Raw genomic sequence first — 72,089 nt, 5'->3', positions numbered from 1 at the left:
AATAAAGGTGAACAAAAAAAGAAATAATAATAATAATGTAAAACATATGCCATCCTTTGACAGCTGTCATCGAGGCGAAGGGTGGATACTTTTTTGGTTACTACAAGATTCCATATGTGTTATTAACGGTTTTGATGTCTTCACTGTTATTCTACAATATAGAAAATAGTACAAATAAAGAAAAACCCTTGAATGACTAGGTGTGTCCAAACTTTTGACTGTTACTGTATGTGTGTATGAATGTGTGCAGATGTGTGTGTGCATGTTTGCACTTGTGCATGTTTATATGTGACTCATATTCTGTAGGTGTGCACGTGTAAGTCAATGTTGATGCTCGTACCCAGATGAATGTGTGAGGTCAAGCTGAATAATCTGATAATGGCATACCAAATGTAATTAACCCTCCAGGAGTTGAACGTTGATGCTCGTACCTAGATGAATGTGTGAGGTCAAGCTGAATAATCTGATAATGGCATACCAAATGTAATTAACCCTCCAGGAGTTGAACGTTGATGCTCGTACCCAGATGAATGTGTGAGGTCAAGCTGAATAATCTGATAATGGCATACCAAATGTAATTAACCCTCCAGGAGTTGAACGTTGATGCTCGTACCCAGATGAATGTGTGAGGTCAAGCTGAATAATCTGATAATGGCATACCAAATGTAATTAACCCTCCAGGAGTTGAACGTTGATGCTCGTACCCAGATGAATGTGTGAGGTCAAGCTGCATAATCTGATAATGGCATACCAAATGTAATTAACCCTCCAGGAGTTGAACGTTGATGCTCGTACCCAGATGAATGTGTGAGGTCAAGCTGAATAATCTGATAATGGCATACCAAATGTAATTAACCCTCCAGGAGTTGAACGTTGATGCTCGTACCCAGATGAATGTGTGAGGTCAAGCTGAATAATCTGATAATGGCATACCAAATGTAATTAACCCTCCAGGAGTTGAACGTTGATGCTCGTACCCAGATGAATGTGTGAGGTCAAGCTGAATAATCTGATAATGGCATACCAAATGTAATTAACCCTCCAGGAGTTGAACGTTGATGCTCGTACCCAGATGAATGTGTGAGGTCAAGCTGAATAATCTGATAATGGCATACCAAATGTAATTAACCCTCCAGGAGTTGAACGTTGATGCTCGTACCCAGATGAATGTGTGAGGTCAAGCTGAATAATCTGATAATGGCATACCAAATGTAATTAACCCTCCAGGAGTTGAACGCCATTGACATCAAACTGTAACCTCGCCTCCTTTTGGTAAACTGGCCATCCAGCTGCCTGTAATGGCAGACTGGAGCTGCATACTACGTAGGTGTCAGCTCTGATTATGGTGATCATGGTTTTGAGGAGCCTGCAGGCAAAGAGCTTTATATGGAAAATGGGCTTGGAGAGACCAAGATAGAGAAGAGGAAATGGTGTGTGCTGCTGACAGGCAGGGAGAGGGACTTGTAGGGGAAGTACTGCTGCTTCTCTTTTTACCTCTTGGGGGGACTCTACCTCTGTCATGGAGAAAGAAAGTATGTTTCCCTTCCAGTTAGTCAACTTCGGTACAACATACCATGGGGGAAGTTGCACTCTTACAACTTTGGTTGAAGGATCTACAATCACGCCTGACAAGGCCATGAAATCCGTGCCTCACTGGAAGCCCTGCCTTCCAAAGGTGATAAGAGTAAGGCTTGGATTCATTTCTTCAATTATTCGACCACATTTGAATGAAGAGGAACAATTCACGTTATTAAAACAAAGAATTGGAACACAAGACTGTCTTACGTTGCACCAACTTAACTGTCCCTTAGTGGTAGAGCATGCTCACCCCCTGGGCGTTGTATGCTGAAGTTTGAATGGTTCTCAGAAATGTCCTAATCAAAAACTTAGTTATTGTTCGAATTGCTTAGCCTGGCTATAGCAATAAGTAAGATGGTTAATGAGACCAAAACGATGAAGGCTAAGAAGATGGGTTGCCCCAATGAATTAAAAGATACTCACATTGGTTGTCTTGTACAGTGCCTTAAGAAAGTATTCATGCCCCTTGACTTATTCCACATTTTGTTGGGTTACAGCCTGAATTCAAAATTATTGAAAACATTTTTTTTAAATACTACACACGATACTCTACAAATACGAAGTCAAAACATGTTTTTAGACATTTTAGTAAATGTATTGAAATTGAAACACAGAAATATCTCATTTACATAAGAATTCACACCCTTGAGTCAATACTTTGTAGAAGCACCTTTGGCTGCAATTACAGGGTCTTTCTGGGTAAGTCTCTAAGAGCTTTCCACACCTGGATTGTGCAACATTTTCCCACTATTCTTTTAAAAATTCTCAATTTCTGTCAAATTGGTTGTTGATCATTACTAGACAACCATTTTCAGGTCTTGCCATAGATTTTTAAGTAGATTTAAGTCAAAACTCAGCCACTCAGGAACATTCACTGTCTTCTTGGTAAGCAATTCCAGTGTAGATTTGACCTTGTGTTTTAGGTTATTGTCCTGCTGAAAGGGTCTGGTGGAAAGCAGACTGAACCGGGTTTCCTCTAGGATTTTGCCTGTGCTTATCTCCATTCTGTTTCTTTTTTATTCTGAAATACTCCGCAGTCCTTAATGACTACAAGCATAGCCATAACATGATACTCAGTAATGTGTTGTATTGGATTTGCCACAAACATAACCCTTTGTATTCAGGACAAAAAGTTAAGCACTTTGCCAAATGTTTTGCAGTATTACTTTAGTGCCTTATTGTGAACAGGATGCATATTTTGGAACATTTATATTCTGTACAGGCTTCCTTCTTGTCACTCTGTCAATTAGGTGAGTATTGTGGAGTAACTATAACGTTGTTGATCCATCCTCAGTTTTCTCCTATCACAGCTATTAAACTCTGTATCTGTTTTAAAGTCACCATTGGTGAAATCCCTGAGCGGCTTCCTTCCTCTTCGGCAACTGAGTTAGGAAGGAGGCCTGTATCTTTGTAGTGACTAGGTGTATTGATACACCATCCAAAGTGTAATTAATAACTTCACCATGCTCAAAGGTATATTAAATATCTGCTATTCTTTTAAGAAATCTACCAATACTGTAGGTGCCTTTCTTTGCGAGGCATTGGAAAATCTCCCTAGTCTTTGTGGTTGAATCTGTGTTTGAAATTCACTGTTTGACTGAGGAACCTTACTGATAATTGTATGTGTGGGGTACAGAGATGAGGTAGTCATTCAAAAATCATGTTAAACACTATTATTGCACACAGTGTAAATCCATGCAGCTTATTATTTGACTTGTTAAGCAGTCTTCACGGGTGTAAGTTTGATGAAAGTTGTCCCTTCTCCACATTTAGACACATGGTTGTCAAGAGTGGGGGAAATGGAAGAAGAACCAATCTCTCCCAGTCCATAAGGTAACGTCCCGCCCCTTCACGGTGTAACGTCGTTCTTCGTTTGTAGAAAGAGAGTCGGACCGAAATGCAGCGTGGTGGTTACTCATGACTTTAATGGAAAAAGTGACACATGAAATAACTATACAAAATACAAAACAACAAACGGAACGTGAACCCTGATTACAGCCTATCTGGTGAAACTACACAGAGACAGGAACAATCACCCACGAAATACACAGTGAAACCCAGGCTACCTAAATACGGTTCCCCATCAGAGACAGCAAGAATCACCTGACTCTGATTGAGAACCGCCTCAGGCAGCCAAGCCTATACTAGACACACCCCTAATCAACCACAATCCCAATGCCTACAAAAACCCCGATACGACAATACAATAAACCCATGTCACACCCTGGCCTAACCAAGGCGTGACACACGGAAGGCTTGCTGTCTGCTCCGACCAATGGTGCGCATGCACAGTGTTGCCATGCAAACAATGACATCAGGGTACAGGGCCAATGTTCCTCTTCCCTCGGACTGCCGTGAAGAATAAATATCAGCCTGCTCAGAGAAGCACAAGATTGAACTTCACTCAACTTTCTAGAGTTTTCCCGTTTTGTTAAAGTGACACTATGCAGAAATCGGTCCACCATTTCCTGGTTGCTAAAACTGCCTAATTTCAGTTTTATGTGACTAAACAAACTAGTGTAGTGTAGTGCAGTAGTTCCCAAACCTTTTATAGTCCTGTACCCCTTCAAACATTCAACCTCCAGCTACGTACCGCCTCTAGCATCAGGGTCAGCTCACTCTCAAATGTTGTTTTTTGCCATCATTGTAAGCCTGCCACACACACACTATACGATACATTTATTAAACATAAGAATGAGTGTGAGTCTTTGTCACTACCCGGCTCGTGTGAAGTGAAAAAGAGTTCCTATAGGACGGGGGCACAAATAATAATATAATAATAATCAATCATTTTGCTCTTTATTTAACCATCTTACATATTTATTTGTTCATCGAAAATTGTGAATAAATCACCACAGGTTAATGAGAAGGGTGTGCTTGAAAGGATGCACATAACTCTGCAATGTTGGGTTGTATTCATTTTCCACACACAGTCTGTGCCTGTATTTAGTTTTCATGCTAGTGAGGGCCAAGAATCCACTTTCACATAGGTACGTGGTTGCAAAGGGCATCAGTGTCTTAACAGCGGAATACTCTGAGCACAGCCCAATCCAGAAGTCTGTCAGTGGCTTCTGATTACATTTTCACAGAACCGCATGTTGCAATTTCGATGAGGCTCTCTTGTTCAGATATCGGTAAGTGGACTGGAGGCAGGGGCATGAAAGGGATAACGAATCCAGTTGTTTGTGTCATCCATTTTGGGTACCTGTGTATTTGTGCACCCAAATCACACAGGTGCTTCGCTATATCACATTTGACATTGTCCGTAAGCTTGAGTTCATTTGCACAGAGAAACTCATACAAAGATGGAAAGACCTGTGTGTTGTCCTTATTAATGCAGACAGAGAAGAGCTCCAACTTCTTAATCATAGCCTCAATTTTGCCCCGCACATTGAATATAGTTGTGGAGAGTCTCTGTAATCCTAGATTCAGATCATTGAGGCGAGACAATACATCACCCAGATAGGCCAGTCATGTGAGAAACTCATCATCATGCAAGCGGTCAGACAAGTGAAAAGGATGGTCAGTAAAGAAAACTTTAAGCTTGTCTCTCAATTTAAAAAAACATGTCAATACTTTGCCCCTTGATAACCAGCGCACTTCTGTATGTTGTAAAAGCGTTATATGGTCGCTGCCCATATCATTGCATAGTGCAGAAAATACACAAGAGTTCAGAGGCCTTGCTTTAAAACGTCTTTCAAGCTGTCAGGCATTCCCTTGGCAGCAAGAGCCTCTCGGTGGATGCTGCAGTGCATCCAAGTGGCGTCGGGAGAAACTGCTTGCACGCACGTTACCGGTCCAATATGTCTCCCTGTCATGGCTTTTGCGCCATCAGTACAGATACCAACATGAGCAGCAGCTACGTTTGGCTACATACGAACCGTTAGTGGAATTCCCGCGAGAGAGTAACGGTTAATGTGATCGGATGTTAATTATTTGACTAGGCTACCTGTATTTGACATTGTGTTGTTATTTCGCTGAACACTCGATGGTTGAATTTTGTTTTTGGCAGTGAAACAAGGCTACTCAGGTGACAAAAAAACTCACCCAAATGTATAGCCCTGTTGGAAAATATAAATTAACTGTTTGAAAATGTGAAGAAGAAAAAAATATATATATATATATTTTTATGTGAATTACATTTTTATTTGGCGTACCCCTGACAGCATACGTGTACCCCAGTTTGGGAATACTTAGTGTAGAGAATCATTGTGAAATATATTTTCCATAACCAAAAATATTGTTGTTTCAGCTGTTTGAAGCTTGTGTACAAAACTGAAAGTTAAAGAGACAAAAACCAAACTTAAGCAGGGTAAGCATAGCAATAGCCACATAGAACAGATCTACCGCTTCTTGACTTGCTTTGAAGTAGAATGCTAAATCTATAACTCACATTTCTATGGAAATTTGTTTGGGTCGCCCAAAAAGTTACATATTAAAGTTACACTTTAACACTATCAAAGTTTCATTCTACTGTAGAAATTGTGCTTCAACAATATATTAGCCACTTTCAATGTACCGGAACAAAACTGTGCAAGACTTAGTATGTAAAACTAACTGTGCAAGAGATTTTGTTGTAGGCAGAGGGCATTGGAGTAGGATTCTATTGCATTGACAGGCACGACTCTACACGGGCCATGCGCCATAACTGCAGTAGGCCTATATGCAAATAGCCATTGCCATATATGGATCTGTGCCGTTCACCTTGAACTAGACAGTGTTTACAGCATGAGAGGTTGGGAGTAGATGCGCTTGTTTTGAGATCAAAGCGAGAGCTGCATGTAGCCACCTATGCACATTTGTTCATATTATTTGCTAGTTAGTGAGTTATTAGCCCAGTTATAGCAAATTTCTAGTCAACAATGGGGGAGTGGTTGCGTCCTACAGGAGCACAAAATATATTCAATATATGTATTTCTAGCCATCTTCGAAAGTGAGTCAAGTAAAGAGCTTTTTTATGTCTTAATGGGGCAATGTTGTATTTTGAGACAGTCTTGAGTAAGCTTGTAGGGTTCTGTATTTATTTTCTTAGTCAACCTTGTGTTTTGTTTCTTTGTGTTTGTGAACGTAGCCCTGTTTCTTTGTGTTGTTAAAGGTAGCCCTGTCTTTCATTTTTGTTCATTGATTTCACCTGTGTTAGTTACTCACCTGGTCTCATCAGCTCCTTATTTAGTTCAGTTCATTCTGTTTGTGGCTTTGTGAGGTATTGTTCATTTTGACTCTACTAAGCCTTTTCCTAGCTCATTTGTGAGAACCAGTTATAGCCTTCAAACCTCTTTTTGATCCACCTGCCTGTTTGCCTACCTGTGTATGACCATTGCCTGCCTGTGACTACGATTCCTGCCTTCTGCGAAGGCGAAATAAACACCTGCCGCGCTCTGCATGTGAATCTACACCTTTTTCTACCTGTGTATTCATTACAAAGCTATGTACCTAAAAGGCAGAGGGTAGCATAATATGTCTGAATCTTTGTTATAACAGTATGAGAATAATAATTAATTTTATTTTGTAAAATGGTTTCTTGCATCAAACAACACAACCTTTTCAGTCACCTCCTTGTCTGGATGACAAGTGGATAAACAGATTAATGTAAAGCAATCCCTGCATGTTTTTTTTCTAAAGTCTCCTGGAATGTAGGCCTACATTGAACACCAAACATCTACTTCTACTGTAGACTGGGTGATAGAACAGCTATTTCCATGTAAAAATGTTATGGGATGCATTTTTTTCAATTGTTGTTGATGGTAGGCTACTCTCAGTGGTGGAAAAAGTACCCAATTATTATACTTGAATAAAAGTAAATATACCTTAAAAGAAAATGACTCAAGTAAAAGTGAAAATCACCCAGTAAAATACTACTTGAGTAAAAGTTTTAAAGTATTTCATTTTCAATATACTTAAATATCAAAAGTAAATGTAATTGCTAAATTATACTTAAGTATCAAAAGTTAAAGTATAATTCATTTCAAATTCCTTAAACATCCTCTCAATGTCATCTGCGCTTATTTCCAGCAAACTTAACATGTGTTAATATTTCTATGAACATAACAAGATTCAACAACTGAGACATAAACTGAACAAGTTCCACAGACATGTGACTAACAGAAATGGAATAATGTGTCCCTGAACAAAAGGGGGGTCAAAATCAAAATCAAGTAACAGTCAGTATATGGTGTGGCCACCAGCTGCATTAAGTATTGCTTTGCATCTCCTCCTCATGGACTGCACCAGATTTGCCAGTTCTTACTGTGAAATGTTACCCCACTCTTCCACCAAAGCACCTGCAAGTTCCCAGACATTTCTGGGGGGAATGGCCCTAGCCCTCACCCTCCGATCCAACAGGTACCAAACAGGCTCAATGGGATTGAGATCCGGGCTTTTCGCTGGCCATGGCAGAACACTGACATTCCTGTCACCCCACCCCAGACCATGACGGACTCTCCACCTCCAAATCAATCCCGATCCAGAGTACAGGCCTCGGCGTAACGCTCTTCCCTTCGACGATAAACGCGAATCTGACCATCACACATGGTGAGACAAAACCGCGACTCGTCAATGAAGAGTACCTTTTGCCTGTCTGGTCCAGCAACGGTGGGTTTGTGCCCATAGGCTACGTTGTTGCCGGTGATGTCTTGTGAGGACCTGCCTTACAACAGGCCTACAAGCCCTCAGTCCAGCCTCTCTCAGCCTATTGCGGACAGTCTGAGCACTGATGGAGAGATTGTGCTTTCCTGGTGTAACTCAGGCAGTTGTTGTTGCAATCCTGTACCTGTCCCGCAGGTGTGATGTTCGGATCTACCAATCCTGTGCAGGTGTTGTTACACGAACAGCTGTCCGTCCTGTCTCCCTGTAGCTCTGTCTTAGGCGTCTCACAGTACGGACATTACAATTTATTGCCCTGGCCACATCTGCAGTCCTCATGCCTCCTTGCAGCATGCCTAAGGCACATTCACGCAGATGAGCAGGGACCCTGGGCATCTTTCTTTTGGGGTTTTTCAGAGTCATTAGAAAGGCCTCTTATTTGTGTTTCATGAGTCTGCCAGATCAGAGGCAGTAGGGATGACCAGGGATGACCAGGGATGTTCTCTTGATAAGTGGGGGAATTGGACCATTTTCCTGTCCTGCTAAGCATTCAAAAATGTCACGAGTGCTTTTGGGTGTCAGGAAAAATGTAAGGCGTAGAAAGTAAATAATTTTCTTTAGTTATGTAGTGAAGTAAAAGTTGTAAAAAATATACATAGTAAAGTAAATTAACCCCAAAAAACTACTTAGGTACTACTTTAAAGTATTTTTCCTTTAGTACTTTTCACTACTGGCCACTCTGGTAGGCCTACATTATGATTAAATAGCCATAGTAGCCTACTTGGCCACTGTTAAAACTGGAACATAAGGTGGTTACAGCCACAGTGTTCACAGAATTTTCACAATGTTCAAGTTTGCGCTCAGCGGACCTGAAATTTGCTCAGTGCCGAAAAGAATTAGAGTGAACATTGGTACAGGCTGCAATTTGTTGTGTGTCCCCCACGCTTCTGCAGCGTCATCACATCGACTGATCCCAAGACCTGAGCGCCCATTTTGATGCAGGAAATATCGTCCCCTCTCCAGAAGCAGGCAATCCGAGTGATTCCTATGACGAAGATTCAGGACAATACATTACGGGGTATTGTGTGTAGATTGCTGATTATTTTTATTTATTTAGTGCATTTTAAGGTTAAGGCTGTAACGTAACAAAATGTGGAAAAAGTCAAGGGGTCTGAATACTTACTGAAGGCACTGTACCTCTTTCCCTCCTTCAGCGAGCAGTTGTTACAGTCATACGTTTTCAGATCAGTGTGTATGAAGGAGAGGATTGTGAGGAAATTATGATTAATATGACTGAACAAATCATTTTAAATGGAACTGTAAGTAAACTTATACTCTGTTATATTATATCTGATTAACAATATGAGTTCATAAGAAGAAATTGTGTGACAGGACAAGGAGGAATAGAATGTTAATGAACACCATTTCTACTGGGCAGGAACAAATGGGTTGTGGACTGTGTAAACACATAAGGTCGTTAGCCTATGGTTGACCCAACCTGAAACTTAGCTCTGGGGTTTTTAGATTAGGCAGTGAGTGCATTCCTAGGGTTTCTGTTAATTAAACCTGTCAGTTCAGTGGTGATCGATAATGTTGAGGGGTCAAAAGTTATCTGGGAGTGTGTTAGTAAGTTAGAATGAACTCTTCACCTTACTTTGTCCTGTCGAGGGGGGTTCGTTTAAGACAGTGAAATGACGTCATGATCTGTATTTAAACTGATGCTTTTGTTTTGAGTGGTAGCGAGATCCGAGAATAAATTCTATTACCTATTATTAAAGACTGGTCTGCGTCTATTTTATGCAACAAGAAATCTTACAAATTCTCATAAAATAGATGAAGGGCTTTCAATTGATGAAAGCACATTGGCATAATTAAATTATACTAACAGGATACAAGGAAAGAACTATTGAGATGCATCTTTGTAGTGCATATCTGAAGTAGTACAACACACTTTCTTCAAACCACGGAGGCAAAAACAAAGTAATAATCCAACAAGTTATAGGCCCATTGCTCCTCAGGGAACATAGGCCATGGACCACTACTGTCCATCCCACTCTGTTCTGGGAATTTCTCTCTGATTTCTTCCATCCTATGTCTGTTTTGTTGATGCCCGATTCAACCTTTCATCAACATGTGTTCCGTGGGCGGCCTCTTTTTCCATTTCCCTTGTGGATTCCAAGTAAGTTATGGTCTTGTGATTTTGGAGGGGGGCTTTTGGAGAGTATGTCTGATCCGTGACACATGTTCTCCTCCTGACATCCTCGAAGATACGTTTTTCAATTAGAAGAGGCAGCCAGGGTGAAGTAAAATGGGATGTTTGGGATGTAGCTAGTTCTCCTTCTGTTTACAATATATTGTACTCATCTGTTACTCTAAACCAAGAAAACCTCCTTGTTCATTATACATTGTGAAAAACTTTCTTCAAGATCAATATCTTTGTAGGAGGAGAGCTTGACACACTTTCTTTCCCCAGGCTCCATAACTTTTGCCCTCAGCCCTCGGCCCTCACCTCCAATTCCAGACCTGCAGGCCCACAGCAGCTAATGGTCATTCTCTTCTGTACTTTCATAGGAGGTAGATTGTAATGTGATGGCAGAGGAAATGTGTTACATAATTTATCATTGGATCTGGATACATATACTGTACCTGGTCTGAGACAGATAGTGAGATGATAGATGATGTTCAAGGCTGAGTTTGGAGCAGAGCTTCTGTGTGCAGTGGTGTAGACTACTAGGTAGTGATATAACTTCCTCCAAGCTGCCAAGTCCAGTTTTTTAACACTAATCTGTCTCGTGAGGTTTAACTTCTATATACCTTTTCATAGGTATTAAAAAGCATCTCACTGGAGAACTACAGAAAGAGAGATGTTCCTTCAAAGGAATGTTTGATGTTTTGCTTTCTGTCTTTCATTTTGTTGTCATGAAATATACCAGATACAAATGAATACATGAAATCAAAGTTTTTTTGGGCAGTGCATATCTGAAGTAGTACAATATACTTTCTTCAAACCATGGAGGCAGAAACAAAGTAATAATCCAACGAGTGTCCATCCCACTCTGTTCTGGGCAGTTCTCTCTGATTTCTTCCATCCTATGTCTGATTTGCTGATGCCTGATTCAAGTCTCCATCAACATGTGTTCCGTGGACACCCTTTTTTTCAGTTTCCCTCGTTGGCTCTAGGAAAGAGATGGCCTTGTGATGTTGGAGGGGGGCTTTTGCTTTCTTTCTGTCTTTAATATAGTTGTCATTACGTCGTGAAATATACCCGATACCAATCAATACATGGAACCACAGTTTTTCCCCTATAGCTGTAGGATTCTCTTCTACCATTGCCACAGTGGGTTTGTATTTTTACAATGGCAATGATAACCTATGCGATATTAAACTGCAGACCTGCATTTGTCACAGCCTGTGATTTCTCCCTATAGTCCCAGATAGAGTTGGTAACACCCCATTAGTCCTGGCCTCAGATGAAGGACAATTTTTAGTTTCCTGAAACTTTCTTTGTTCTTTTTAAAGCAGATTCAGCCACCCTTTTATATCTGAAATCCAGTGGAGGCTGGTGGGGGGAGCTATAGGAGGACGGACTCATTGGAATGGCTGAAGTATCATTGGAACCGAATCAAATACATCAAACATATGGAAACCACGTTTGACTCCATTCCGCTAATTCCATTCCAGCCATTACAAAGAGTCCATCCTCCTATAGCTCATCCCACCAGCCTCTGCTGCAGTCCCCTGGGCCGTAGGGTTCGGGAGCACAAAAAGCTATTGCATTACTACTATAAGGACAGGATGTGTGCTAAATCACATTAAATGTTATTGTTTCTCATTCTACCAACAACTCCCTTAGGTTTTATTATTATTATTATAATGATGATGAATATTAAGGTACTCCAATAGGGGAGAGTGTGGTAAGTTGAGCAAAAGGGGGAAGTTGTTTCTCGGAAACCATACACAAAAATGTATAATTTGACCAACTATTTAGGAAGAAGTCATCATTTAATGGAGTCTGTGAAGGAAGAAAACCACATGGAAAAAGTGGTAAGCAAGCTCCCAAAAAAGTATTTTCACCAAGTCAAATTAATTGATTGTGTTAGAGGTTTCATGATGCTTGTGTATAAACCAAAGTATATAAGAGTGTTCTATTTAGCAGTTGGAGTTTCTATAAGCTTCAATATGAGGTCCTGAACCTAGCATGAAAGTGCATCATTGTAGCTGTGTGGGCTAATATACTCAAAATCTTTGCCTTGGGGTAAACTGAGCCAATGGTATGGGGTATGTTGCGCCAATGGCAAGTTAAGAAAATTGAAGTGTTTTCTTCCAAGGCGTAATTAGGCATTAGGCATTATCGCTAGGATATGAGGTAACAACAGGGCCTAATTTACAAGTGTAAAAACAAAAGTACAAAGTGATTGCTAGGTGTTAAGCCTGTGTTAAAATATGCTTAATATGATTAAGACAAAAACTATTGTGATTGTGTTGAATTGTGTTTGGGAAATAAGGAGAGACATGGTTTTTAAAAGCTACTGGTAATATTTCTGTCATGCCTGCTCCCTCTTGAGCGCCAGGCTCCCCAGCATTACGCACTCCTGCCATCATCATTACGCAGACCTGCCTTCCCCCCATCACACGCATCAGCGATTATTGGACTGACCTGGTCTCAAACACAGGTTCCCAAGAAAGCTAAGGTAACTGAGCTAAACGACTACCGCCCCGTAGCACTCACTTCCGTCATCATGAAGTGCTTTGAGAGACTAGTCAAGGACCATATCACCTCTACCCTACCTGACACCCTAGACCCACTCCAATTTGCTTACCACCCAAAATAGGTCCACAGACGATGCAATCTCAACCACACTGCACACTGCCCTAACCCATCTGGACAAGAGGAAAACCTACGTGAGAATGCTGTTCATCGACTACAGCTCGGCATTTAACACCATAGTACCCTCCGAGCTCGTCATCAAGCTCGAGACCCTGGGTTTCCACCCCGCCCTGTGCAACTGGGTACTGGACTTCCTGACGGGCCGCCCCCAGGTGGTGAGGGTAGGCAACAACATCTCCACCCCGCTGATCCTCAACACTGGGGCCCCACAAGGGTGCGTTCTGAGCCCTCTCCTGTACTCCCTGTTCACCCACGACTGCGTGGCCACGCACGCCTCCAACTCAATCATCAAGTTTGCTGACGACACAACAGTGGTAGGCTTGATTACCAACAACGACGAGACGGCCTACAGGGAGGAGGTGAGGGCCCTCTGAGTGTGGTGTCAGGAAAATAACCTCACACTCAACATCAACAAAACTAAGGAGATGATTGTGGACTTCAGGAAACAGCAGAGGGAACACCCCCCTATCCACATCGATGGAACAGTAGTGGAGAGGGTAGCAAGTTTTAAGTTCCTCGGCATACACATCACAGACAAACTGAATTGGTCCACCCACATAGACAGCATCGTGAAGAAGGCGCAGCAGCGCGTCTTCAACCTTAGGAGGCTGAAGAAATTTGGCTTGTCACCAAAAGCACTCACAAACTTCTACAGATGCACAATTGAGAGCATCCTGGCGGGCTGTATCACCGCCTGGTACGGCAACTGCTCCGCCTACAACCGTAAGGCTCTCCAGAGGGTAGTGAGGTCTGCACAACGCATCACCGGGGGCAAACTACCTGCCCTCCAGGACACCTACACCACCCGATGTTACAGGAAGGCCATAAAGATCATCAAGGACAACAACCACTCGAGCCACTGCCTGTTCACCCCGCTATCATCCAGAAGGCAAGGTCAGTACAGGTGCATCAAAGCTGGGACCTGCTCCTGTCTTGTTTCATGTCTGTTCCTGATTAAATGTTTGACTTCCCGTACCTGCTTCTCATCTCCAGTGTCGGTCCCTACAATTTCATTCATTACAGAAATGTGTAGGCAGTGTAACTTACCCTGTCCTGCAGCTTAATTTGCCCCATGCCTGGGGTAAGTTGTGCCAAGAGACCTCTTTCTTTGGACAAGCTATCTTTTCAAAACTGTATTGTTAACATTAATTCTGATTATTTTCAGGGATACACAACATCCTGAAATAGACTATATGACCAAAAGTATGTGGACACCTCTTCAAATTAGTGGATTTGACTATTCGAGCCATACCCGTTACTGACCACACAGCCATGCAATCTCCATAGTCAAAAACATTGGCAGTAGGCCCCTACTGAAGAGCTCAGTGACTTTTAACGTGACACCGTCATAGGATGCCACCTTTCCAACAATTTAGTTTGTCAGTTTTTCTGCCCTACTAGAGCTGCCCCGGTCAACTGTATGTGCTGTTATTGTGAAGTGGAAACGTTGAGGAGCAACAACAGCTCAGCCGCGAAGTAGTAGGACAGACAAGCTCACAGAATGGGACCGCCGAGTGCTGCAGTGCTGTAGCGAGTAAAAATTGTCTGTCCTCTGTTGCAACACTCACTACCGAGTTCCAAACAGCCTCTGGAAGCAACGTCAGCACAATAAGTGTTTATCGGGAGCTTCATGAAATGGGTTTTCATGGCCGAGCAGGCACATAAAAGCCTAAGATCTCCATGCGCAATGCCAAGCGTCGGCTGGAGTGGTGTAAAGCTCACCATCATTGGACTCTGGAGCAGTGGAAACGCGTTCTCTGGAGTGATGAATCACGCTTCACCATCTGGCAGTCCGACGGACGAATGTGAGTTTGGAGGATGCCAGGAGAATGCTATCTGCCCCAATGCATAGTGCCAACTGTAAAGTTTGGTGGAGGTGGAATAATGGTCTAGGGCTGTTTTTCATGGTTCGGACTAGGCCCTATAGTTCCAGTGAAGGGAATTGCAGCATACAATTATATTTTAGATGATTTTGTGCGTCCAACTTTGTTGCAACAGTTTGGGGAAGGCCCTTTCCTGTTTCAGCATGACAATGTCCCCATGCACAAAGTGAGGTCTATATAGAAATGGTTTGTCGAGATCGGTGGGGACGAAATTGACTGGCCTGCACATAGCCCTGCCCTCAACTCCATCAAACACCTTTGGGATTCATTGGAACACAGACTGCGAGCCAGGCCTAATCATCCAACATCAGTGCCCAACCTCACAAATGGTCTTGTGGCTGAATGGAAGCAGGTCACCGCAGCAATGTTCCAACATCTAGTGGAAAGCCTTCCCAGAAGAGTGGAGGCTGTTAGAGCAGCAAAGGGGGGACCAACTCCATATTAATGCCCATGATTTTGGAATGAGAAGTTCATCGAGCAGGTCTCCACATAATTTTGGCCATGTAGTGTATATGGAGACATCTTTGTTAGAAAGAATACTATATTTCCCCACTCCCTACTAACTCTCATATCTCCCTCAATGATTCAATCTTAGACATCACAGTTTTGTAACACCTAAGTACGTAAGCGTAGTACAGCCGCTGGCAAGAGGTCTGGATCTTTATGGCGTAGGTTGTGTGATTGCCCTGTCACTGCAGGGTTGCTCGGTCAAGCCCCACTCTAGCTGGTCTTCCTCAACTGCTACAGAATCATAATTCTTGCCTAATGAAACTCTCCCTGTTGGGTCTGTGATTACGGATATTGTTTTCTCTAATGGCAGCATTTCCTCAGACTCATTTAGGTCTGGTTTGAGTGGTGTTTCTGTGCACTTACAGTACCAGTCATAAGTTTGAACACACCTACTCATTCCAGGGTTTTTCTTTATTTGTACTATTTTCAACATTGTAGATTATTAGTGAAGACATCAACACTATGAAATAACACATGGAATCATTTAGTAACCAAAAAAGTGTTAAACAAATCAAAATATGTAAAGAAAAACCTTGAATGAGTAGGGTGTGTCCAAACTTTTGACTGGTACTGTACATCAATGTCATTGGAAGAGAACGTTAGCTGGTGGTGCTCAGAATGTTGTAGTTGTGTAGGTTATTGATGTTGTGAGGTTGTTTATGGCATGTTCTGGGATTTCCTGTGGTATGGTTTTGTGTACATTATAACTAGGTGTATGTGTGTGTGTGTGTGTGTGTGTGTGTGTGTGTGTGTGTGTGTGTGTGTGTGTGTGTGTGTGTGTGTGTGTGTGTGTGTGTGTGTGTGTGTGTGTGTGTGTGTGTGTGTGTGTGTGTGTGTGTGTGTGTGTGTGTGTGGAGTCCTATCTTCAGCTGGGGTAAGAAGAGAACACACTGAATAAAGAAACTGATAGGTGACATATCCATATCTCTCTCTCTTTATCCCGTGTCTCGCTTTTTTCATATCACTTTTCTCTCTCACAATATTCGTTGTTTTACTTTATGAAAACGGGAGGGAGGGAGAAAGAGGGAGAGGTAGAAAACACACAACCCTGCTCAGTCTCTGGGGAGCATCTTCTTCGGTTTCACGGGATGAGAGTGAGAGCTACTAGAAAACATTTTGTGTAACAAAGTTGGATTGTAATTTTCTTTTCAAATGTGTATGGTTATATTTGCACCGGTAAGTTACATTTTCATACACTCTACATACTGCAGTTGATTAGGTGTGGTCAGATATTCAGTTACAAAATGTTTAATGAAATTCAACAAATGTATTTCAGCATTGAGGTCCTAATGATAAGAGAATACCATGCCTCTCCCTTAAGAAATAATTGCAAAATTGTTGAGATTTAGATAAGTTGACAGAGTGATTAGGCTGTGTAATGTTCTGCATGATCAACTAAAGTTGGTGCAATGTAAATGGAGATGTGTAATTCTTAGTGCGACACTTCTGTTCAATCCAGCATCAGTTTCACATTGGTCTGTAAGATATTGTAGTGATCCTCGCTATATGAGCCACATTACAATTCCCACCAGGTGAGTTAACCCTATTGATGTGATGTTTAGGGTGTTTGCCTTTCACGCCAGAGACCCGGGTTCACTTCCCTACCTGCCGTTTGTTACATTATCTTCCTGCTTTGACTTGCTGTCCCACTACATGGCTTTCTGAGGAGAAATGCCTGTGTTGTCCTTTGAAGTGACTAGATATGAGAGCTTACTAATAACCCTCTCTCAGTGCAGGCATAAGCTTTTCCATCATGTCTTGCTCTCTCTAGCCCAGGGTTTCCCAAACTCGGTCCTGGGCCCCCCAGGTGCACATTTTGGTTTTTGCCCTAGCACTACACAGCTGGGGCGGCAGGGTAGCCTAGTGGTTAGTAACCGGCGTTGGACTAGTAACCGGAAGGTTGCAAGTTCAAATCCCCGAGCTGACAAGGTACAAATCTGTCATTCTGCCCCTAAACAGGCAGTTAACCCACTGTTCCTAGGCCGTCATTAAAAATAAGAATTTGTTCTTAACTAACTTGCCTAGTTAAATAAAGGTAAAATAAATACAAATTCAAGCTTTGATTATTTCAATCAGCTGTGTAGTGCTAGGGCAAAAAAAAAAAATCTGCACCTAGTGGGGGGAAACCCTGCTCTAGCCTAATTACAGCCTGTAAACTCTCATCGGTGCCTTTACTCATCCATTCTGACTAAGATAATATTTATTTTTTTAACCTTTATTTAACTAGGTAAGTCAGTTAAGAACAAATTCTTATTTTCAATGACAGCCTAGGAACAGTGCTGCCTGTTCAGGGGCAGAGCGACAGATTTGTACCTTGTCAGCTCGGGGAAATGAACTTGCAACCTTTCAGTTACTAGTCCAACGCTCTTAACCACTAGGCTACCCTGCCGCCCTTTACAGTGAGCCTCTCTCAATCCTTCCCTTCTCTCCTTTCCTCTGCTCTACTACTGGTGGGTTCATTTTAACAAAACGTTAGACATAGAGGATCATTCAGTCTGCGCAGACAAATTATATTATGAGCTTGCTAATGATAACTATTACTGCTCCCAGAGCTCTGGATGCAGGGCTGAAAATGAGACTATGGATGAGTAGTGCTTATACATGTGAATCTAAGTTTCCTCGTTCTCATGGTAGTTGAGTGTTTGGCTCATTTGCAGCATGGGAATTATTTCTCAGGCTCTGTTTGGAGGATCCCCATAGAAACAAACTTGATATATATTTCAGCTAACAGACTGGACAAGTGTGTGTGTGTGTGTGTGTGTGTGTGTGTGTGTGTGTGTGTGTGTGTGTGTGTGTGTGTGTGTGTGTGTGTGTGTGTGTGTGTGTGTGTGTGTGTGTGTGTGTGTGTGTGTGTGTGTGTGTGTGTGTGTGTGTGTGTGTGTGTGTTTGTTGATGTATGTGCATATGCATGTTATGTCATGTGTATGTGTGGCAGTGTATGCATGTCTCCATAGCACTAGTCGTTTTTCAGAGATGGATCTACAGTCTCTGCAGCCACCCCTGGGAGAGGAGAAGTTGTGGGCCTATTGTGGGCATGCCAAGTGGAGCGGAAGTCTAATGATGTCCAGGAATTTCTCTTGAGTCTGCGGGTGATGAGGTCATCATTGGGCGCAAGAGGACTACAGAGGATGTCTCTGTCACGCTAACTGCTCTCTCTCTCCAGTCTGTCAGTACAGTACTAATGACTGCCGTCTGCTATATGGGAGAGAAACCTAATGTATTTTGTTATTGCATGTCATGTGTCCAGACACCTGACGTGTCTGGAACTATAGCTGTAGCTACAGGTTGAAGGAGCAGATAGCTGATTTGAGCGATTGATATTGTCAGATGTTTTTTATGCCGCATGTTATTACCCTATTATCCTTGCTGGAATGGTCCAGGTCCAAGTGTTAATAATTCTTCTGTGTCTGTTTGTTTCATAACGGAACATTGGCATCTGAGTCATCTACTGAAATCTAATTCCCACTCATGATGAGACTTTGCTTTTGTATTAGTTTTGCAAGCAGGCGGTGAGAGGCCTAACCTCTCAGTATGAGCCCATTCTGTTCTCAGTGCTTGGCTAATATACTTCATCAGGCCTACAACAGAGGTCGTTCACGTTGAAAATTGTTTCTTTTCTCTCTCTCTCCCTATTTCTCTGCCTGTCTCGCTATTTCAACCTGTCTCGCTCTTTGGTGGGTGGGTACTCCAGACATTGCTGTCAGTAGCCGTAGCCATGTCACTGCCTCTTTGTCTAACTGCAGTGAGAATCCACCACAGAGAGAGTGGTGCTGGATATGAATTACCTGTATGTGTGGGAGGGGGCCTAATTGAAATTGAGCACTGCTTTGCCTGCTGGAAGACCAACAAAATCCTTGGGAGGGATTAGATCTGCACGCTTTGGTGTTCTTGTTTATCTTTGACTTAACAACTGATGGATACATAAATAATTGGGAGGAAATCACAACAAGGCCCTTGTGTTCTTAGTGATCACAATACGCTCTCAGACTTTCAACAGATGAGTCATTAAGCCCATTGCATTCAAAATGATGTTTTTCCTGTGTTCTGTATCATATTGTACAACAGCTGATGAAACTAACATTGTAAAAGTGTGAACATTTGATCAGTGTTATTTCCTCATAGTTGCTGGTAGAAAGTACCATTTACACAGGACCTTCTAACCAGCCGGTTTTGCATGGTTGGAGTTTTGTCTTGCCATGCAGCTATTTTAATCTCCATATCAAATCATTTTCAGTTAAAGGCATACTTCGGGATTTTGGCACTGAGGCCCATTATCTACTTCCCCAGAATCAGATGAAGTGGTGGAGTTTCACGAGCCAATGCTAACTAGCGTTAGCAGCATGCAGATATTTATAGACTTCCAATCATTGCGCTAACACTAGTTAGGGGAAAACTGAAAATCAGCTGTTATTGCCAGAGAGGTTTGGATCTCTGTCTTATTGGTCTAACTAATTTCCCGCCCGGTGATGTCACCATCCAGGCCAAAACTCCATCCCACCAAACAGGCTGACATTTCAGGTGGTCTTTTCAAACAGCTCTCACACACAAAAAAATTACCATCATTTTCCCAATTTCACAGTATTATTCCAACCTCAGTGTGGAAATATATATAACACACAGGAAAAATCTCATCTTTGACTGCACTAGGCCTTTAATGGACCAATAAAGACAGTTCCAAGCCTCTGCCAAGCCTCTGCTAAACAGCTAATATTGTTTATTTTTGACTATTTTAATGGAAAACTATTACAGTAAGGTACATGTATATAATTGTTAACCAGAAATTATTTGATATTGAGATAATAAAAAAACAGATGCATTGGGCCTTTAAATAATCAGGCTAATTACTCCTGAACTACTAATCCAATTAAATAATTATTTTGTTTGTCTCTCAACAGCTTTTTGCCATTTTTGCATTTGCAACATGTGGAGGCTACAGTGGACAGCTGCGGGTTAGCGTTGACTGTCAGCTTGACAAGGCCAGCAGCAACCTCAGTATTGGCATCGATTTTGCCTATCCTTTTAGGTAAGACCCTTTCTAGACACTTTCTAGTAACATTTAAGACACATAATAGTAATGCAACTCGAGGACAAGCACATTTGGGTTAGAGGTATTTTTTCTCCATTTCCAGCGCAGCCCCATGAATGTTTAATGAACCCAAAGAGATTAGGAGCCATCTCCAACTCTGTTGCTCCTCATTCAAATTCCTTTGCTGTCTGTGTTTCTGTGTGTATGTGTGTGTGTGCACACATGTGCTTTTCAACACCAGCCTAGCAGGATAATATTTGAGACAATTTGAGATGTAATTTCTAACACCATATGCAAGATTTAGGCGAGCCAATTAAGATCCATCTGTGTGGCACTGTGAAAGCTATTATGCAGCCAAACAAAGGGGTAGTGATTAGCACCAGACAAGATGTCTAAAATGCTTTCAGTGGTGGCTTTGCTAATATTCACTCAAGACACACAAAATAAGGTCATCAGCAGTCTGTTGATGTCTTTTAACAGACTTAATCTCTCCATTGTTTAAAGAGTGGCTACAGGTGTTTTAGACTCCTCTTTTCTCCACTCTGTGGCAGGTTGCACCAGGTGTCCTTTGAGGCTCCGCTGTGTGATGGGAGGAGGAGGGAGAGTCTCTTCCTCATTGGGGACTATTCTTCTTCAGCTGAGTTCTTCGTCACCATTGCTGTGTTCGCCTTCCTCTACTCCCTCATGGCCACCATAGTCTACGTCTTCTTCCAGAACGAGTACCGAGAGAACAACCGAGGCCCTCTCATCGTGAGCTGCTCACCTTTTCCATGTTCAAACCTCCACTGATTATATTTCCTTTTGAATAAGATAGTATGCTATGTGTTTGTACTGCTTCCATGCTGCAATATATTTTGTATAATGTACCCAGTCCCTGCACCTTTCACATCTGTTGGTTGTGCCAACAGCAACTTGATCACTATTCAGTAACATGTCCCCCTCCCCTCTCAGGACTTCATAGTGACCGTGGTGTTCGCCTTCATGTGGCTAGTCAGTTCTTCGGCCTGGGCCCAGGCCTTGTCGGACGTCAAGGTCGCCACAGATCCAGATGAGGTGCAGGAGCTCATATCTGCCTGTAAGGTCATGACCAACAAGTGTGGCTCAGTGCAAGGACCCCGTTGGTCAGGCCTTAACACCTCTGTGGTACGACAGACTGTGAACCACACACTACCACACCACAACACACACACCACATGTATGGTTTGTTTTGTTGTGATATACTCTGTCTCTCCCCAGGTGTTTGGCTTCCTAAACTTCGTCCTGTGGGCAGGAAACATCTGGTTTGTTTTCAAGGAGACTGGCTGGCATAAGGGAGGACCTGCTCGGTACGCTGGAGCACCACCCGAAAAACAGGCCGCGACCTTCAGCCAGCAGCAGCCCTACAACCAGGGCAGCTTCGACCAGTCAGGAGGCTACAGCAGCCAGGGAGACCGGGAGCAGGCATCAGAATACAGTCCTGTGGGCGAACCCACCTCCTACTCCAATCAGATGTAGCCTTTCAGTCTGATTGGCACATCAGTGTTCTATAAGGGCAAATTCAATCAGGGGTTAAGGAAGGAAAGGGTTGAAGGGAGGGAGGGGGCATGAGGGGCTAGCTAAGTTTGATCCTCTGATGCATCACGTTGTTGGTGTCCTGTTTGTGCAAAAACATAAAAAAATGTGTCCAAATGACCTACATGCAGTTCTTAGGTAAAAATATTCTGGTGCCAGAAAAGGTAAGTTTTCGATTGATACAGTTCCACGCATTGTATTTTGAAGTATTGTACAAATCTAGATTTTAGTTACGTTTTTAGATGTTGTTTTTGTGAATGTTGTATTGCCTGTGGCTTGAGTCTGTTTACAGTTTATCTTTTTCTGTGCTCGGTGTAATGCCACAGACCTTTTTAACGACATCTTTTTCAAACTGGTTTGTACTGTCGTGGAAGAGAAATGTGGTCTACAATTGTATAATTCTTGAAGTTTCCTATATAGTCTTGACAAAGTGCATGAAGTTGTGCTATGTGTGTGTTTCTATGCTTGTTTGTGTACATTCTAATTATGAAACTGGCAGGATTTAATCCCGGCGTTACAGCAAGGTAACAGTAGCAGTTTATTCCTCATTATTAGAATTTTATTTCATCGCTTGTATTTATTTATATTTTTTTCCAGACATCCTTTATAGTATACACTATATTTTAATACATGTGTTTTTATTTTATATATTTAGAATGATTATTTAAATTGTATCAAGTTTTATTTCACTGCACTAAGGAAGAATTGTTCGCTGTCTGCCATGTTACACAAGATGCCCTTGATCATAAATGGGTTTTATGTATTGATTTGTGGGGAGTTTTTGATGTTGTTAACAATTGTAAATGGGAAAAGTGTTTGTACCCGCTCTGTTTACAAATGGTTGCTCTTGATTCAAATGAAAGAATAATTTCATACACATCCTGGAGCTAGCTAGCTAGGCCCCAGTGAAAAAGGGCCAGAATAACTAAGTTGCAATTAAAACAGTGAGCTCAGCCAAGCTTGTCTGTATAACCTTTCCTGAACACCCTCCATGTTATCTGTCATGTTTTCTCTGTCTTGAATTCTATAAACAAAGTCATTCAGGTTTGTACAACTTTTGCAAAGTTTGTGCAATGGATAAAAATAAGTCTAATGAGATGGTGTCTGATATTGATGATCATAATGAATTAACTATGTGTCTTGAGTGTCAAAGCATGTGGTAAAAAAAACTCCATGTATGTACTTGCTCTTCTGTCCGTGTAACATTATAATTTGAACAATTTCAAAACCATTTACCAGTATTTGTAATCTGTTTATGATTACTGAGGGTGGAGGATATTTTACAAGCATTTCGAATAATGCTAATAAAGATGTTGGACAAATCCATTCATGGTATGTTCTCTTTCTCTCTCTCAGACAGTTGCACAAAGAGTGTCTTAGGGGACATGGCCAGTATCCCTAATGGGCCAGGCTAACTCCAGCACAGAGGTACCTGAGTTACCTGATTCACCCCTTACCCTGCCCTGACCCAATGCCCCAGGTAGAGCACCACCTTTAAACACACCTCAGCTTGGTTACCATAGGGATGGGAGGATGGGCAATGAATGTCTGTCAGATTGTTGAGCAGAAACAGCCTTTCCCAGAGAGAGGCAGGCAGTTAAGTCTGTGGCCCTTTGTTTACCATTACCAGACTGAAGGAATTCTACTAGCAAACAAACAAACCTAATCCCAGACTTTATGTCTCAATAAAGAAAACGATCCGTATCCAGTAAACCTGAATGAGCAGACAGGAATCCCTGGGTAATGAGTCCAGCAGTCATCTGTCCCCAAGCTTTGGAATGAAAGGTATCTGGCTGAATGTATTAGTTTAACTTGGGAATCTAACAATGAGCATCTGACCTGACAACAGAGATTCCATATTGCTATTCTCAGGGAACAGAATTGACGTATTTAAGATGATCCAATCTGGAGCTCAGATTGACTATTACTTTGGCCCTAACAAACAGCACCTAAGCGGGCTTGGTCACAGTAAGGCTAATGTTTGCCTAAGAACACCTGTTGCCAAGTTACCTGTTCTACACTAAAGATTCCTGTTAATTTGGGTGGTTCAACATTAAACCAAAGAACACAAGTAAAATAGGATTTCAAGCATTAGTCAATACAGCTTCCAAGGTGTCAAACAGGTAAGTGAATCTATTGTACCATTACATGTTCAACTTTCTATACCAGTGTCCATGTCGGACTATGTGGGAGTGTGCCATTGCTATCAGTTTGCTATATGTTCCTGGTTCTATGAAACAGGGTTAAAGTGTCCAAACAGCTGTCCTCCATTGAAGGTAGGTACAGTATGGTCGCTGCCTCGTTGTCACTCAGCTACTGTAAGCTTATGTGTTTTTATTGCTGCATCTGAAATCAAACAATTGTTTGATTGGGGGTCTCTCTCTCTGTGCTGCTCTTTTTACAGCTCTTCCGGGTCAACAGAGGAGTGGTCAGGGAGATGTTACTCACCAAGTTTCAGGCTTTTACCAGGGCAAGAGGAGTTACTCACAGTTTCAGGCTTTTACCAGGGCAAGAGAAGTTACTCACAGTTTCAGGCTTTTACCAGGGCAAGAGAAGTTACTCACAGTTTCAGGCTTTTACCAGGGCAAGAGAAGTTACTCACAGTTTCAGGCTTTTACCAGGGCAAGAGAAGTTACTCACAGTTTCAGGCTTTTACCAGGGCAAGAGAATTTACTCACAGTTTCAGGCTTTTACCAGGGCAAGAGAAGTTACTCACAGTTTCAGGCTTTTACCAGGGTAATTACACTTAACACAAAATGTAAAGTGTTGGTCTCATGTTTCATGAGTTGAAATAAAAATCCCTGATATTTTCTATACACACAAAAATCGCATGGACAATTTCTCTCAAATGTTGTGGACACATTTGATTGCATCCCTGTTAGTGAGCATTTCTCTTTTGCCAAGGTAATGGCATATCAAAAAGCTGATTAAACAGCATGATCATTACACAGGTGCACCTTGTTCTGGTGAGAATAAAAGGACATTCTAAAATGTGCAGTTTTGTCATGTCTCAAGTTTTGAGGGAGCATGCAATTGGCATGCTGACTGCAGGAAGAATTTAAGAGAGAATTGAATGTTAATTTATCCACCATAAGCCGCCTCCAATGTCCTTTTACAGAATTTGGCAATACGTACAACTGCAGTCCACGTGTATGCTGTCGTGTGGGCGAATGTTTTGCTGATGTTGTGAACAGAGTGCCCCATGGTGGCGTTTGGGTTATGGTATGAGCAGACATAAACTACGGACAACGAACACAATTGATTTTATTGATGGCAATTTGAATGCACATAAATATTGTGACGAGATCCTGAGGTCCATTGTGAGGTCCATTGTCCATATATTTTAATGTATCTGTGACCAACAAATGCATATCTGTATTCCCAGTCATAAGAAATCCATAGATAAAGGCCAAATGTATTTATTTCAGTTGACTGATTTGCTCATATGAAATGTAACAGTAAAATGGATGAAATTGTTACATGTTGCGTTAAGAAATTGAATGGTACGAATATGAAATGAAGGAAGAAAAGCTTTCCCAAAGAGAATGTGTCTGGAGAAATTCAAGAAACTGGTAAAAGCACTTTAGTGCAGTGAGAGTGAAGGGCTGTAGTCATGTGCCCTCTGTTTTCTTACCCCGTTAAAAGCATGTAACTGTGAGTAACTTCTCTTACCCTGGTAAAAGCCTGAAACTGTGTGAGTACATCTATACTGAACAAAAAATATTGACTCAAAAGAATGTGACTCCAGTTGAGCATCTGTATTTTCTCATCAGTTCAGACTACTATACTAAGTCTTAGGTCCATTCTAGCATGGTCATCGAGTGACTACCCTCTGACCACCATCATCATCAAGGCATCTGAGTGCCCTGCTGTGGTTGTGGAGGTGCACTGCATCTCTGGAGTTTTTTGGGGAGGGAAAAGGGAACACTGAGCTAGTAGCAAGGCCTTTCTGCCTAAATGCAGTGTGGTGCTGTATCTGTGCCTGACTCCCTGCTCCAACAGGCTGTGGCCATTAAGAACAGGACCAATGCACACCAGCCAAGAGGCGTTAACTCCTCTCTGCAATCTCTTCTCTTCACAAGACTGATGTCTCTCTCTGGATATCACTCTTTTATCCCAACACACCCTGACATCTGAGATTATGAATAGAATATGTATAGAATAGAACATGTATATTCTCCGATGTCAGGGTGTGTCTGTTTCAGGGTAAAATAATTATATCCAGAGAGACATCTGTGACAGTGTAAACACTGTAATGACTGGACAGAAACGTAGCAAATCATATAGGCCTAATCTCCTAAATTCACTCAAGGAACATCATTGATTTATTTACGACAGAGGGGGTTCCAGCATGTTCAATAATGTTAGCATTTTGTCATCTCTTGCACAGTCAAGAGTTGAAGCCAAAGTACAAGAGATTGATGATGAACTGGAGGAAGATAGGGAGAGGAGAATAGCACTCAAAGACGTTCTGCTCCTCATCATCAGCGTGTCTGTCACTTCAGATCTGCTGCCAGAGATCCGGACAGCTACACTGTAGTCTAGGTTACTACACAACCAACATACCCTACTGTATAAACAACATGCAGTATTTGCTCAATAGGTCCAAGACAGGCAAACATTAAAATAAATAAAGTTATAATGACAAAAGACTGCATTTTATGAAGCACTATGCTGCTTTACACAACAGAGACAAGACAGTGATATGCAGTCAGTTGATTGAGTGTGGTGCACGCACTAGTAAATTATGCTTCATCTCTATAGCTCATTAACTTGGCAATGTTCTTTCCTTTGAAGACACGGCATCTCAGTCAATTTCCAGGCAGCAGGGTGCTCCCAATTGTCTCTACAGTGTGACTCAATGGAACTGTCTTATAATGATATCAAGTGAATCATACAGCCACCCTCTCCCCCCCTCTTACTCAACAGAAGCAAATGCTATTCTAAAGCTATTCGGGGACAATAATGATATTCAGTGCCAGGGGTGGCTGATATATACTGAACATAAATATAAACGCAACATGTAACAATTTCAAAGATTTTACTGAGTCACATTTCATAGAAGGAAATCAGTCAATTTACATAAATTCATTAGGCCCTAATCTATAGACCCCAACACTTGGGAGCCAGGTCCACCCACTGTGGAGCCAGGCCCAGCCAATCATAATGAGTTTTTCCCCACAAAAGGACTTTATTACAGACAAAAATACTCCTCAGCACCCCTCCTCAGATGATCCTGCAGGTGAATAAGCGGGATGTGGATGTCCTGTGATGGCGTGGGTACACATGGTCTGCGGCTGTGAGGCCGGTTGGACGTACTGCCAAATTCTCTAAAACGATGATGGTAGAGAAACAAACATTCAGTTCTCTGGCAACAGCTCGGTTGGACATTCCTGCAGTCAGCATGCCAATTGCATTCGCCCTCAAAACTTGAGATATCTGTGGCGTTGTGTGACAAGACTGCACATTTTAGTGGCCTTTTATTGTCCCCAGCACAAGGTGCACCTGTGTAATGATCATGTTGTTTAATATGTCACACCTGAGGTGGATAGATTATCTTGGCAAATGAGAAATGATCACGAACAGGGATGTAAACACATTTGTGCACAACATTTGAAAGACAAGCTTTTTGGGCGTATGAAACATTTCTGAGATCTATTATTGCAGCTCATGAAACATGGGACCAACATTTTACAAATTGCGTTCCTATTTTAGTTCAGTATACATAAAAGTAATCCCTTTAAATAAATTAATGTTAATGAAACCTGTATGCCCTTAATGGGAATTTGTTTTGCACACGAGTCATGGACACAAAATCCATAAAAAGCAATGGACATGTATTTAATAGTTGATGAAAATACAACATTCAAGTATAAATACTATTTTTCATCCTTATACTGATTTGTCTACATACAAGACAACTTTAGACATCCAATTGCAAGATAGTACACTTTTCAGCAGCAGGACCTAAATTAAAGAATAAAAGGCTATGTATTTTCTTGATCACTATTTACATATATATTGTATCTGTTCCAGTCCAGGCTATTCTACTGATAGAAAAACCAGACTCGTCCCTTATTTATTGAGATAGGCACATCCAGAGGTATAAAAAGAGGACAGCCTACCTAAAAACCTGTTGGTTATTGCAGCCTGGTCTCATAGACTAGACGTAATATAGTACAAGTATATCCAGGCATCCTTTGTGCTGTTGTCTGTACCCAACAATGTTTGTACCATGTTTGGTGCTGCTACCATGTTGTGCTTTTGTCATGTTGTGTTGCTACCATATTTTTTGTCATTTTGTGTTGCTACCATGCTGTGTTGTCATGTGTTGCTGCCTTGCTATGTTGTTGTCTTAGGTCTCTTTATGTAGGGTTGTTTTTTTCTCTCTTATCGTGATGTGTGTTTTGTCCTATATTTTTATATTTTTATTTGTCCCAGCCCCCGTCCCCGCAGGAGGCCTTTTGCCTTTCGGTAGGCAGTCATTGTAAATAAGAATTTGTTCTCAACTGACTTGCCTATTTAAATAAAGGTTAAGTGAAATTAAAATAAAAGACTCTCAAATTATTATGATATGTTACGTTTGGTATGGTTCTAACAGTTGGTAAGCACTAAATCCAACGCCGCTAATAGAAGAAAGGATTTTTTTTGCACATTTAACAAATAAAACAGATGGCATACAAAATCAAACCAACTAGTGCGGTCCGTCTCCCAGACGGTCCTACTAGGTTCACTCATGCGCCAGTTGTCTTTGCTTGTGGATCTTCTCTTGACCACACAGGGTGGGTCAACTCCCATCACATGTTGTAAGCCTGGATTATCCTGCAGTATGAGCCTCTTTCCCAGTGAGGGGGCCTCCCTGTCTTCCTATCCTAAACTGAGTTAGCAGTGGTGCTCTCACTTTATCAACCCGGGTCACCCCTCTTGGTCTATCCCTGCTTGCCACATAAATTAGCTCACTTCTTTCTACTGTTAACACTGCGGGTCATTTGTGACACGGTACACTACATGTCAGAGGGGGCTATTTTTGTGTACAACACCAACGAGCAATCTAATATTTATTTATATTCCGCTCTGTACTATTTTGGCGTGGCCTGGCTCTTACTTCGTGTTATCTCTCTGTTCACGCTGGATACGTTCAGCCACGGGGTTAAACCATTTTTTATAAACGCAGCATAATCTCAGACACTCCTGCTAGCGGCTGGTCCTCTCTTTCTAGTTGACCGGAAAACACCCTTATGTGTGAGTCACATTCGTTAAGTCCTGGGTATAGGATTTCAACTAAAATACATTTCTTGAAATCAATTATTTCGTCTGAGTAAGGACAAACTATAGATACTTAGTACTCCTTTTGTGTGCTTTTTACACAGTTACCCTCGAGCTCCCCTGTGGTTTCCTGTTCCGAGCCCACTATATGGTCTGGCAGCAAGCCACCCAAGGTGAATCCCTTGAGCCTACAGTTGTTATAATGCTACTTTTCTTCTTTAGCGCTTTATTCAACAAATAATTGAACTACTAATGAAAACCAGTAACACTTCGGGTTTGGTTCCACAGCTTCACAATTTATGGAGACATTTAGAGACATTGCGTTTAACCTATTTCAGCATGAGCTGTTGCCTCTCGAGCAGTGAGTAGGCATTCTGGTCAGGATCAGGTGACTTGCTGATGAGCCTTTCATGCGGACCTTTCAGCTTCGGCCCGAGAGCAATTTCTGCAGGTGTGAAACCTGTTGACTCCTGCCAGGCAGTGTTGATGGAGAAGCGGAACTCAGGCAACCAGCTGTCCCAAGTGTTGTGCTTGTCCTTCACGAAGGTTGTGATCATGGTCTTCAATGTGCGATTGATGCGTTCTGACAGATTTGTTTGTGGATGGTACAGTGTAGTGAGCTTTTGGACAACACCCCATTGCTGGCAAACCTGTTTGAGAAGAATGGAGGTGAACTGTGCTCCTCTGTCCGAGACGAGATATGCTGGCGTTCCCCATCTGGTGAATATTTCATCAGTGAGAATGGAGGCTATCTTCGAGGTCTTCGCCTCTCGCATGGGGAACAATTCAACCCATTTGCTACAATAGTCAAGGGCCCATGATATCCAGTCCCAGCATGCTTCTGCCTCCCAAACCGGGGTGCAGGAGAGAGTATCCGGAACAATGTTGCACTGTCCTTTTCTGTAGGTGACATGGAAGTCAAAATGTAGTATTATCATCCATCTATCAGTCTTGAACTGGGCTTTGGATGGTGGAACACCCAGGCCAGGGCTGAGTAGTCAGTAATGACCTCGAATTTCCTCCCTTCATGAAAAGACTGCCACTTTTCCACCGCCCAAATGACTGCTAGGCACTCTCGCTCAGAGACAAGAGTAATTATTCTCGGTAGAGTTCAACAGTCTTGATCCATAGGCGATAACTCACTCATTGCCATCAATCTCTTGTCAAAACAGCACCAGGTCCGATGTCACTGGCATCTGTTTGTACTTTGGGCAGGCAGAAGCCATGGGAGAGTACCATTGGTGCTTTGGTTAGGGCCTCTTTCAAGTCTTCAAAAGCCCAAGACACATCCTTCTTCTTCAGAGCATTGAGGGGAGCAGAGCAGTTGTATTCATACTGAAACTCAAGATCAAGCAAGATCAAGCTCAAAATGGCACTCGAAGAAATGGCAGCAGTTTTACGGGCGCCCAACCAATTTTGCGATTATGTGTGTGTGTGTGTGGGGGGGGGTTGCGTTATTTGTAACTTATTTTGTACATAATGTTTCTGCAAACATATCTCATGGCAAATAGAGCTTCTGGATATCAGGACAGCGATCACTCACCTTGGATTAGACAAAGATTTTTTCTCCAACAAGGAGGACGCACAAGACATTCTCCAAACAACCCTAAGGGCCGATATCCCCGTTATTTGCAAGAGGAAGTATAGAGAATAAAGCTGGATGCCTGGTCAGGACCTGGAGAAGGCGAGTGGGAAAGCTGCCATTACCGTCAATACTACTCACCAACATGCAATCATTGGACAATAAATTAGACAAGGTACGATCATGAATATCCTACCAATGGGACATCAAAAACTGCTGGCTGAAGGACTGGACCAAGGTGCAGCATGGTAAGCATACATTTTTTTCTTTATTCAAAATGACTCCGACAAATGAAGACCATAAACCAAACCGTGACGCTTTGTGCTATGTGCTCTGAACAAAGGCAAAGTTAACTTCCCACAAAACAAGTGGGGGAAAAGGGTACCTAAGTATGGTTCTCAATCAGAGACAACGATAGACAGCTGTCCCTGATTGAGAACCATACCAAGCCAAGACCTAGAAATACAAAACATAGAAAAAAAGGACATAGAATGCCCACATTAGTCACACCCTGGCCTAACCAAAATAGAGAATAAAAAGCCTCTCTATGGCAAGGGCGTGACAGCTGGGATATATAAGCCTTTTCATGACTGCATAGGAGAAATATGTTAATTCAGTATACATCACATTATCCCACTGGTCACAATTGTGACGACCATAAAAGACACTTTTTGTTACCTACATTTCCATTAAAACTAAAAAAATATATGATTGATTATTTCAAAGGCTTACTAATGACACAAGATTTGGATAGACTCCCGCGTCTGTCCGGTGCGAACTTTAGCATCAGTTCGAGGTCGCTCTACACCTGCACCCCCAGAGGAAATTTGAAAAAATGTATGTAAAATCCAGTGAGATGAAACTCAGGTTACCTCGGTGTTGAAGAACTGAAAGTGAAACTCTATTATGGTTAAGAATCGTTTCCCGGGGATTACTCTTTCTACAGATCCTATACAGTCAGTAGTCAGTTGCAGTGTATTAACCGTTTAAAAAAAAAATCTCAAATCATGAATTATACGCTGAACCAACATTATGAGGAGAAGGTGCGTCCTAGTATTGACCTCATCGACTCTCTACGCTCCCTTGGCGTAGAGAAGGACCTTGCGCTGCCAGCCATCGCCGTGATAGGGGACCAGAGTTCGGGAAAGAGCTCCGTGCTGGAGGCGCTGTCTGGGGTGGCTTTGCCAAGGGGTAGTGGTGAGTGATAATTCATGAACATTCTGTACGTGCATAATTTATCGTGTAGTTTATAGTGTTAACAGTGCTTGTAGTTGTTGTTTTTCTACGTAGTGTACATGTTGATAGTGTAAATTATGTGTTTATTGTGGCTTCATCATGTCAAATTCCTGGTAGGTACATGTTTATTTTTTTTAAACCTTTTTTTAACTAGGCAAGTCAGTTACGAACAAATTCTTATTTTCAATGACGTCTAGGCACAGTGGGTTAACTGCCTTGTTCAGTGGCAGAAGATAGATTTTTCTTAACCTTGTCAGCTCGGGAATTTGATATAGCAACCTCCAACGCTCTAACCACTAGGCTACCCTGCCGCCCCATGTAAATGTACTTGGCGAATAAAAGTTACTTAGATTCTGATGAAACAGGTGAGATGAGGGCAGTGGTTTTTAGAATATTGGTTCCGAAATAATATCATATTGGTGAGCCAACTGGTAAATGCGGAGGTTATTTTACTCAGTTATAAGGAATTCATATCACTTTACAAGGTCCCTTGTAACACCTAAAGATCTTGCAATTGTTTTAGATGCCATTCCCTCAGGTGTTGCTCTATTATTCAGGAACGTGTCAAGACCTGACCCTCAGAGCCTGCCTTCTATTGTCCCTTTTGACTCATCAGTAGGAAATATGTGTTTCTCTTTTGGTCTGAAGTCTGAATACTTATGTAAATAAGCTATTTCTGTTTTTTATTTTCAATGCATTTGCAAAAATGTCTAAAAACCTGTTTTCGCTTTGTCATTTGGGTTATTGTGTGTAGATTTCTGAGGATTTAAAAAAATGTAATTCATTTTAGTGTAAGGCTGTAACATATCAACACCGAAGGCACTGTAAGTTGATATTCTTTTTGTTCTTCTCTCTCTCACTCCTCTTCTTCCAATGAACTCTCTGACAGGGTGATGTATACGGGCTGTTTTTCTCTGGGTTTCTTGCAGAGTCATCTAATCTCTTTTACACTCCTCCTCTGTCAACTCTGACAGGTATTGTAACACGATGCCCTCTCGAGCTGAAGATGAAGAGGAAGAAAGAAGGAGAGGAATGGCATGGAAAAATCAGCTACCAACACCATGAGGAGGAGATTGAGGATCCCTCTGATGTGGAGAACAAAATTCGGAAAGGTGGGTGTGGTCACTGTCATTGACCCATTCTCATTACTTCAAGCGTCTAAACTGAGTCATTATTCTTCACTATAACATACTCTTTTCATGTATACCTAAAACCATTCAAAATATCATTAACTGTTAGTACAGTAAACTAGTTCTAAGGCACCTGTATTCTTATTCCCCCCCTCCAGCCCAGGATGAAATGGCAGGTGTGGGGGTGGGTATCAGTGATGACCTCATCAGCTTGGAGATTGGCTCCCCTGACATCCCAGACCTCACACTCATCGACTTGCCAGGCATCGCCCGGGTAGCTGTCAAGGGTCAACCTGAGAACATTGGGGAACAGGTACATACAGTACCTCCACCCCACCCCCAATGTTAGTGGGAATACACTGTTCATTTGTAATATATAATAATAATATATGCCATTTAGCAGACGCTTTTATCCAAAGCGACTTACAGTCATGTGTGCATACATTCTACGTATGGGTGGTCCCGGGAATCAAACCCACTACCCTGGCGTTACAAGCGCCATGCTCTACCAACTGTGCTACAGAAGGACCCCAGTTTTAGAGCAGAAGCCAAAATGACACGTATCCCCCCCACCACACTTTATGTACAGTATAATAATCTTTGGCATTTCCAGATTAAGATACTGATACGGAAGTTCATCACAAAGCAAGAAACAATCAACTTGGTGGTTGTGCCATGCAACGTTGACATTGCAACCACAGAGGCTTTGAAGATGGCACAAGAGGTGGACCCTCAAGGTGAAAGGACATTAGGTATTCCACCCTTTATTATTTACTCAACTATTATGAAGCAAGCTCTTGTGTAATGGTGATTATAAACCATGTTGACTTGTGTTGACTTTAATGAGTGAGATTTGTGTGTGTTTCCCATTGAACAGGCATCCTGACCAAGCCTGACCTGGTAGACAAAGGCACAGAGGAGACGGTGGTGGACATAGTTCATAATGAGGTTATCCACCTGAAAAAGGGCTACATGATAGTCAAGTGCAGGGGACAGAAAGAGATCATGGAGCGAGTCTCACTGACCGAGGCCACAGAGAGGGAGAAGGCTTTCTTCAAAGACCACGCTCATCTCAGGTTGGTCCTCTGGGTTGAAGTGTGCTTTAAGTCTGGTATACAGAGGGCTGACAATTAGTCATGAACATTCTGCGGCCAATTATTGCTCTTTACCCCACGAGATAACAAGATTTACCAAAGATTCCAGCCATCGAGCCAGACCATCTTAAGCATGAAACACACTGAGAATCTGAGACTGCCGATAGGTACTGATAACAGTATGAGGCCTTTCCTTCTCTTGCTAGAATAAAATTCGTACCTGCTGTGTACCAACCTGGTACCGATGAAACTGCAGTTTCTACTTGTAGAATTGCAATGCTCAGCTGTGGCCAACAGCTTGACTTTGAGCCAATCAGAGAGCACAGACCTCCACGTGGGGGAGGCGACTGGACCCTTACGAAGAACGATTGTAGTCAGAGTGCAGTATAACTTCAGTATGCTGCAAATACTGCGTTCAAAATAACCCCGTATTTTTACTGCAGTAATTTTTCAGTGCAGCTGCAGTTACAGTGCAGTACACTGCAGTTATTCTGTAACGACTGCGTCCAAAATACTGCAGTTACTGCACTTTTACTGCCGTTTCAAAACTGCTATAGTTTTTTGTGAGGGGAGTGACAAGAAAAAATAAAAAATAGGGTAATTTTTCCAGTCTCATCCACCCTTTTCATGAGAATTGTTCTTCAAGCACAAAAAACAAAGGAGTTTTGTTGTTGTTGTTAGGTTTGACAATGTGCACTAGCTTATTAGTTAGCTTCCTAACTGAGCAAGGCAGTCACACACACCTCATATGAAATTAAGGGAGTGGTAATAAGTGCAGCACAATGCACACAACACTAAATGCTTTACCAAGCTAGCTATCTGGCCACTATAGTCAGTAACATTATAATTAAATCACAATGGATATGTTTCCATGAAGCAGCTGCCTGTAGCTGGATGCCGAATATCAATGCAGTGTCATTACTTTACCTAGCTAGCACAACAGGTAGCGAGCGAATCATGCTAACAATTTAGCTAACGTTAGCCAGGTAGCTAAAAATGTATCTATGGGCACTATGCAATTATGTAGAGTGAATTAAAATATTGCTAGCTAGTTATCTAGCTGGTGCCATCTGGCTAGTATCAACAAGGGCTTTCTACAACAATAGCAACATTAGCGCAGCTAGCTATTGACTAGACCAGTGGTTCCCAAACTTTTTATAGTCCTGTACCCCTTCAAACATTCAACCTCCGGCTACGTACCCCCTCTAGCACCAGGGTCAGCGCACTCTCAAATGTTGTTTTTTTGCCATCATTGTAAGCCTGCCACACACACAATATGTTATACATTTATTAAACATAAGAATGAGTGTGAGTTTTTGTCACAACTCGACTCGTGGGAAGTGACAAAGAGCTTTTATAGGACCAGGGCACAAATAATAATAATCAATAATTTTTCTCTTTATTTCACCATCTTACATATAAAACCTTATTTGTTAATCGAAAATTGTGAACAACTCACCACAAGTTAATGAGAAGGGTGTGCTTGTAAGGATACACATAACTCTGCAATGTTGGGTTGTATTGGAGAGAGTCTCCGTCTTAAATAATTTTCCACACACAGTCTGTGCCTGTATTTCGTTTTCATGCTAGTGAGGGCCGAGAATCCACTCTCACATAGGTATGTGGTTGCAAAGGGCATCAGTGTCTTAACAGCACATTTTGCCAAGGCAAGATACTCTGAGCGCAGCCCAATCCAGAAATCTGGTGGTGGCTTCTGATTAAATTACATTTTCACAGAACCGCATGTTGAAATTTCGATGAGGCTCTCTTGTTCGCGTCTCGGTAAGTAGACTGGATGCAGGGCATAAAAGGGATAACGAGTCCAGTTTTTTGTGTCATCCGTTTCGGGAAAGTACCTGCGTAATTGCGCACCCAACTCACTCAGGTGTTTCTCTATATCACATTTGACATTGTCCATAAGCTTGAGTTCATTTGCACACAAACAAATCATAGAATGATGGAAAGACCTGTGTGTTGTCCTTGTTAATGCAGACAGAGAAGAGCTCCAACTTCTTAATCATAGCCTCAATTTTGTCCTGCACATTGAATATAGTTGCGGAGAGTCCTTGTAATCCTAGATTCAGATCATTGAGGCGAGAAAAAATATCACCCAGATAGACCAGTCGTGTGAGAAACTCGTCATCATGCAAGTGGTCAGTAAAGAAAACTTTAAGCTCGTCTCTCAATTCAAAATAACGTGTCAATACTTTGCCCCTTGATAACCAGCACACTTCTGTACATTGTAAAAGCGTTACATGGTCGCTGCCCATATCATTGCATTGTGCAGAAAACACATTAGAGTTCAGGGGCCTTGCTTTAACAAAGTTAAACTAGATGGTTTACTAGATGGTTTAATTCAATTTTTGGCAGTGAAATGAGGCTACTCAGGTGAGAAAAAAATCTTACCCAAATGTATAGCCCTGTTGGAAAATATAACTGTTTAAAAATGTGAAGAATTATATATATATTTTTGAATCAATCATTTTTATTTGGCGTACCCCCAACGGCATTGCGCATTGCGCATACCCCAGTTTGGGAATACCTGGACTAGACCATAAAGCAACACACACAGACATGCATTTCCAAGCAACACTATTGCCACCTTCTGGTTTGAGTTATTTGAACAATTCTGACTGGTTAATTACTTCAAGGTCTTTGCTGTGTGAGCACAAAAGAGATTGACTGTGACATTCTGTTCAGAGTTGCTAAGTATTGTTGACGGAAAACGTCTGACAATCCTACCGGTGTGTTTTTAGGCTGTCTCCCCTATAATTTTCAGATCTGTGTTGTTGTTGTTGTTGTTGTCTTATTGTCTGACAAATGCATCAACATTTTCTGAAAGGTTTGCATTGTGTTTTCACATTTTCTCTATCCTTTATGTAGCACACTTTACGATGAGGGGCATGCCACCATCCCTAAACTGGCGGAGAAATTAACTCTTGAACTAGTGCAACATATCGAGGTGAATTATTCTTACATTATGATGTCCCTGTACCTCTCTGGCTTTATGTGAATATACCGTGATTATTTGCAGGGTGTATTGTTATATGCTTGTTTGAATGTCTTTCTTTGTGTTTAGAAATCCATGCCTCGTCTAAAAGAGCAGATTGAGGAAAAGCTGGAGGAGACACGCACCGCTCTGGAGAAATGTGGTACCGGACCCCCTGAAGACCCAAAAGAACGGCTGTATTTTCTGATCGATGTGAGTCCCTGAAGCTCAAAGCAATCATAGTTCCTCATTCTTAGGATACACTGACACGTGATACTTCCTCTTTCCGTGTGGCAGAAAGTGACTTTGTTCACCCAGGATGCCATTAACCTGAGCACTGGGGAGGAGCTGAAAAGTGGAGACATCAATGTCTTCTCCACACTCAGAACAGAGTTCGGGAAATGGAAGGCACACGTGGATCGCTCTGGAAAGAACTGTGAGTACACAATTCTCATACACCAATCAAACATTGGCCATAAACACTGGGTCAGGAAGTTTGGGAACCGAGAGTTGCCATTTATGTCAACATTTTTTCTTTTCCTGTGTTATCCATCATCAAAATGTCAAATGTAGTGCCCAGATATTTCAAGACAAACAAAATATCATATCAAAGTTGTAGATTGTTAACATAGATGTATAAAAATAATGTAGCCTCATAGCATCTTTCTTGTGAATCTAAAATCACATTGAATGCTTACACTCACACGTTTAGGTTAAACAACAGGATAATGTGGATGCCTCATATTGCAGTTAAAAAGAAGATTGAAAAAGAAGTGGATGATTATGAGAAGACGTACCGTGGAAGGGAGCTCCCAGGGTTCATCAACTACAAGACCTTTGAGGTGATGGTGAAAGACCAGATCAAACAACTGGAGGAACCAGCAGTCAAGAAACTGAAGGAGATTTCAGGTATAGTATTGAGTACATAGATCTTTAAAAAAAAAAAAAAATTTTTTTTTTACTTATCCTGAAACCCAGTCATTGGGTTTGATTCAACCATGAAGCCACCAAAATGATTTACATCCAAGCATGTAGTCTATCTTTGAGTTTGGTAGTAGTTTTGAGTCCTACCGATGTCAGATCTTAGTTTGACCAGTATTGTCGCAGCAAAATGTTCCTGCAGTCCATAAGAAACACATAATATGACAAGTAACAAAATAGTGATACACTGATAAACAAGGACAGTCACAGAAATGTTAAATACAACAATATACAAACAATACAATTAAACAATGATGTGTGTGTATGCAATACCGTTAATATAACCTTGTGTTATTGTGTGTTTTCAGTGGATTTATGTAAATCATGAAGCTCATCTGCATTTCCTGCAGTGCAGGAAAATTATTAGCAACAAAAGAGTGATCAAATTAAGATCCTACATCTGTATGTATCACAGTGGTGTTTCTTCCCTTTTCTAGATGCTGCTAGGAAGGCGTTCATACTGCTGGCTCAGAACAGCTTCACAGGTTTCCCTATCCTTCTGAAAACAGCAAAGGTAACTGTTTTCATAACTGTTTCTATATACTTTCTATATACTTTATCATCATTAGTCATTTAGGTCAACATTGGATCATTCAGAGATCCTCACTGAACTTCTGGAGAGAATTTGCTGCACTGAAAGTAAAGGGGCTGAATAATTTAGCACGCCCAATTTTTCAGTTTTTGAATTGTTAAAAAAGTTTGAAATATCCAATAAATGTCGTTCCACTTCATGATTGTGTCCCACTTGTTGTTGATTCTTCACAAAAATAAGTGTGTTTTATATCTTTATGTTTGAAGCCTGAAATGTGGCAAACGGTCGCAAAGTTCAAGGGGGCCGAATACTTTCGCAAGGCACTGTATATTGCCACAGCTGGTCATCAAGTTAAACCTAAACAAGATGCGGAGATAACACATTGAATAACTCGTTTTTGGGCCTTCAGACTAAGATCGAGACCATCAAGCAGGAGAAGGAGTCTATGGCTGAGTCCACGTTGAGGACTCAGTTCAAGATGGAGCTGATAGTGTACACACAGGACAGCACCTACAGCTCCAGCCTGAAGAAGAGGAAGAGGGAGGAGGAAGAATTGGAGGAGGGAGAGTTAGTTAAAAATCATTTAGGGAGTCAGAAAGGGTTCTCTGTTGTCTCTGTAAGGAGTACTGTCAACGGCCTTGACACCCATGCTACCCTACGGGAGATGATGCTGCACCTCAAGTCCTATTATCATGTAAGTCAGGAGGATTTACAGCAGGCTACTGTTAAAAGAAGTTCATTGTCTCATGCCCAAGAGCTGATACACTCCTGTTCTTTTTTTTTTCTTTGACAGATTGCCAGTCAGCGTCTGGCTGATCAGATTCCCATGGTGATCCGCTACCTGGTGCTGCAGGAGTTTGCTTCCCAGCTGCAGAGGGAGATGCTTCAGACTCTGCAGGAGAAGGACAACATCGAGCAGCTGCTGAAGGAGGACATCGACATCGGCAGCAAGAGGGATGCACTGCAGCGCAAGCTCAAACGCCTGATGAAGGCATGCAACTATCTAGTGGAGTTCTAGTATGGACAGCTGCTTGTTAACATTTAAGATGGTCTTGTCTAACTTCAGATAGGTTGGTTAATGGAGGTAGGCATTGAGGTTTGGGGTAGATTCTGTTATCTAAGTTATAATAAAGTTACCATGCAGTCAAGTTCTTTGTTATCGTTTTTTTGATTATAATATTAAACTCAAATGCAGCTAGCCTACCTGGTGGAGTGGAAAGCTGCCTGATAGCATTTGGGAACAGAGAAGGAAGTGCAATCTTTTTATTAATAGGCAATGTATAATTTATTTCTGATATTTTCACTTGTGTTTTATAGTTTATATTTCTGAAAAAATATGTTTTATTATTTAACGTGCTTCCTCTTTATCATGTTTGGATGGGCCTGTGGGGATCACAGAACATCAACTTACCCACTGGGCAAAAACTGTTTGAATCAACATTGTTTCTACATTATTTCAGCCCTTGTGAAAAAATCCTATAGGATTAGTGATTTTTTTCAATAGAATCTCGTCACCTCTATCAGAATCCTTTTGGTATCCTATTAGAATCTATTGGAAATAAACAAGTAATTATATTGGATTCTATAGGATTCTCACAGTCCTATAGGATGTTGTGTCACCTGTATTAGAATCCTATTGGAATTATATAGGACTGTTTTTTCCTATTGGGAATCAAAAGTAATCCTATCAGACCCGATACAATTCTTGCAGTCCTATAGGATTTTGTATCACCTCTACCAGAATCCTATTGGAATCCTATATTGGACTAGTTTTTTTCCCATTGTTTTTTTTTAACAATACAAAACATCCACAAACAAACAAAAACATTCGGACTCACACAAATATTCACATCACCCCACTCACCTGCTCACACCCTCATCTCCAGCGCCCACCTCAAATGGCACCATTTTGTTTCTCTCTGTCGCCCACACTCTTTCAACATTTAGATTACAAGTATTTAGCTACACATCTGCTAAACATGTGACAAATACAATTTGATTTGATTAGATAATAAAGCATTTTGACCTTTCCATAGTGTTAACGATGCAGGATTGATTGTTTTTTCAGGATAATTGACAAGAACAGCATCATCCAACCAATCGGGTATCTCATCTCTTGATATATGGAGACAGGTGGATTTTTTTTTTCAAACCCTGTCTGCAGATGAAGAGGTCCAAATTGGTTTCCATCCCAGTTAGTGATAATTTCTCATTTGCCAAGATAATCTATTCACCTGACAGTTGTGGCATATCAAGAAGCTGATTAAACAGCATGATCATTACACAGGTGCACATTGTGCTGGGGAAAATAAAAGGCCACTCTAAAATGAGCAGTTTTGTCACACAGCACATTGCCACAGATGTCTCAAGTTTTGAGGGAGTGTGCAATAGACATGCTGACTGCAGGAATGTCCACCAGAGCTGTTGCCAGGGTCCCCAGTCCGAGGTCGGCGGCAAGGGTCGCAGCTCGAAAGGCACCACGGAGGCGGGTTAAGAAGCGGGTAAAGAGTATGATGGAGTGGGGTGTTATGTTTTTATTTTAGTATGGTCAGGGCGTGAGTTGGGTGGGTTGTAATATGTTCGTTTTTCTATGTTGTGTTTTGTGTTTGGCCTGGTATGGTTCTCAATCAGAAGCAGGTGTCGTTAGATGTCTCTGATTGAGAATCATACTTATTATTATTATTATTAAAGTATCATGGACACTTACCACGCTGCGTCAAGGTCCGATCCTTGCTACTCCTCCTCAGAAGAGGAGGAGGAAAGCCGTTACAATATGAGTTAGCTTACTTGTACACTGAAATTACATGAAAGTGTTGATTTTCTTCTCAAGTTTAGTGTAGAAATGTAATTGTTTTAATTGTTTACACAGCTGCCAACACCCCTCTGTCCCAGCTGTGGCATCCTATTACCCTTACTTCCCTGTTCCTGTTGCAAAAGTCTTTAGTGAGGCACCTTTCAGATCATCCTTAATAGTCCTCTATCTAATCAGTCACTTAAGGTCATTCATTTTATGTGAAGATGGACACGCTTATCTGGTTTCCCTCTCTGCTGACTGCCATCCAGCAGGCCCAGCCTTCACAGCCTCCCTATCAACAGCAGGCTGTCTTGGCACCAGATCCTGCCACAGCCAAAGAGCTCTGAGAGTCTGTGATGGAAACAAGTAATTGTTAGTATATGACACACACTTACTGTTTGTGTGCTGGCCAATGCGATTTTGGTTTCTCTCACCAGAACACAGCTCAAATATCTTTTACATTTTCAGAAAATGTTCTTTGATTGCAGAACGCCAATTTTCATCAAGGCTGAAAGGGGCCAATGTCGAAGTGGGTGTCCTGTGTGGTTAATTCTTTTTTTGAAGAAGTTAAGAGACTAAACTAGGAGTCAGTTTTGTAGTACAATCTATTAAATCAGAGTTAAAGCTCACCGCAAAGGTAGTCAATGCCATGCAATGGAAATTGACAGCTGGCATTGTGAGTGATCAATGAAGACACCATGACACTGTTCATGAGCTTTTAATTATTGTTGTTGCATTTGCATGTGAATACTTGTTGTATAATTTGCTGGTTGTAAATAATTACAAACATGTTAAAGGCTGTGATAAATGTGTTATTTGTTAGGCTTAGCTAAATTGCAAAATGTAACAATGGAGTGGAAAATATGTTGACAACAGCTTCGATTGATTGCAGTGTTATTCAATGTGTAATTCCAATAAAAACATGCTTGGTTAAAACCTTTATTATAACATAAAGAGTATGTGTACTTGTCACGCCTTCAGACAGACCTGTACTCATTCACAGAGGGATGGAACTACCATCCACAGAGCACTGAGCAGAACTGCACTCCCAACCAGTTGTGGGAAATTGGTAATGTGCGATATGGAGGTAATTCATACAACACACAAAGATATTTTTTTAATACATACATTTTGTGTTTTATTCAAGCAACCTGCCTCATTAGAGGCCACTGACTTCAACTGGGCGAGCAGAGAGCTTCCATTAGACATCAGCACTGGGGTGCAATTTCCAGCACTTGCCTGTAACCTAAGTGACAACGAAATGATGACTGCTGCTATAAACCCTAAAGGCCATTCTGAGTCATTTATCGACATGTTGTCGACTTTGTACAGGAAATTGTGAGGGAAAGGGAATGTTAGGAAGGTACGGGAAGATTTGGGGAAAGTACGCACACACGCATACCCTTCCAAATACACCAGATAGGAACCCAGGCAGTGAAGGGGTTTAGACGTCTGTTACCTTGACATTTCCTGCTGCACTCTGTTGTCCATTGTTGAGAGAGATCTCATACCACTCTCTTCGTGTTATAATAAATGTTTTATTATAACACACCTACTAATTACACCTACTAATTTCAAATTTGAAGTCCCCTGCCCTTTGCCAGTATGTCTTCCAGCTGCTTCTTTCCAAAAGATCACAGTCTCTTGATGGTAAACTCATGCCCCAGACATGACGATGGTTCCCTCAAAAGAGTGGTAGGGGAACCTGATCTTTTCCACCACATTCATCTAACAGGGTAGATACAGAGAACTTGGCATGGATAACATACATACATACTGTAGATATCAAACATCAAATGTTACATACTACATTATTGGTAACACTAAACAATACAATTACATTTAGTCTACAATAATTGATGTGACCAAATGTATCTGGTATCTATTGATGTGACAAAATGTATCTATAATCTATTGATGTGACTAAATTAATCTGCTGTTTGCTATTGTCAGAAGGGAAAACACTTTAAACATAAACATATTACATTTAGAATTGAAGACGTCTTTAACTGCCAGAACTAGATCTGCTGGGCTCCTCCCACCCTCCTCTGGTCCAGTTGTGTTTATACCTATGAACAATTAAAATAACATGGTGCAGAATGACACAATATACGACAAGTATAAGCGCCCACCTAATTATTATTATTGGTATTTATGGTAAATATGCTTAGGAAAACAAGAAACACAGCAACCGTATTGTCTACTTTTAATCTGTTTTTCAATAGTACTTTACCTGCAAAGGAAAGACCAAATTCTCTGACAAACTGTTGCGCTGTGAATAAGAGCCGTCAGGCCTTTTGGTCTAACTGAAAGGTAATTAGCCTTTGCCAGCAAGACCAAAAGCCCTTGGTCAGTGTAGTAGGAGCCAGTCTTTTCATTATACTGCACTCACATCGAGCCTATTGCAGGTTACAATATGAAGCAAATGAAAAGCACTTGAAGCTGCAATCAGCAGTAGAAACAGTAAAGCATCTTCCATGTTCCAGTTTGGGTAAAAAGCTATGGGACAGGGCTGGAGAAATGTTACCACTCTCAAATTCATAGCCAGAGCCATGGATGCAAGGACTGACCATCCATGCTATAGTTTGAGGCAATACTGTGTTTGTTTACACTTACGTTGTTTACAAACATTTGGGGTTCTGGTGGGGTATGACGGTTGAACTAAGCTCATAAGGTATTTTATGTTATATCTTCAAGAATCAATGGGTACATATCATTAATTTAACAGTCCAAAGATGGATCTAGAAACTGCTGATATCCCCTTTAGGCTTTTAATGACAAGTAGCTAGCCAATCTGACTAAATATTTCACCTGGGCCCTGTTTCAGAAAGCAGGTTTAACAAACTCTGAGTTTAAACCTGAACTCTAAGTTAACTAACTCTGTCTGAGCTGTCAAACTCAGAGTTTTCTGTTTCAGAACAGGTGATAACAATTAGTTCAATCAACTCTGAGTTAAGTTAACCCTGAGTAAAGCATGTGCATGGGGAGATAAAAAGCCCTCATCAATGGAATGCAGAGAACATGATTCATCATGGCAACAGGAGAAAAAAGGGCTCAAACCTCCTACTTCTCACCAGTGGAGGAAGAAATCTTAATGAACGCATATGCAGAATATATCTATATTTTTTTTTTCTTCCACCTTTATTTAACCAGGTAAGCTAGTTGAGAACACGTTCTCATTTACAACTGCGACCTGGCCAAGATAAAGCAAAGCAAATATGAGTATATATTTAAGAAAAAAAGCATTACATTAGCAGCAGCAAAAGAACGTGGACTGGCATGGCAGAAGATTGCTGACCGAGTCAATGCATGAGTATTAATTGAAAAAAATGAAAAAAAGTTTGTAAGTGTTCCACTTATTCAACACACACACACATATATATGTTTGTGTGTGTGCGTGCACATATGTGTATATATATATATATATGCATGTGCAACCCAACAGCCACAAAATGTACTTGTCAGCAACTGAAGATGAAGTATAAAAATATACTTCAAACAGGTGAGGTATAATTTCATTACATTGTGATGTTGTTTAGCCTACCCTTCCTAATTAAACAGCATTAAGTGGCTACATTCAACATGTGATATATTTAAGTATTTAGTGACATTTTTGAAGCAAAAAAAAGTACCATTTTCAGCCAACCCAACACTGCCAGGATTAAATACTGTTTCTTTGAAAGTAACACCTAAATTCCTTCATACATACCAGTCTCCAAATTTGTGCTGACTGGACACGTTCAAATTTGACCTCCATTATAGCCAATAGAAAAAAGGCTGAGGGCCGAAAAACAGATGCGGGGGGGTCCACCACCACCACTCACAGAGGCTGAAGAGATGGCTCTCAGTCAAAACAGTGGGCAACCTATTGCTGAAGGCATCTCTGGAAGAAGCTCATCTGACCCAACCACCCCACAGGACACAAGTGTCTGTTAGTTATCCAAATTAATTATGTATTTACATTCATCCTTTTGCCAGTGTTACCTCAGTGACTCCCACCCATCCATCTTAGACACAACTTCAAATTAGGTGGGGCACTTTTCTGGGGGAAGTTATAATTTAACTGTTTAATCTTCTACCAGTTACTGATGGTGTCATCTGTCTGGTGGAGCCTTCTGCCATAACAGACCTCCATGCAGTTGTAAGTACTCTTAATAATCCACAGATTTTTCATAATGGTTACAGTAGAACACCAAAATTGTAAATTTTCATAACAGGATGATGATGAAGACACCTTGTCAGCTGCCACAGAGAGGGAAGATACAGAGAGGCCTATTGAGGGTTATGCCTTAAAAATCACATCTAACAGTTGATGATAGTGTTGTACCATAATAAAACTTGCACCTTCTTTTTCTCTAACAGAGCAATGCTGGAAATTACAATGAGGAAGAGGTTCCATCCAGCTCCACAGCAGAACTTACCTCATTAAGATGTTGTTCAGCATTGGCCCATGACTTACAATGAAACTAAGTAGACCTGGCACAGTGAAATTCAATTAATTTCTTTTGTCTTACTATAGCTCCCTGTGAAACAGCTGTACAAGTTGTACTTGGAGGAACAAATTGGAAAATGTCATTTAGAAATTGACCACATGAGGCTGCAGATGCAAAAGATAAAAATAGAAATACAACTGCTGGAACATCAGTTAAAGGTGGTGAGGTGTCCACAGGCAGAACATCAGTTAAAGGTGGTGAGGTGTCCACAGGTAGAACATCAGTTAAAGGTGGTGAGGTGTCCACAGGTAGAACATCAGTTAAAGGTGGTGAGGTGTCCACAGGCAGAACATCAGTTAAAGGTGGTGAGGTGTCCACAGGTAGAACATCAGTTAAAGGTGAGTGAGGTGCCCACGGGTAAATGGTTTTACTTGTTTGAACAACAAACATATGAACTACTATACTGCATTTGTATTAGCAGGAAATAAAGACTTCATAAAAAGAAAGGCATATTGTCTTTATTTGACATTGGGGAGGTGATGGGTCAATCAGAAATGATGGTAGCATATTGTATCTCTGAATGCTCTTCCATCTCGTGTGTCAGCGGGGTGGTCAGGATCGTTATCAAGACCGTTCACTGGTTGAGTAGGACATTGTTCTCCTCTAATTGTGGCAATGTTGTGGCGAATTCCACATGCCACAATAATGTCACATGCCCTTTCTGGGGTGACCCAAAGCCTATGAAGGCACTGGAACAGGGCCTTGAGCATCCCAATGGTCCTCTACCCTGGCTCGTGTCCTGCAGTGAGCCAAGTTATAACTTTGCTGCAGGCCGGGCTCAGGGTAAGGGGCCAGCAAATAGGGCTGGCAGGGGTACCCTCTGTCACCGAGCAGGTAAGCATCAAACTCTCCTATGATAATGTGAACTTTATCCTTGTATTTTCAGTTGCAATAGGAGAAAACAAAATATAGATTATAATAGGATATAGCTATATAAACTCAGCAAAAAAGAAGAAGAAACGTCCTCTCACTGTCAACTGCATTTATTTTCAAACTTAACATGTGTAAATATTTGTATGAACATAAGTTTCAACAACTGAGACAAACTGAACAAGTTCCACTAGAGCAGAGCTTCAAAAGATCAATCAGGTTTAAGAGGGCAGCAATTGAAAATGCTTCATAGGATAAAGTGTGGGTCTTTATTCTAATGTTTCATAGGACAGGATAATGTGTGGGTCTTTATTCTATAATATGTACTTTTGGAGGTGTTGCTAATCAGGCGATGGTTGTTAAGGTGGTGTCTCACAGAGGAGTGTCAGTTTTGGAGTGTATGTCACACTCCTCTTACACATACAGAGAGAAAAACAACCCGGCAGCTGTATAATTAACTGTAGAGTACTATTAAAAAGTAAAAATCAGGGTGAATAACAGGGATAGAGGACATTAACTATTATGTACAATATACTACCACAGATGTTATAGCAACCACTACACTCCTAAGTTAACTATAAAACAGGAGACCTTTTAAACATAGACCAACATCTAGCTGAATTCAATCAAATGTGAGATTAAACCAGGCGTAGGGACATCAGTCTGCAGAAGTCCTTTGAGGACCTGAAGAAAGGGGGTTGGTTACTCTGTGTGTGAGGCACACTTTGAAGAGTGATTTATTCTGATTATTATCTTGGTCAATAAAAATACATTTCAGTCATATGATACTTTTCTGGTAAAAATGTCTTTCAACAAGGGTTCATGGAAAACACTGTCTTCCGAGGCAGTACCTACCAGAATAAATTGCATTCACCCCCTCAATCTGCAGCAGATGCACAGCGTAGTACAAAAAGTAGTAAGCCAACCACAAAGTTCGTAGCAATTAAAGATGGATCATTATTGTTTTATCAACAGGTTTAAAGTCTTGAATGGTCTATTTTTGAAGGAGAGGACAGGGAAGCAGATGTAGGAGTTTTAGGTGAGAAAGTCAGAGAGAACAAGAGAGTGAAGGAGAGCGTAGACCCAGCAGAGGAAGCAGCAGATGCTGAATTTAGTTCAGGTGGTCTGCAGGAGATGGTCTGTCAGGTGACAGAGGTGGCAGGAGGCTTCCTCACATGCATACAGGAGGAAGCTCAGGTGACAGAGGTAGCGGAAGGAGTCCTCCTCAGGAGGATAGAGGAAGCTCAGGCGTGAAAGGAAGCAGAATGTAGCTCAGGTGTCATGCAGGAGGAGGCCATCATCCAATTGAAGTTCAATAGTATAATAATAATAATAATAATGCACCCACAGTGATTAATTGCACACACATTGAAACAAAACATTCACACAGTTAATCTCATACAGATGTTACTTTAAGAGAATACAGCTCCTGGAAAGGAAGCTGTCAAAATCACAACAGGCAAATGCAAAGTAGGCATGCCGCAAGACTAAAAGCCACCAAAACGAAGTTCGTTGTCATCTTATAGATTGGAATAACAAAAATGGAGGACATAATTGACAAAACCTTGTCTCTTATGGAGGTGTAACATTGTACATGAAATCAAATCAAATCAAATGCATTTGTCACATACACATGGTTAGCAGATGTTAATGTGAGTGTAGCGAAATGCTTGTGCTTCTAGTTCCGACAATGCAGTAATAACCAACGAGTAATATAACCTAACAATTCCAAAACTACTACCTTATACACACAAGTGTAAAGGGATAAAGAATATGTACATAAAGATATATGAATGAGTGATGGTACAGAACGGCATAGGCAAGATGCAGTAGATGGTATCGAGTACAGTATATACATATGAGATGAGTAATGTAGGGTATGTGAACAAAGTGGCATAGTTTAAAGTTGCTAGTGATACATGTATTACATAAAGATGCAGTAGATGATATAGAGTACAGTATATACATATACATATGAGATGAGAAATGTAGGGTATGTAAACATTAAAGTGGCTAGTGATATATTTTACATAAATTTCCATCAATTCCCATTATTAAAGTGGCTGGAGTTGAGTCAGTGTGTTGGCAGCAGCCACTCAATGTTAGTGGTGGCTGTTTAACAGTCTGATGGCCTTGAGATAGAAGCTGTTTTTCAGTCTCTCGGTCCCTGCTTTGATGCACCTGTACTGACCTCGCCTTCTGGATGATAGCGGGGTGAACAGGCAGTGGCTCGGGAGGTTGTTGTCCTTGATGATCTTTATGGCCTTCCTGTGACATCGGGTGGTGTCCTGGAGAGCAGGTAGTTTGCCCCCGGTGATGCGTTGTGCTGACCTCACTACCCTCTGGAGAGCCTTACGGTTGTGGGCGGAACAGTTGCCGTACCAGGCGGTGATACAGCCCGACAGGATGCTCTTGATTGTGCATCTGTAGAAGTTTGTGAGTGCTTTTGGTGACAAGCCAAATTTCTTCAGCCTCCTGAGGTTGAAGAGGCGCTGCTGCTCCTTCTTCACGATGCTGTCTGTGTGGGTGGACCAATTCAGTTTGTCCGTGATGTATACGCTGAGGAACTTAAAACTTACTATCCTCTCCACTTTGAGGAACTTAAAACTTACTACCCCCTCCACTACTCTCCCATCGATGTGGATAGGGGGGTGCTCCCTCTGCTGTTTCCTGAAGTCCACGATCATCTCCTATGTTTTGTTGACGTTGAGTGTGAGGTTATTTTCCTGACACAACACTCCGAGGGCCCTCACCTCCTCCCTGTAGGCCGTCTCGTCATTGTTGGTAATCAAGCCTACCACTGTAGTGTCGTCTGCAAACTTGATGATTGAGTTGGAGGCGTGCATGGCCACGCAGTCGTGGGTGAACAGGGAGTACAGGAGAGGGCTCAGAACGCACCCTTGTGGGTCTCCAGTGTTGAGAATCAGCGGGGTGGAGATGTTGTTACCTACCCTCACCACCTGGGGGCGGCCCGTCAGGAAGTCCAGTACCCAGTTGCACAGGGCGGGGTCGAAACCCAGGGTCTCGAGCTTGATAACGAGTTTGGAGGGCACTATGGTGTTAAATGCTGAGCTGTAGTCGATGAACAGCATTCTCACATAGGTATTCCTCTTGTCCAGATGGGTTAGGGCAGTGTACAGTGTGGTTGAGATTGCATCGTCTGTGGACCTATTTGGGCGGTAAGCAAATTGGAGTGGGTCTAGGGTGTCAGGTAGGGTGGAGGTCATATAGTCCTTGACTAGTCTCTCAAATCACTTCATGATGATGGAAGTGAGTGCTACGGGGCGGTAGTCGTTTAGCTCAGTTACCTTAGCTTTCTTGGGAACAGGGACAATAGTGGCCCTCTTGAAGCATGTGGGAACAGCAGACTGGGATAAGGATTGATTGAATATGTCCGTAAGCACACCGGCCAGCTGGTCTGCGCATGCTCTGAGGACGCGGCTGGGGATGCCATCTGGGCCTGCAGCCTTGCGAGGGTTAACACGTTTAAATGTTTTACTCACGTCGGCTGCAGTGAAGGAGAGTCAGCAGGTTTTGGTTGCGGGCCGTGTCAGTGGCACTGTATTGTCCACAAAGCAGGCAAAAAAAGTTATTTAGTCTGCCTGGGAGCAAGACATCCTGGTCCGTGACGGGGCTGGTTTTCTTTTTGTAATCCGTGATTGACTATAGACCCTGCCACATACCTCTTGTGTCTGAGCCGTTGAATTGTGACTCTACTTTGTCTCTATACTGACGCTTAGCTTGTTTGATTGCCTTGCGGAGGGAATAACTACACTGTCCAATTTGTAAGTCGCTCTGGATAAGAGCGTCTGCTAAATGACTTAAATGTAATGTAAATGTTTGTATTCGGTCATGTTTCCGGTCACCTTTCCCTGGTTAAAAGCAGTGGTTCACGCTTTCAGTTTCACGCGAATGCTGCCATCAATCCACTGTTTCTGGTTTGGGAATGTTTTAATCGTTGCTATGGGAACGCCATCGTCAATGCACTTTCTAATGAACTCGCTCACCGAATCAGCGTATTTGTCGATGTTGTTGTTGGAAGCAATGCGGGACATATCCCAGTCTACGTGACCGAAGCAGTCTTGAAGCTTGGAATCAGATTGGTCGGACCAGCGTTGAACAGACCTGAGCGAGGGAGCTTCTTGTTTTAGTTTCTGTCTGTAGGCAGGGAGCAAAAGAAATGGAGTCGTGGTCAGCTTTTCCGAAAGGAGGGAGGGGGAGGGCCTTAAATGCGTTGTGGAAGTTAGAATAGCAATGATCCAAGGTTTTACCAGCCCTGGTTGCGCAATCGATATGCTGATACAATTTACGGAGTCTTGTTTTCAGATTAGCCTTGTTAAAATCCCCAGCTCCAATGAATGCAACCTCAGGATATGTGGTTTCCAGTTGGCAAAGAGTCAAATAAAGTTTGTTCAGGGCCATCGATGTGTCTGCTTGGGGGGGAATACATACGGCTGTGATTATAAACGAAGAGAGTTCCCTTGGTAGGTATTGCGGTCGACATTTGATTGTGAGGAATTCTAAATCAGGTGAACAGAAGGACTTGAGTTCCTGTATGTTGTTGTGATCACACCACGTCTCGGTAATCATAAGGCATACGCCTCCGCCCCTCTTCTTACCAGAAAGATGTTTGTTTCTGTCGGCGCGATGCGTGAAGAAACCAGCTGGCTGCACTGATTCCGTTAGCGTCTCTCGAGTGAGCCATGTTTCCGTGAAGCAAAGAACGTTACAGTCTCTGATGTCTCTCTGGAATGCTACCCTTGCTCGGATTTCATCAACCTTGTTGTCAAGAGACTGGACATTGGCGAGTAGTATGATAGGGAGTGGTGCGCGATGTGCCCGTCTCCGGAGCCTGACCAGAAGACCGCTTCGTTTGCCTCTTTTACGACGTCATTGTTTTGGGTCGCAGGCTGGGATCCATTCCGTTGTCCTGCGTGGAAGGCAGAACACAGGATCTGCATCGGGAAAGTTATATTCCTGGTCGTACTGATGGTGAGTTGACGTTGCCCTTATGTTCAGTAGTTCTTCCCGACTGTATGTAAGGAAACCTAAGATTACCTGGGGTAGCAATGTAAGAAATAACACAAATAGCGCATAGTTTCCTAGGAACGCGAAGCGAGGTGGCCATCTCTGTTGGCGCGGGAAGTTAGTTCATACAAATGCTGTTCGTCCGTGCTCATCTATGTTCTAGCTGTTCCTAGCTCTTTGAGTAAACAAATAACTTACGTTCTGTTCACTCTGACGTGCGGTCCTGAATGATTAGCTAGCTAAACTAGCTAGTTTTCGAGCATGCTTTTTGCGGCACAGTTGATAGCGCGCTGGACTTCGGACTAGAAGGTCGAGGCCTGCTCCCTGCTGTTTCATTACAATATTGTATATCAAGCTAGCTACCATTTCTCTCTTCTTGCCAATGTGAAATTATAACATATATTAATGGGAGGGAAAATAGACAGTGTCGCAACAAAATGCCATTTTGCTGTGGCGCATTTTCTGTGGCTGCTTCGGCTGTTCCATTCGGCCCCAGATGAAAACGTATGATCCAGTTGGAACGTTATTGGATATATATGATAATAACATCCTGAAGATTGATTCTCTACTTAGTTTGACCAGTTTATTCGACCTGGAATATATCTTTTGGAAGTTTTCTTACGAGTTATCTTGGACCAGCAGTCAGTTTTTGGGCACGTGAGCTGAAAGTGATCGCAAATGCAGCTACTTGGACACTAGTATTGGCCATTATGGAACAAAACAACGATTTATTGTGGAACTAGGACTCCTTGCACTACATTCTGATGAAAGATCCTCAAAGGTAAGGGAATATTTATGTTGTAATTTCGTATTTCTGTTGACTCCAACATGGCGGTTACGTCTGAGCGCCGTCTCAGATTATTGCAATGTTAGGCTTTTTCCATAACGTTTACAAAACATCTGACACAGCGGTTGCATTAAGAACCAGTGTATCTTTAGTTATATGTAGAACATGTATCTTTAGTCAAAGTTTATGATGAGTATTTCTGTTATCTGGCGTAGCTTTCTATAATTCCTCCGGATATTTTGGAGGAATTTCTGAACATGGCGTCAATGTAAACCGAGATTTGTGGATATAAAAAGGCATATTATCGAGAAAAAAAAACATAAATGTACTGTGTAACATGTCATATGACTGTCATCTAATGAAGATTTTCAAGAGGTTAGTGATTCATTTTATTTCTAATCCTGCTTTTGTGATTTTATCTTTGCCTGGAAAAAATGGCTGCGTTTTTTCTTTGGTTTGGTGGTGGTCTAACATAAATATGTTGTGTTTTCGCTGTAAAACATTTAAAAAATCTGACATGATGTTTATCTTTCATTTGAGGTATTGGACTTGTTAATGTGTGAAAGTTAAATATTTCTAAAGAATATTTTTGAATTCCCTGTGCCACCTTTTCAGCTGAACAGGGGGGTGGAGTTGCCTGAGGGGAACTCCTTGCCCCAACAGGTTTTAAGTCAAAGTTCACAGCAAGTGCTCCATTACACTTTCTACTGAATGAGGACATATAGTGGAAGGCGTATGAAGTGCTTCCAGATCCATATCTTGTTGGGAAAGGAGGGGGCGATGACGTCAAAGTTGCTCCAACTTTCAGAATTTCACTCCTTGTTTGGAAGATTGCCTGCCCTATGAGTACTGTTATACTCACAGACATAATTCAAACAGTTTTAGAAACTTCAGAGTGTTTTCTATCCAATAGTAATAATAATGTGCATATATTAGTAATCTAGGACAGAGTTTGATGCAGTTCACTATGGGCACGCAATTCATCCAAAGTGAAAATAATGCCCCCTATCCTCAACAAGTTTTAAGAGAAGAGTAACAGGTTAGCTATTAATAACCTCACTCAATTATATTTTACCAATAATCTTCAGTATTGGTTAGCAAAATGACAACTGTTAACTAGTCCTCAGCTCGTTTCTTGCATGTTCGGAGCCCAGCTAATTTAACGTTAATAACTGTTAGCTAATTTACCGTTACTGTCCCTCAGCATGTTACCGGAAAATAGCTAGCCAAACAGTTAACGACCACTACAAAACGTTTAAGTAATAATTTATATAACATATATAACATTAAACTATATATTTTTAACTTACTTTTCTATCTTGGTGGCATTATAAAAGGCTCAACAGCGAATAGTTACTTAACGTTAGATACATCAAAACATATGTTGAAGTCCTTCTTCTCCAAATCTCCAGTCCAACGTCTGCATCTCATAAATCTAATTTGAATATGATGACGATGTTTTTATTGACGTCACTAAGCCAACTGACTGACATCTGATAGACTAATAACGTGACTTTGAAGAACCCATCTCGACACACGATCCCACCGACTCGGCTCACTTGCCTCCATAGGAAACGATAGACCACATCCAATCTTAGAACATCTTTGCCGCAAGTTTAAGACCATGCTTAGCTATTGTTCTCTCTCTTAGGTTTTGTCTTATGAAGAGATGGTCACTGTTATTTTATACTGTGATCCTTGATTTATTTGGCGTGGGCTACGGCCAAACAGTAGGCTGTTTATAAACCGGGAATTCGTAAACTCAAACCTCTGTCTGGACATTTGTTCATTTATGATCCAGCCATGTCATTACAATAATGATACCACTGGAGTTTTTTTGGACAACAATGTTGCGTTTCCCCCTTTTCATGGTCAGAAGGAATCCAGCTTTTGTCAAATTAACGTCATATTTTACATTTCGTAGCAGGTTAGGAGAATTGTGTTAAAGTTAGGAAAAGAGTTAGGGTTAGCTAAAACGCAATTATTATTATTATTATTTTACTTATGACAATTTGACAAAAGCTGGATCCCTTTTAGCCAAGCCCTTTTTCATAGACCTAGATTACATGGTTGTATTCAATACAAGTTTGTTTTTGGATCTGTTGTCAGTAGAGAAGGCCTAGGCTACCATTATTCTGTCATATAAAGTGTAGTAGAATTGCATGAAATGTTTATCAAGGGACATATTTTTCACGCTCAAAGGAAACGTCTCTGATATACAGTTGAAGTTCGAAGTTTACATACACCTTAGCCAAATAGATTTAAACTCAGTTTCACAATTCCTGACATTTAATCATAGTAAAAATTCCCTGTCTTAGGTCAGTTAGGATCACCACTTTATTTAAAGAATGTGAAATGTCAGAATAAAAGTAGAGAGAATTATTTATTTCAGCTTTTATTTCTCTCATCACATTCCCAGTGAGTCAGAAGTTTACATACACTCAATTAGTATTTGGTAGCATTACCTTTAAATTGTTTAACTTGGGTCAAACGTTTCGGGTAGCCCACAATAACTTGGGTGAATTTTGGCCCATTCCTCCTGACAGAGCTGGTATAACTGAGTCAGGTTTGTAGGTCTCCTTGCTCGCACATGCTTTTTCAGTTCTGCCCTCAAAGGGCTTTGTGATGGCTACTCCAATACCGTGACTTTGTTGTCCTTAAGCCATTTTGCGCCAACTTTGGAAGTATGCTTGGGGTCATTGTCCATTTGGAAGACCCATTTGCGACCAAGCTTTAACTTCCTGACTGATGTCTTGAGATGTTGCTTCAATACATCCACATAATTTTCCCGCCTCATGATGTCATCTATTTTGTGAAGTGCACCAGTCCCTCCTGTAGCAAAGCACCCCCACAACATGATGCTGCCAACCCCATGCTTCACAGTTGGGATGGTGTTCTTAGGCTTGCAAGCCTCCCCCTTTACCTTCCAAACATAACGATGGTCATTATGGCCAAACAGTTCTATTTTTGTTTCATCAAGCCAGAGGACATTTCTCCAAAAAGTACAATCTTGTCCCCCATGTGCAGTTGCAAACCGTAGTCTGGCTTTTTTATGGCGGTTTTGGAGCAGTTGCTTCTTCCTTGCTGAGCAGCCTTTCAGGTTATGTTGATATAGGACTCGTTTTACTGTGGATATAGATACTTTTGTATCTGTTTCCTCCAGCATCTTCACAAGGACTTTGCTGTTGTTCTGGGATTGATTTTCACTTTTCGCACCAAAGTTCAAGTTCATCTCTAGGAGAAAAAATGTGTCTCTTTCCTGAGCAGTATTACGGCCATGGTGTTTATACTGTCGTACTATTGTTTGTACAGATGAACGTGGTACCTTCAGGCGTTTGGAAATTGCTCCGAAGGATGAACCAGACTTGTGGAGGTCTACAATTTTTTTTTTTTAGGTCTTGGCTTATTTATTTTGATTTTACAATGATGTCAAGCAAAGAGGCCCTGAGTTTGAAGGTAGGCGATACAGTGAATTATAAGTTAAATAATCTGTCTGTAAACAATTGTTGGAAAAATGTATTGTGTCATGCACAAAGTAGACGTCCTAACCGATTTGCCAAAACTATATTTTGTTAACAAGAAATTTGTGGACTGGTTGAAAAACAAGACTCCAACATAAGTTTATGTAAACCTCCGACTTCAACTGTAGCTTATAAACCTATCCCACTACACGTTTATTAATAGCCTAAATTACCACTATCCAATCTAATAATCACATTAGGAATGGTAGGCTTGCATTAGCCTGAAAAGGTGATGATAGAGGCATGCAATCCTTTATTATAAAGTTGAATTTCTATGGTGAAAAATAGCTTAAATCCAATGAAGGGGTGATTATTTTTGTTGATTTCAAGTTGAATTCACGTTAGTTGACAACGCAACCAAAAGTAAATCAAAACTAGACGTTGAAATTCCGTCTGTGCCCAGTGGGAATGGCCTCACAGTTTAGGTTGACCTATTTGGATTTAGTTGGAGTGTTAAACCAATTGTTTAAAAAAATCTATTGTCAAAATTAAAAAGATGTGAAAATTAAAAACCGTTTTGAGCTGTCAAATGCATTGCGCTCTTTATCAGTCCACAAGAAACCTAAAATAGTCTATAACTTGTCTAGTGAGACAGGGCCATCTAGTGGTGTAGCCTAGAAATGACGCCATGTCTCACATGTCGTTTGGTTCAGTTGGGTGCAGCTTCCAGCTTCCGCACTAACTTTCGATGAAGAAATGAAAGTGGGAACAACCGCTTAAGATTCGATTCCCAGGGATGACACTGAACACACGGAACCGGTTGTTTCACCCATTATAAAACGTATCGAGACGTAAAATCTCCTGTATCGGAGAAAAGGGACACGCAGTGGTCATCAGAGAGCAGAACACTTAGCTTTTTATTTAAGTGTTATCACTAAATAATAATACACCATGAATAAGACTCTAAACCAACATTATGAGGAGAAGGTGCGGCCCTGTATCGACCTTATCGACTCTCTACGCTCCCTTGGTGTGGAGAAGGACCTTGCGCTGCCAGCCATCGCCGTGATAGGGGACCAGAGTTCGGGAAAGAGCTCGGTGCTGGAGGCGTTGTCTGGGGTGGCTTTGCCAAGGGGGAGTGGTGAGTGATAGTTTGATAAATTGAGGTAACAAGTATTTATCATCTATCAATGTCTCAGGGAGGTTTAACAAGTGAATCTGTATTGATTTGGTTATCATTTGATCTCTTAATTTAACATGTTAAAGAGGAAGTTCACCCATTTTATATGCGGCTTTATTTGAACTTTTTCTGTGATTGATTCCCCAATGTTTTATTGTATTATATATATTTATTTTTTTATTACAGAGAATTATACTTCCCATTTTGCTGAGTCATCACTTGCCATTGACTGTATTGCAATATGCAAATATGTGTAACGCATATTAGAAAACACTAAAACACTCCACACCAACTATTACATCAAAATCCCATTCTGAGTTTGAATGATGTCTCTGCACTCATAAAAATACAAAATAAATCAACTGTGCCATGAATCCATGTTTGAATGATGCTCTTTACAACAGCAACACAAATATGGATTTATGGGACAGTGGAACATTATACAGTATATATATTTTCTGTGCCGAGACATCATTCAGAATTGGTTTGGAGCGTTTTCTAACATGCTTTCGATACATTTTCATAATGCATTATGATCAATGATTGATGACTGAGCAAAATGTGACTACCAATTTTCTTTAAAACAAGATGTCAAATGTTTTGGGGGATCAACTACAAGCACAGAAAGATGGAATATTTCACAATTTAATTTGATTGTACTGGGAAAATGTTGTATATGGACTGTTTTTTTTCTGCGTTTCTTACAGTTTAATTTAATCTCTTTCATGCTTTCTAATTCCTCTGTCAACTCTGACAGGTATTGTAACACGATGCCCTCTCGAGCTGAAGATGAAGAGGAAGAAAGAAGGAGAAGAATGGCATGGAAAAATCAGCTACCAAGACCATGAGGAGGAGATTGAGGACCCCTCTGATCTGGAGAAGAAAATTCGTGAAGGTGTGGTCATTGGTCTGCTGATCATGGCAAAGATGAAAGTCTCTAAAGTCTAAACTATGTTCTCCAATCCATAAGAGAGCACACCAATAAGTACTAAATACCTAAATACCAAAAAAAAAGATAACTTGATCCACTTTACTATTGTGCTGTTGGAACCCTGGTTGTTTCTAGCAACGGTGTTCTGTATTCTTATTCCTCCCTTCAGCCCAGGATGAAATGGCAGGTGTGGGGGTGGGTATCAGTGATGACCTCATCAGCCTAGAGATTGGCTCCCCTGACGTCCCAGACCTCACACTCATCGACCTGCCAGGCATCGCCCGGGTAGCTGTCAAAGGTCAACCTGAGAACATTGGTGAACAGGTACATACCTCCACCCCACCCACAATGTTAGTGGGAATACACTGCATTTTTAACCCAGAAACCAAGTCCCCCCACGACATGTTATGTATAATATATGACATTTTCAGATTAAGAGACTGATACGGAAATTCATCATGAAGCAAGAAACAATCAACTTGGTGGTTGTTCCATGCAACGTTGACATTGCAACCACAGAGGCTTTGCAGATGGCACAAGAGGTGGACCCTCAAGGTGGAAGGACATTAGGTAATCCCCCTTTTATTATTTACTCAACTATTATGGACCATGTTGACTTATGTTGACTTTAATGAGTTAGACTTGTGTGCGTTTCCCATTGAACAGGCATCCTGACCAAGCCTGACCTGGTAGACAAAGGCACAGAGGAGACGGTGGTGGACATAGTTCATAATCAGGTTATCCACCTGACTAAGGGCTACATGATAGTCAAGTGCAGGGGACAGAAAGAGATCATGGAGCGAGTCTCACTGACCGAGGCCACAGAGAGGGAGAAGGCTTTCTTCAAAGAGCACGCTCATCTCAGGTTGGTCCTCTGGGTTGAAGTGTGCCTTAGATTTTAAAAGCTGTCTTGGAAAGCATGAAGCAAATTTGATCCAGTGCCCATTTTAAACACTCAAAGTGTGTTAGTTTTTAATTGAATTGTGTACCTGTGTGGTAACCAAACTTCAAGGTATGTTGTGAACACCTGTTTTTTCTAACCTTTCTGCAGCACACTTTATGATGAGGGCCATGCCACCATCCCTAAACTGGCAGAGAAATTAACTCTTGAACTGGTGCATCATATCGAGGTAAATTCTTCTTCCTATTACATGTTACTGCACAAAATCCTATACATTTGTTACTGAGTGACTGTTGCTATAAGCCATGACTCTGCGTTGTGCCCTTTAGAAATCCCTGCCTCGTCTAGAAGAGCAGATTGAGGCAAAGCTGGCAGAGACACATGCCGAGCTGGAAAGATATGGTACCGGACCCCCTGAGGACTCGGCAGAAAGGATGTACTTCCTGATCGATGTGAGCTCCCCAGCCTGCAACAGATGATTTAGTTACCCTCTCCTTCACTCAGCTCTGGCCTTGACCCAAACTCACAACAGCCATGTTTGTCTTTGTTAGCTAAACTTATCAATTCAGGAAAGCATTTGAAAGTTGATGAAATCTTATCCATAGCTGTTTCTCTTTACACATCTACCCCTCCCAAGTATCTAATAACTTCTCTTTCTGTGTCTCAGAAAGTGACTGCATTCACCCAGGATGCCATCAACCTGAGCACCGGGGAGGAGCTGAAAAGCGGAGTTCGTCTCAATGTCTTTTCCACACTCAGACAAGAGTTTGGGAAATGGAAGCTACACCTGGATTGCTCTGGAGAAAACTGTGAGTGTACTATTATCACACACCCATCGAAAACAATGGCTCATTTCAGCGTGCTAGATAACAACTAATAGCTATGTGAATTGAGATTGATGTACAACATTTTTATTTGACATGGAAGGCTCACACACTTGCTTATTTAGTGTAATGCAACATAATGACATCCTTTTGTATATTGCAGTTAACCAGAGGATCGAGGGAGAAGTGGCTGATTATGAGAAGACGTACCGTGGAAGGGAGCTCCCAGGGTTCATCAACTACAAGACCTTCGAGGTGATGGTGAAAGACCAGATCAAACAACTGGAGGAACCAGCAGTCAAGAAACTGAAGGAGATTTCAGGTATAGTATATGTTTGAGAAGGTTCTTCTTTTTTCCCACTTTTTTTACATATACTAAAACCAAGTATATTATTTAATATGGGAGCCTATTTGCCAAACTATAAAGCCAAGATGTTTTATGTATATTTTCCATCCAAGAATGTAATCTATCTGTGAGTCCTGTGTCAGAGTGATGTTATGGTGTTTCTTCCCTTCTCTAGATGCCGTTAGGAAGGTGTTCTTACTGCTGGCTCAGAGCAGCTTCACTGGATTTCCTAACCTCCTGAAATCAGCAAAGGTTTATCTCACACCATGCAATATTAATGTCACCATTTATCCCTGATATTCCCACAGTTGGTCATCAACCTGTATGTGAATGAGATGGCTGACATGCACCAACTACATTTATCTTCTTTTGAATGACTGAGTTGTGTTTTGTTTCAACTGCAGACAAAGATTGAGGCCATTAAGCAGGTGAATGAGTCTACAGCTGAGTCCATGTTGAGGACTCAGTTCAAGATGGAGATGATAGTGTACACACAGGACAGCACCTACAGCCACAGTCTGAGTGAGAGGAAGAGGGAGGAGGAAGACGACCAACCCGTACCAACCCATAAGATAAGGAGTACGATCTTTAGCACAGACAACCATGCCACCCTACAGGAGATGATGCTGCACCTCAAGTCCTATTACAGGGTAAGCACTGTGTAAATCACTATCTTAGATGCTGGCCTAAACAAGAACCCTAAACAAGAACCTACCTGTATTTCCCCCAGCTCTTCAGACTAGGGATAAGAGGGCACTAACTCAGAGATTGAATGGAACTGCTGATTCTTAAACTCATTTCTTCACCAATTCCCTGAAAGCTAGATTATAATATTGCATGTAAATGTGCTATAACATTATACAATTCAGAGTGTGTGTGAACCAACCATTGTGAGGGGACTAAAACGTGAATGGGACAAAAGTGATGGTAGATCACTATATCTATCTATTTTATTAATAGGTGTTTTGTCTTGTCTGTCTCTTTATCTTTGCCAGATATCCAGTCAGCGTCTGGCTGATCAGATTCCCATGGTGATCCGCTACCTTGTCCTGCAGGAGTCTGCTTCCCAGCTGCAGAGGGAGATGCTTCAGATGCTGCAGGAGAAGGACAACATCGAGCAGCTGCTGAAGGAGGACTTTGACATCGGCAGCAAGAGGGCTGCACTGCAGAACAAGCTCAAACGCCTGATGAAGGCACGCAGCTACCTAGTGGAGTTCTAGTATGGACAGCTGCTTGTTAACATTTAGGATGGTCTTGAATTTTTTTTAAAATTGAATGTATTTTTTGGGAGGATAACAGACATATTCAACTAAATGTACAATGTGGACCCAGAGGATATCACTTGAAAGTATTAATTAAAATGCTTGTTTCCAAAGTGGTCCTCAATGGTAAAAACAATAACACATATAAATGATTAAAAGGCAAGACAAAAGTACAAACCATAAATACATTCATTTATATTGACATCCTAAAAAGTGACCCTATTCACTGCCCTTTTCCCTTACCTTTTTGTCCATTCCATGGGGGTCTTCCCTTACCTTTTTGTCCATTCCATGGGGGTCTTCCCTTACCTTTTTGTCCATTCCATGGGGGTCTTCCCTTACCTTTTTGTCCATTCCATGGGGGTCTTCCCTTACCTTAAATCAACTATATTCATTTCACATTCAAACAAACTATTAATTGGACATCATACTGATCCTTCAAATAAATACACCTGACCAGCAGTAGGGGGCACAAGGGGCAGTGGAGTGGTTTCTCTTACTCAGACAACCTTCTCCAAATGAAAACCTTTGCCTGCTTTTTAAACCTATTTTTAACTTTTTCTTTGCTTGATCTCGAAGGGGAGGCTACTCCATAGACAAATGCCTTTATAAAAAAATGTGCTCCTTGCAGTACTGTTTACTCTTGGGATTTTACAAGACATAACACCAGCTCTGGTATTGTAACTGTGCTGGTTATAGATGATATCAATGTGGTTTTTCATATAACCTGGGGCATGATCATTTAAGATGTCAAACATATGATCCATTTTAAGTTGGTCCACTCTGGACTCCAAAGGCAACAAGCCCACCTCCCTATGTGGATCCTAGGGAGGACATTCAGCATATACCTGATAGCATTATTTTGCATGACCCGCATTCTCTTTTTCAGCTTTTTTGATAGCCCAATATACCAAGCAGAGCAGGCATAATCATAATGACACTGAATCAAGGTTGAAACAAGCAGTTCTAAACTTTGATGTTAAAATATCTAGTGTTACTGACCATAGAGAGCCTATTTATTACCTATTTTGGTTAGGTCGGGGTGTGACTAGGGTGGGTAATCTAGGTTGTTTATATCTATGTTGGCCGGATATGGTTCCCAACCAGAGGCAGCTGTTTATCGTTGTCTCTGATTGGGGATCATATTTAGGCAGCCATTTCCCCACTGGTTTTTGTGGGATTTTGTTTATGTGTAGTTGCCTGTGAGCACTCCATAGCTTCATGTGTTGTTTGCTCTTTATTGTTTTTATGTGTTTCACGAATTAAAAGATGTGGAACCCATATCACGCTGCGCTTTGGTCCTCATGTTCTTATGACGATCGTGACAGAAGATCCCACCACAACAGGACCAAGCAGCCTTCCAAGGAGGAGAAGGGATCCTGGACTTGGGAGGAGATCTTGGATGGGAAGGGATCCTGGACTTGGGAGGAAATCCTGGCAGGACAGGATAGCCTTCCTTGGCGGCAGATGGAAGGAGAGAAGGGAGGACAGCTACGACACCGGGGTTCACGGCCACAAAGAAAGCACAAAAAACAGCCCAAAATAGTTTTTTGGGGGGGGCAAGGGGTGGTTGGCGAGTCAGCTCTCCGTACTCGTCCTGAGGAGCGTGCTATCAGTCTGGTAAAATCTGTGCCGGCTCCACGCACCAGGTTTCCAGTACGCCTCCCCAGCACTGTACGTCCTGTGCCAGCTCTCCGCACTCGCCTTGAGGTGTGTGTCACCAGTCCGGGACCACCTATGGCCGGCTCCACGCACTAGGCCTCGAGTGTGCCTCCCCAGTCCGGTACGTCCTGTGCCTGCTCCTCGCACTCGCCCTGAAGTGCGTGTCACCAGTCCGGTGCCACCTGTGCCGGCTCCACGCACCAGGCCTCCAGTGCGCTTTCTCAGTCCGGTACGTCCTGTGCCAGCTCCCCGCACTCGCCGTGCGTAGTGTGTCATCTGTCCGGGACAATTTGTGCAGGCTCTACGCACCAGACCTCCAGTACGCCTCCACAGCCCAGTATGTCCTGTGCCAGCTCCACGCACCAGGCCTCCAGCGGCGGTCTGCAGCCCAGAGCCTCCAGCGGCAGTCTGCAGCCCAGAGCCTCCAGCGGCGGTCTGCAGCCCAGAGCCTCCAGCGACGGTCTGCAGCCCAGAGCCTCCAGCGACGGTCTGCAGCCCAGAGCCTCCAGCGGCGGTCTGCAGCCCAGAGCCTCCAGCGGCGGTCTGCAGCCCAGAGCCTCCAGCGACGGTCTGCAGCCCAGAGCCTCCAGCGACGGTCTGCAGTCCAGAGCCTCCAGCGACGGTCTGCAGTCCAGAGCCTCCAGCGACGTCTGCAGTCCAGAGCCTCCAGCGACGGTCTGCAGTCCAGAGCCTCCAGCGACGGTCTGCAGTCCAGAGCCTCCAGCGACGGTCTGCAGTCCAGCGACGGTCTGCAGTCCAGCGCCGGTGCCCAGTCCAGGCACGGTGTCCAGTCCAGCACCGGTGTCCAGTCCAGCTCCAGGGCAGGAACCTTCCTCTGCGCCAGTGCCCAGTCCAGGCACGGTGGCCAGTCCCGCTCCAGGGCAGCAGCCTCCCTTTGCGCCGGTGCCCAGTCCGGGCACGGCGTCCAGTCCAGCTCCAAGGCTGGAGCCTTCCTCTGCACCAAGGGCCAGTCCAGGCCCAGTGTTCAGCCCGGGTCAAAGGCTGGATCCGCAGGATGAGCGGGTTCTTCGTCCCGCACCAGAGGCTGGATCTGCGGGAAGAGCGGCTTCTTCGTCTCGCACCAGAGCTGCCACCGACGCTAGATGCCCACCCGGACCCTCCCCTATAGAGTCAGGTTTTGCGGCCAGATTATCCAGCCCAGTTGCTTTGTTTTTGCTCATTAAGCATACTAGATTTGAAACTTTGTCCTCTGTTACAATTCCCAGCTCAAACAAATAATTTGTGATAGCTTTGCTATGGTAAACGTTCTTAATGAAAGACTGGTCATAGTGTCCAGAGCATGTCGGTAACTTCTTTACCAGAGATGAGGCTATAGTAGTAAAAAAATGTGTTAAAAATGTGCAACCTTTTCCTGGTCATAGCATAAAACATCATCAATATCCAGGCCAATAGTACAGGATTTTACCTTATGGGGAGTTGAGCCAATGTCCTTAAAAATGTTCCACAGTTTACGAGGCTGATGTAAGTTGTCATTAACAGCGTCTATGTAATGTTGGGATTTACCCTTTTCCATTTTGGATCTTACATTTACATTTTACATTTAAGTCATTTAGCAGACGCTCTTATCCAGAGCGACTTACAAATTGGTGCATACACCTTATGACATCCAGTGGAACAGCCACTTTACAATAGTGCATCTAAATCTTTTTTTGGGGTGAGAAGGATTACTTACCCTATCCTAGGTATTCCTTGAAGAGGTGGGGTTTCAGGTGTCTCCGGAAGGTGGTGATTGACTCCGCTGTCCTGGCGTCGTGAGGGAGTTTGTTCCACCATTGGGGGGCCAGAGCAGCGAACAGTTTTGACTGGGCTGAGCGGGAACTGTACTTCCTCAGTGGTAGGGAGGCGAACAGGCCAGAGGTGGATGAACGCAGTGCCCTTGTTTGGGTGTAGGGCCTGATCAGAGCCTGGAGGTACTGAGGTGCCGTTCCCCTCACAGCTCCGTAGGCAAGCACCATGGTCTTGTAGCGGATGCGAGCTTCAACTGGAAGCCAGTGGAGAGAGCGGAGGAGCGGGGTGACGTGAGAGAACTTGGGAAGGTTGAACACCAGACGGGCTGCGGCGTTCTGGATGAGTTGTAGGGGTTTAATGGCACAGGCAGGGAGCCCAGCCAACAGCGAGTTGCAGTAATCAAGACGGGAGATGACAAGTGCCTGGATTAGGACCTGCGCCGCTTCCTGTGTGAGGCAGGGTCGTACTCTGCGGATGTTGTAGAGCATGAACCTACAGGAACGGGACACCGCCTTGATGTTAGTTGAGAACGACAGGGTGTTGTCCAGGATCACGCCAAGGTTCTTAGCGCTCTGGGAGGAGGACACAATGGAGTTGTCAACCGTGATGGCGAGATCATGGAACGGGCAGTCCTTCCCCGGGAGGAAGAGGAGCTCCGTCTTGCTGAGGTTCAGCTTGAGGTGGTGATCCATCATCCACACTGATATGTCTGCCAGACATGCAGAGATGCGATTCGCCACCTGGTCATCAGAAGGGGGAAAGGAGAAGATTAATTGTGCCTGGTTTCTACTGTTAATATAACCATCATAATCTTGTTATAGATTTGTCCTTCTGAATCTGGCCAGGTTGTGATCCATTTTCGTTTTGAGGTATAAGATCTCGGGAAGTGATCCATTTCCCTGACCACTGTTTAGAATTTGTTTAGTCGGAGCCAGAGAGTCGAGTGCAGACAGAAACCGATCTTTAAAAGGATACCAAGCTTGAGCAGCATCCCAGTTTAGTGCCTGAGACCAATCCATAATGCCAAGTACTTCTACAAAACGTTCCTTTGAGTATTGTTTCATAGACCTTCATGTATTTATTACCTGGCTCTAGTAGCATTTTGGATGTCTTACGGGTACAGTAGGTTACCATATGATCACTAAAACCAATATTTAAGACTCCTGACTGGCAGACATTACAGTGCCTTGCGAAAGTATTCGGCCCCCTTGAACTTTGCGACCTTTTGCCACATTTCAGGCTTCAAACATAAAGATATAAAACTGTATTTTTTGGTGAAGAATCAACAACAAGTGGGACACAATCATGAAGTGGAACGACATTTATTGGATATTTCAAACTTTTTTAACAAATCAAAAACTGAAAAATTGGGCGTGCAAAATTATTCAGCCCCCTTAAGTTAATACTTTGTAGCGCCACCTTTTGCTGCGATTACAGCTGTAAGTCGCTTGGGGTATGTCTCTATCAGTTTTGCACATCGAGAGACTGAAATTTTTCCCATTCCTCCTTGCAAAACAGCTTGAGCTCAGTGAGGTTGGATGGAGAGCATTTGTGAACAGCAGTTTTCAGTTCTTTCCACAGATTCTCGATTGGATTCAGGTCTGGACTTTGACTTGGCCATTCTAACACCTGGATATGTTTATTTTTGAACCATTCCATTGTAGATTTTGCTTTATGTTTTGGATCATTGTCTTGTTGGAAGACAAAATCTCCGTCCCAGTCTCAGGTCTTTTGCAGACTCCATCAGGTTTTCTTCCAGAATGGTCCTGTATTTGGCTCCATCCATCTTCCCATCAATTTTAACCATCTTCCCTGTCCCTGCTGAAGAAAAGCAGGCCCAAACCATGATGCTGCCACCACCATGTTTGACAGTGGGGATGGTGTGTTCAGGGTGTTGCTTTTACGCCAAACATAACGTTTTGCATTGTTGCCAAAAAGTTCAATGTTGGTTTCATCTGACCAGAGCACCTTCTTCCACATGTTTGGTGTGTCTCCCAGGTGGCTTGTGGCAAACTTTAAACAACACTTTTTATGGATATCTTTAAGAAATGGCTTTCTTCTTGCCACTCTTCCATAAAGGCCAGATTTGTGCAATATACGACTGATTGTTGTCCTATGGACAGAGTCTCCCACCTCAGCTCTAGATCTCTGCAGTTCATCCAGAATGATCATGGGCCTCTTGGCTGCATCTCTGATCAGTCTTCTCCTTGTATGAGCTGAAAGTTTAGAAGGACGGACAGTTCTTGGTAGATTTGCAGTGGTCTGATACCCCTTCCATTTCAATATTATCGCTTGCACAGTGCTCCTTGGGATGTTTAAAGCTTGGGAAATATTTTTTTATCCAAATCCGGCTTTAAACTTCTTCACAACAGTAACTCGGACCTGCCTGGTGTGTTCCTTGTTCTTCATGATGCTCTCTGCGCTTTTAACGGACCTCTGAGACTATCACAGTGCAGGTGCATTTATACGGAGACTTGATTACACACAGGTGGATTGTATTTATCATCATTAGTCATTTAGGTCAACATTGGATCATTCAGAGATCCTCACTGAACTTCTGGAGAGAGTTTGCTGCACTGAAAGTAAAGGGGCTGAATAATTTTGCACGCCCAATTTTTCAGTTTTTGATTTGTTAAAAAAGTTTGAAATATCCAATAAATGTCGTTCCACTTCATGATTGTGTCCCACTTGTTGTTGATTCTTCACAAAAAAATACAGTTTTATATCTTTATGTTTGAAGCCTGAAATGTGGCAAAAGGTTGCAAAGTTCAAGGGGACCGAATACTTTCGCAAGGCACTGTATCTTGGTCTGATACAATAATCAAATCCAAAGTTGGTTTACTGTCAATACACACCCGGGTTGGCTCAATCAGTTGTTTTAGTCCAAATAATTTATTAAAGTTATACAGGGCATTTACTAGTGTACTTTTCTTGGGTGATAACTGCACATTTGTATTAAAATCCCCAAGCAGAAAATATTCCCTATCAGCAAATACATTGTGATCACAGCAATTTGATTCAAGTATATAATATACCATATAAATTATTCTGCTTAGGAGGCCGATAGCACACACCAACAAGTATAGGACGACATATAGGAAGAAGTATATCTACCCATGCAACCTCAAGACCATCCGTTTTCAGATCTGAACGAAGGTTAATATGCACATCATTCCTAGTAAAAACGCACACGCTGCCACCGTTTCAGTTTCAGTCAATTCTGTGACTAATGCCAGATAGTTGGTCAATGGAAGTAAGCCTCCGGTAGCATTGCAGTGGGGTTTGGGGTAGATTCTGTAATCTCAGTTCATTGCAGAGCAACTGTAATATAAGTTACTATGCAATCAAGTTCTTTGCTATCCTTTCTTGTTTATAATATTAAACTCAAATGCCTGATGAAGGCAAGCAGCTAGTCTACCTGGTGGCTGCCTAATTGCACTTCCTTCTCTGTTCCCAAATGCTATCTTTTTATTGATAGGTTTATATTTCTGCAAAGACACTTTTTATTGTTATGGTGTCTCCTTTTTTACCATGTCTGGATGGTGGGCCTATGGACCACAGAACTGAAACATTATTATTATATTATATCATGTAAGACTCGATTCCCAGTGATGACACCGGCTGTTTTTAGCCATTTATAGAAACGAGTCGAGTGTAAAATGCGGTGTCATTTATAGTGCTCGACTGGAGCTGCATGAGGGACCCTTACAAAAAAGACTGTAGTAGACTGTGGTATTTTATATGCAGTAATTGGAGAATTACACTGCAAAATTACAGCAGTAAAAATGTTTTATTTTGGAGGCAGTATTTGCTGCATACCGCAGTTATAATACACTTTGACTACAATCATTTTTGTAAGGTGAACAGTGTTAAAATAAATGCTTTGCCAATAATTTCATAACCTTTCAACATCTGCAGTGGGCATCAGATAACAGAACATCTTGCTTTTTATTTCAGTTTTATCACTAAATAATAATTCACACTGAACCAACATTATGAGAAGGTGCATTCCTGTATAGCACTTTGGGCTCCTGAGTGGTGCAGCGGGCTAAGGCACTGCATCTCAGCACTAGAGGCGTCACTATGTACCTGGTTTGAATCCAGGCTGTATCACATCCGACCGTGATTGGGTGTCCCATAGGGCGGCACACAATTGGCCCAACGTTGTCTGAGTTTGGCCGGAGTAGTCCGTCATTGGAAATAATAATTTGTTCTTAACTGACTTGCCTAGTTAAGTAAAGGTTAAATACATGTTTTTTTAAAATAACTCCCTGCACTGCCTTGGCAAACTGGGATGAAAATTCTTCCCTGACATTTTTGCCACACCAGCCCATTTGCTTCTCTTGTTCTCTTTCTTCAGCTTTATGATGGACCTGGGCATCATCATTATCTGTGCTAGGCCTTGCATCATCATATTTGTCAATGAATAAAAACACTTAGTCAATTATAGGGACATTAAACTAATTAGCAGTTTAAGTGTGTATTAGTAGACATAATTAGGATTGTGTCATATTTGTGCCTCCCTACCCTAGTGCTAATTACTATTACATATTAAGGAACTGGCAGTACATCTGTGTGTCTCTCCACTGCCTAAGCCTAGCATCCTTTCTCACGGCACTGGTACCAGAACACCAGGGGAACAACACTGTCCTTTACTGAGCCCAGCAACATCCTAGTTGTGAATTAATTAACACATTTATTAGAAAACCTACTGAATAAATGATCTTGCTTATGCCGTTCGGCCATCACTCATTCATATATTTTTATGTACATATTCTTATTCATTCCTTTACACTTGTGTGTAAGGTAGTTGTTGTGAAATTGTTAGGTTAGATTACTTGTCAGATTACTGCATGGTCGGAACTAGAAGCACAAGCATTTCGCTACACTCGATAAGAGCGTCTGCTAAATGACTTAAATGTAAATGTAATGTGTATGTGACAAATAAAATTAGATTTAAATGCTTAATAGGTTACCATTGGTTCTAATACAGTGCCTTCAGAAAGTACTCACAACCCTAGACCTTTCCCCCATTTTGTTGTGTTACAGCCTGAATTGAAAATGAATTCAATTGATATTTGCCACTGGCCTGCACACAATGCATAGTAATGTCAAAGTGGAATTATCTTTTTTTGACATTGTCACAAATTTACAAAAAATGTAAAGCTGAAATGTCTTGTGTGAATAAGTATTCAACCCCTTTGTTATGGCAAGCCTATATATGTAACAAGTCACATAATAAGTTGCATGGACTGACTGTGCAATAATAGTATTTAACATTATTTTTGAATGACTACCTCATCTCTGTACCCCACACATACAATTATCTGTAGGGTCCCTTAGTCGACCAGTTCATTTAAAATACAGATTCAACCACAAAGACCAATGAGGTTTTCCAATGCCTCGTAAATATGGGCACCTATTGGCAGATGGGTAAAAATACATTTAAAAAGCAGTCATTGAATAGCCCTTTGAGCATGGTGTAGTTAGTTATTAATTACACTTTGGATGATGTATCAATACACCCAATCACTACAGGTGTCATTCTTAACACAGTTGCCAGAGAGTTACGAAACCGCTCTGGGATTTCACCATGAGGCCAATGGTGACATTAAAACAGTTACAGAGTTTAATGGCTGTGATAGGAGAAAACTGAAGATGGATAAACAACATTGTAGTTACTCATCAATACTAACCTAATTGACAGAGTGAAAAGAAGGAAGCTTGTACAGAATAAAAATATTCCAAAATATGCATCCTGTTTTGCAACAAGGCACTAAAGTAATAATGCAAAAAAATGTGGCCAAGCAATTTATTTTTTTGTCCTGAATATGAAGTGTTATTTCTGGGGGAAATCCAATACAACACATTACTGATTACCACTGTCCATATTTTCAAGCATAGTGGTGGCTGCATCATGTTATGGGTACGCATGTAATTGTTAAGCACTGGGGAATTTTTCAGGATAAAAAAACATTCACGGAATGGAGCTAAGCACAGGCCGTGTAGGCCGTCAATGTAAATAAGAATCTGTTCTTAACTGACTTGCCTAGATAAATAAAGATTAAATAAAATAAAATAAGCAAAAATCCTAGAGGACAACCTGGTTCTGTCTGCTTTCCACCAGACACAGAGATTAACCCTCCTGTTGTCTTCCGGTCGAATTCGACCTGTAGTTAATTTAATCTGATTCCATGACTGTCCACACAGGTCATCTGAACACACAAAATACATTGATGATTTTCATTACATTTTGGGTGTTTAATATCACTTTTGAACACATGTGGTGTTCCCGGTCAAAAATGACCGGTCATTAGAAATGAATGGGTAAGACTACAATTAGTGTATAAAATTGAGTTCAGGCACATGCCCATTCATCAGATGGACATACTTCCTCTCCCAGACCCCCACATGCATGTGAGTTTGATCAAACAAACACACACCTCACTCCCAGTCTTGGCTAGAAAGGCAACCCAAACGGGAATCACACCTGTTGGCATTCTCACAAACAATCGCAATATTGTTTCAATAATATATAGAAATTCTTGCAGCTCTGGTATATAAAGCTTTTTTTGGTCCTTGCTAACAATTCTTTCTGTGGCAGCACAATGACCAAACGATATACTGTATGCAAGGCTCTTGATCATATCTTTGATCATGACACTGGTGAGGAGGAGAGAGTCCTTGTTAAAGTTTGACACAAAGTAGTCTGTGATAAATAGCACAATATGTTTCATCTGAGTATTTGTTAGTCAAAATAATCCATACATTGTTTTTTTAAACTCAAAAACGGGTTGTACGAGCTCAGGTCATACTGGCCATAAATAGCAAATAGAAGTTCAAAACGTGTAATGTTCACAAGAACTTAAGTTGATAAAAAGATCTAACACAACATTAGGTGATAATATATTATTATGGATTTATAATCAGCTATAATTAAGAGGTTATTTTGTACCGGGAACACAGAATTAAT

At 41.9% G+C, this 72,089-nt stretch overlaps 3 protein-coding genes and 1 long non-coding RNA gene across 6 annotated transcripts in view; 3 read left to right on the top strand and 1 right to left on the bottom strand.

The window, feature by feature from the left end:
• Positions 1-23,330, top strand: part of LOC118388436 (synaptoporin-like) — a 40,918-nt gene extending 17,588 nt beyond the window's left edge. The window contains exons 1-5 of one of the 2 annotated variants that reach the window (XM_035777517.2): positions 16,505-16,617; positions 20,337-20,464; positions 21,019-21,217; positions 21,419-21,610; positions 21,704-23,330. In XM_035777517.2, coding sequence (XP_035633410.1) covers positions 16,594-16,617; positions 20,337-20,464; positions 21,019-21,217; positions 21,419-21,610; positions 21,704-21,961 — 801 coding nt within the window. In that variant the 5' untranslated portion in view covers positions 16,505-16,593 and the 3' untranslated portion in view covers positions 21,962-23,330. Of the gene's footprint in view, positions 1-16,504; positions 16,618-20,336; positions 20,465-21,018; positions 21,218-21,418; positions 21,611-21,703 lie in introns of those variants that run through there. The other variant, XM_035777516.2, reaches the window with a different exon arrangement.
• Positions 23,331-26,964: 3,634 nt separating this feature from the next.
• Positions 26,965-31,219, bottom strand: LOC127932178 (uncharacterized). 2 transcript variants are annotated; one of them, XR_008144430.1, is made up of 3 exons: positions 31,063-31,219; positions 30,828-30,959; positions 26,965-27,348 (listed from the first exon to the last, which is right to left on the bottom strand). It is a non-coding gene; the product is annotated as an uncharacterized LOC127932178 (long non-coding RNA). The 2 variants fall into 2 exon arrangements; XR_008144431.1 differs by lacking the exon at positions 26,965-27,348 and adding an exon at positions 29,572-30,619.
• A 557-nt stretch (positions 31,220-31,776) lies between these two features.
• LOC118388435 (interferon-induced GTP-binding protein Mx2) lies at positions 31,777-39,976 on the top strand. The gene is made up of 12 exons (XM_035777515.2): positions 31,777-32,063; positions 33,077-33,214; positions 33,391-33,545; positions 33,846-33,984; positions 34,110-34,308; positions 37,210-37,288; positions 37,406-37,528; positions 37,613-37,751; positions 38,066-38,224; positions 38,734-38,810; positions 39,238-39,522; positions 39,622-39,976. Exons 1-12 carry the CDS (start codon positions 31,874-31,876, stop codon positions 39,844-39,846), a joined length of 1,908 nt encoding a protein of 635 aa, XP_035633408.1. The 5' UTR covers positions 31,777-31,873; the 3' UTR covers positions 39,847-39,976.
• Positions 39,977-57,037: 17,061 nt separating this feature from the next.
• LOC118388434 (interferon-induced GTP-binding protein Mx3) lies at positions 57,038-62,986 on the top strand. Its single transcript, XM_035777514.2, has 12 exons — positions 57,038-57,402; positions 58,199-58,336; positions 58,542-58,696; positions 58,804-58,942; positions 59,039-59,237; positions 59,424-59,502; positions 59,603-59,725; positions 59,941-60,082; positions 60,261-60,419; positions 60,619-60,695; positions 60,848-61,093; positions 61,439-62,986. Exons 1-12 carry the CDS (start codon positions 57,213-57,215, stop codon positions 61,661-61,663), a joined length of 1,872 nt encoding a protein of 623 aa, XP_035633407.2. The 5' UTR covers positions 57,038-57,212; the 3' UTR covers positions 61,664-62,986.
• The last annotated feature ends 9,103 nt before the right edge of the window (positions 62,987-72,089 follow it).

The sequence above is a fragment of the Oncorhynchus keta genome, chromosome 10 (genome assembly GCF_023373465.1).
Source record: "Oncorhynchus keta strain PuntledgeMale-10-30-2019 chromosome 10, Oket_V2, whole genome shotgun sequence".
Lineage (NCBI taxonomy): Eukaryota > Metazoa > Chordata > Actinopteri > Salmoniformes > Salmonidae > Oncorhynchus > Oncorhynchus keta.
This window is presented reverse-complemented; position numbering and strand designations above follow the sequence as displayed.

Bases quoted from the DNA above. Each gene is read 5' to 3' on its own strand.
- LOC118388435 (XM_035777515.2), top strand. From the start codon at position 31,874: ATGAATTATACGCTGAACCAACATTATGAGGAGAAGGTGCGTCCTAGT. The intron at 34,309-37,209 runs GTTGGTCCTCTG...TCCTTTATGTAG, and splicing joins AAAGACCACGCTCATCTCAG to CACACTTTACGATGAGGGGC. The intron at 39,523-39,621 runs GTAAGTCAGGAG...TTTCTTTGACAG, and splicing joins ACCTCAAGTCCTATTATCAT to ATTGCCAGTCAGCGTCTGGC.
- LOC118388434 (XM_035777514.2), top strand. From the start codon at position 57,213: ATGAATAAGACTCTAAACCAACATTATGAGGAGAAGGTGCGGCCCTGT. The intron at 58,943-59,038 runs GTAATCCCCCTT...CCCATTGAACAG, and splicing joins TCAAGGTGGAAGGACATTAG to GCATCCTGACCAAGCCTGAC. The intron at 60,083-60,260 runs GTGAGTGTACTA...TGTATATTGCAG, and splicing joins GGATTGCTCTGGAGAAAACT to TTAACCAGAGGATCGAGGGA.